General features: G+C 33.8%; 2 protein-coding genes across 2 annotated transcripts; both read left to right on the forward strand.

Annotated features, from left to right (window-relative positions):
* The first annotated feature begins 6,596 nt into the window (after positions 1-6,596).
* LOC106104488 (mediator of RNA polymerase II transcription subunit 23) lies at positions 6,597-20,288 on the forward strand. Its single transcript, XM_013284553.1, has 17 exons — positions 6,597-6,805; positions 7,140-7,384; positions 7,730-7,862; positions 8,477-8,659; positions 8,826-9,598; positions 9,923-10,323; positions 10,933-11,107; positions 11,799-11,968; positions 12,680-12,798; positions 13,162-13,349; positions 14,125-14,305; positions 14,938-15,083; positions 15,303-15,526; positions 15,967-16,206; positions 16,948-17,392; positions 17,864-18,070; positions 18,996-20,288. The coding sequence occupies exons 1-17, from the start codon at positions 6,752-6,754 to the stop codon at positions 19,132-19,134; spliced, it is 4,023 nt and encodes a 1,340-aa protein (XP_013140007.1). The 5' UTR covers positions 6,597-6,751; the 3' UTR covers positions 19,135-20,288.
* Positions 20,289-23,054: 2,766 nt separating this feature from the next.
* Positions 23,055-54,218, forward strand: LOC106104479 (failed axon connections). The gene is made up of 6 exons (XM_013284542.1): positions 23,055-23,576; positions 48,892-49,027; positions 50,494-50,696; positions 52,956-53,093; positions 53,202-53,477; positions 53,730-54,218. Exons 1-6 carry the CDS (start codon positions 23,274-23,276, stop codon positions 53,784-53,786), a joined length of 1,113 nt encoding a protein of 370 aa, XP_013139996.1. The 5' UTR covers positions 23,055-23,273; the 3' UTR covers positions 53,787-54,218.
* Positions 54,219-72,089: the final 17,871 nt, after the last annotated feature.

Here is a 72,089-nt window from a genome sequence, read left to right on the forward strand (position 1 = left end):
AGAAATCCACGGTTAGACTAACTAAATGTGTAGTAACAAACTTACTACATAATGTAAGTGTATATTAAATCATTTAACATCGAAATTATTGAAATACATTTCGAAAGTATTGAATAAAGGTTTTAGCACATTCGGAAACACCCGTCCATCCGGAACCACCTCGCCTCGCGATCGCCATTACTTTCGATGTTATACAGATATTTTTATATACGTGTAATAATGATGAGATGATCCCTTTTTAAAAATAAACGCATAGCACTAAAAGTCACGCTTAGCTTTTGGTTTCCCATATTGGATTATCACTAACAGCGGTTGAAACCGCAATAATGGACCGGGTTGCCCGGTGCAATATCGGAACCTCACAGAAGACAGGCGTGAAGTGGAAAACAGTCCGCGTGCAGTCTGATGAGTGCGTGTCGGAGGCCCAAGAATCCACCATCTCTTTACTTATAATGAAGTGATGAGAAGAGAAGTGGGAAGTTATAGGGTAAGTAACGCATCTGCAGTTCGGGATATATATGGGCAGCTTTCGCTTTGCTATTTCGGCGAATCCAGGTGACCGCATGCTCGTTACAATAAACAAGTTCCTTCCCTTCACTCTATCTTAAGCAGTCAACTATATGATAAAAGTATTATAGCAGTGGAATTCAAATGCAATACTACGCAAAACACATATTTTTACGATGAATAATAATTATATAAGCAAATAAATAAAATGGCTATTCAAATATCTCAAACAAGGTATAAAAATTATAATTAAAACTAAAATTTTAATCTTATCTTATTAATATTATAAATGCGTAAGTTTCGATGGATGTTCGTTTGTTTGCCGCCAAAACGGCTGAACGGATCTCGATGAAATTTGGTATAGATGTAGAACATAGTGTGAAGGAACACATGGACTACTTACTTTTGTTTTCTTTTTTAATTTACGCGAATGGAGTCGCAGGCGGAAGCTAATTTTGTTAAAATGTACCAAAGCAAAGAAATAAAATGGCTATTCAAATAATTTAAACAACATATAAAAATTATAATGTACATTCGCAGCAGCATTTGAAAATAGATTTGTCGTATGTATCAGATTGGCCAGCTAAGTGTTAATAGATTAACTAAATTTGGGCAATTTCGCAACATAATTAGATCTCTCGCGTTAACGCGATTACAGATATACTGATCGACAAAAGTCATTGACATGGGACTGTTCATTTACACTGCCAAATAAAGTTGAAAAAACATTGCCCGGATTTTATTGTTTCTAAAACTTACAAACCAATTGAAAACCTGAAAAACTGAGATATGTTTTTCTATGAGTGATTCTACTTTCAATATTGTAAAACCAAATTCTTAAAACAAGTCAAGCCATCATCGCTACTTGGCTCAATCGGGTTGTTAAACGGAAATCGAAAATTCACTCGTTTGCCTTCTGAAGTAAAAAGTAACAAGAATATAAAACTCAGCCTTTAAAAATTGTCTGGAAATCGAATCCCAGACCGCAACGAACAGGGCACTCGCGTCGCTTAGAATTACCATAATAATTTATAAAAATAATACCAACTTTAGCGAACTGTCTTTGGCCAATTAATCTTGTTATATTATAAATGCTTTAGTCAAAACAACCCATAACAAATATAATTTTGAGAAATAACTTATAGAGTAAAATTAACTAGACAGTTATTCGAATATTTATAAGCGCAGAGTTTTAAATCCATTTTCATTTTAATATTTATTAAAAAAATAGCCCGAAAGCTTTATGGACACAGAACGAATTGAATTTTTTTCATGAACAAAAATGGTATCCACGTAACATTAATACATGTTTTTAATTGAAAATGTTACTTTTAATAAATACTTTTTAATCCTTTTTTTTTTTTAAAGATTACTATTAGCATTAAAAATTATGAGTTAGTACGATTTGGAATTTAAATATCTCGCGTCGCAAAAGTTACTTAGGCATTAGTTAAGTATTGTTACTACAATTTAAACAACTTTGTTAACTTTATTAGCATCGCAAACATAGTCATCCATTTTTTGCGTTAAAATGTCAATAGGTGGAAATAAAAACACATACGATAGCGTTTCGGATAACAAGCTAAAGGTAATTACGACTATTAAAAAAGAGCGTTAAACCAGCACGCAGACAAACAATGGGCCTCTCAAATTAAAAAGCCAAATATGCAGGGAAATCGAACGTAATAATTGGATTTGAAGTTCAATCGAGAATACAAGTTATTAATTAATGTGAGTAATTGCTTTCCCGTGTCGTGTATCAATCATAGTCGCATCGGGAGCGTACACACTACACGATATATTCTATACGCGAAATCCTCTATCGTCAGTATACCATGCTGGACTACAGTGAAATGTCATCAACATTTTTTCACACGAGGACAGAACAATGAGGCAGAGTAATAGAACTTACAGTACACCATTGTTTGAACACTCAGATACATAATATTAGAGACAGAGCTAGTAGAAAAATCAAAAAAGTATGGAACTGAAAATATTTTTCGACATGTCATGTACAGTCGCGAAAATTTGCGGTGTTCTTACAAAAATATTGCCTTGTTTTTTACGAATATCCAATTACGTAGCATTTAACTAGGTAAACGACGGGATAGTAATAAAATATCAATTAGCCGCACACCGCACCTGATCGACCTTTTTTCGCACAGTCCCGTTAGTTACTTTTACGTCGTAAAACGTTCAAGCGATCGTAGCTTTTAAGGAACATCGCCAGATTCCCCGAGTGTATCATGTCTTTATTCATTAATACATTGACGCACATCGTCGATTACTAGCCACTGGCAATATTGCTAACCGAACGAGAAGTTCCCTACAAAGACTGTTTTAACAGCGAATTTAAACAATAGCAGTGCTGAAATATCTACTGCTCTAGCTCACTATTTTGCCCTCGTGTCAGAGTAATTGAAAATGAGGTCTAAATCGTTAGGTGAGAAATGCAATTGCTGTTTTACTGTGATAATGCAACGGGTTAAATAAACAGTCATGTCGTTTCTGTAAATAGGCAGATGCGCCGTGTTGGTTTGGGGTGGGTGGGGAACATTGTTACGCCTGGTAAACGTAAGCGTTCACCAACAACACAATGTATTACACTGTTATGTTGCTGAAAATACTATTACAATGATGTTAAATTATAGTCCAAAGCTTATGAAAATAGACAAGACAGGTGTATTGGGAGAACCAATGAAGATGATAATTGAACTTACAGAATCATGAGTGTTTTAAATTTTTGTCTGAGAAAAATTTTGAATTTAGTGATACAAGAGCTCGCCTGTCAGTAAATATTCCAACAACATTCATAATCAAATAAGTTATTGTTGAGTGAAGAATAACGCATCCAAAACTTTTGATGGACAAAGATTAAACATTCTGCCAAAGAGGTCGGATACTGATGACTGAGAAGCTTTAAAGGCAGTCCGAATCCCAATACAGCACATTATAACAGCCACCATTCTTTATTATCAATATTTGCCTTTTACGTTTTATTGAAGACGAGCTGTCGCCCGCAAACTTCGTTAGTGCGGATTTTTTTTTAAAGTCATCTATCACATTCCCACGTGCCTACCTTCTATCAGCAATCTTTCAGACAAAGTCCCATTAAAAATCGGACCACTCGTTACGCCATTTTGACAGCGCGGAATATAAAGTAGCCTGTAATATACCTATCGATGTCAGCTACCCTTCAGAGAAAGTCCCGTCAAAATCGGCAAAGCCGTTTCGGATATTACCCGGAACAAACGCGCGACAGACAGACAGACAAAAAAAATAACAGCAACGCAAATACATATTCTTCGCGAAATTTGCAATTTTTCTTTTGATATTACAAACAGACACCCCAATTTTATTACATGTATAGATTGAAGACATAGAAGACGCAAAGTATTATTATTTTTATCATAGCTTAGTATCATAGTTGAATACTGACCCGAATTTTCGTATCATAACCGCCACTTACAATTTGTCCGACGTAACAATTAATGAAGGAGTTTAAGCGTAGACATAATTATTTAAGACGTTTTTACATATTGCAATGTTTTATTATTCTAAGAAGCTTCGTGGTCATCAAATATAACAGTTAATTTAGAATCACGTCTCTAAGAAATAAAAGGATTATGTCTATCTAAAAACCTATAGCGTAATGGAGATAACAACGAATAGTGTGAAATAAGGTTTTACTAAGTGACTGCGGCTTTTAAAAGTGGCTTATGACCTGAATTTATCCATTTATTTTAAAGGGAACGCGTGATGCCATGTTAAGCCCGTGACAAGTCGCCATTTCGTTTATCCTACGTCCCGCCGCGCCACTTCGCCGCGGGCGGGACGCAGCACAGGGTGTAGGGATGGGTAGTTGACAGTTGTGGCAATTGATGAAACGTTAATTTGCTTTTTTCAACTCGTCGATTAACTATTTTGGCAACTTGTTAGTCATAGATTTTAATGAAAAACACGAAGCCTGGCTAAAAAAGAAACGTTTAAATATATTTTTGCTGTCATTTAGAATAGGATTATCAGTATACTAGTTAAGATGAAATTTGGAAAAATATGATACAAGAATAACACATTTAGTTTGTCAAAACTACAAATAACTTGAAGTGAATAACGGAAAATAAAACAGGTTTTTTGGCAATTGGTCAAATAAATTGGCAATAGTTTACAATAATCTTTCTAGTAATTAAATTGTATAATAGATTTAAAACCACAATTTAACCTAACTTGTGATAATCTGTAGTATGTACCTATAATGTTGGGCTTCACAGAATGTACCTAAATATGTAATAAAATTTCATGTTATGATTTTATCAAATAATAATTGTAATGGCATAACTTTTTAAAATGTTCACATTAAAATTAATTCTTATACTTCCACAGTAAAGAGGGCTGACACCTTTTTAATAAACTTTTGATCTGAACTGAATACAATATGAATTGAGTTTTATCTTTGTATGTTTGTCTTCTATTTAAACTTTTTTTTTAGCTTACAAAAGTTTAGAAGTATGTTTGGAGGAGATATTAGACAAATAAGTTAAAAAAAAACTTTTAAGTTCATGTTTCATTGCAATGTATGCCTACAATATGTTAGTAAAAGTAAATATTAACAATTTTTGAAAAAAGGTTTTAGCTTTCAAGTATTTTTCCTAACCTTACTTGATAGTATTTTTTCAAACATTTATTTTCTACAATTGCTGTTAACTCTCACTTTTTTTTGTAAAAAAATTCATTTATTTTCGTTCCAAATTTAAAAAGGATCAGGAATATAAAAACACTTGAAAAGTTTAATTTATAATTATTAATAAATAGCTTATTATGTATTCAATAGTAATTTACAAAAAACTAGTAATATTTAAGGTGTAGAAATATAAAAAACGTGAAATAGTGACATGAAGTCGCAACCTGCACGGTAACTAATGTCATTGTTTATTGTTTGTACACACGGCGCAGCCAATAACAAGCCCGTAATCCATTTCAAATTTCAAACTATCACAATAATTTAACTTCGATATTAGTACTTTCTAACCTAAAAATATCATAATTTCACAAATATTTGATGTTTCCTTTCTCAATTCAGTAAAAATTAAAGTTGCACAAACTTTTTTAAAGGTTACCCTTCATTTACTCACTATAGTTACCATTATTTACACCTCCTAGTAACGACAAACAAACGTAAATAATGAAAGTTTGCAACGTTTTTGAAGTTTTCTAGGAGATGCTTTTAATGCCTCATTATCACTACTCACCTCTGACGTGATATGATGCCATCCACTTGCGGAGTCACTAGAAAACGAACCACTTGTAATCAGAAGGCCACTATCTTCACTCAACGGTGGTGCTTCAGAGTTTGTTGAAAAGGAAGGCGGTGACTCCATCACCCCAAGAACAGTAATTTATAAAAATATTCTGACGAAAACATAAGTTATTCACTATATTATACAACTGTCTTAAAATAAGAAATTCACTAATATACCTATTGCAACATTCAGCACAAAATTTTCTGTCTCACTCGCCTATACTTATACATCCATGGTGTGCAACTCTTTGTTTTTTTTTCACAACTTTGTAGCAGTAGCAGCACTAGCACCAAGTTAACTAAGTTCAAGTCAATTGTATTTCAGAACAAGGCTTATAATTCATTTCTTATTCTGTAAAGAATTTAAAAATAGGTGTAATTGTACAGAAAACTCATATAGAGGAGTAAGCACTTTCGAAAATTAGAAACAGCAATATCGAAAACCTATTTTGTGACCGCTCCCCAAATGTTTTATATTGCAACATTCTACTTCTACATCAATACGTCAAAATATAATGTCATTGATGTCATTTATAGCCTACGGCGATGCTTGGGCAATGATACATTTCTGATCAGATTTAATTTCGTATAACCCAGGGACATTTCGCAGTTTAATCAGTTGAACAGTAGAATCTTTTCTACGTAATGAGCTTGGCCGTTTTTTAACCAACTTCCGTAAGGAGGTGAGTCTCAATTGATTGTATGATTTTTTTCTATATTGGCAACATTGTTTTGTTGTCCTCTGATTGGAGGATATCAACTCTCTGCATAGAATATAGACTTATATGCTCTTTGGATACCGATTTTCATGACATTACATTACATTATTGTTATCGATTACTTTGTATGTGCTCTAACGAATACTTTGCATTGAGTTCTTTACAGTGTTTTGTTGTTTCGTAGTAGTAATGGATTTAAGGTTATAGTTACCGAGACAGTACAAAGATGCCTATAAAAATGGCCGATACACAAATTACGAATATTGTCAATGACATACTGGTAAGTTCGATTTAGTTTTATATCTTACAATTTTCCATTCTTTAGAATGTAGTGTAGCTGCGACCCTGCCTCACTAGCGACGTTCATATTACTACCGTTTTCAAAACGGTGTTTCGTTTTTTGTTTTTGGAGAAGTAATATTAATACAGAGACACGGACCCCGGGGTGGAACAAAGTTATGTAGGGCTTACCCATCAAAACTCTTCGTGGCCATCTGGTAGAATGCACCGGTGCCTCTCCCATACTACCACCCACTAACTAGACTATTTGTATGAATACTACTTATTAATAAAAGAACATACCTACAGCTATTTACATATTTTACATTTTTCAGCGAGTGAACCCTGTGGAGGAAGCATTTAGTAGTTACCTTGTACACAAACCAGATCACGAACTTGAGAAAATAACAAAGTATCAAAAAAGATTATGTGCTATTATGTCAACTCTAAATGCAGAATTGCAGGAATCTGCTATTCGGAATTATATAACGCACACAGCTGTTCTGCCAAATCAATACAAAATGAAACTATTATTGACCATACTAGAGAATTTGGTCAATACTAACGTCCTGCAAGCACGGTATGAAATGTTACTTAAATCACTACTTCAACCCCTCATGTGTATTGACTGATAAGCTATAGCTTTAGTCATCAGAGGTACATTATTCACATTTATTAATTTGTAAACCTACTTAATTTGGACATTAATGTTTTCTTTGTATGACAATTTTATGGTGACCTGTTATCTAGACTAATGAATGATTTTAGACAGGTGTGGTGTCATACAATTTGTGATCTTCATTAGAGTGTTGTCATTTATTTACTTATTCATTAAATACATGAAATAATTATTTAATTTTTTGTTGATTGTATTTAAGTTATGTATAAGTTATCAGTTCACATTCTAAAAAAAACATTTTTGCAGTATGGTTTGTGACTGCATTTTAAGCAGTGATAAACTGCATTGGAAGAATACAGACTTCTGGATTCACAGTTTTCATTTCATCAGAAGAATAATTGGTGGTGTTGATTATAAAGGAGTAAGAGAAATTATGAAGGTAAGAATAGGTAGTAGAGAGGAATTTATTAATTCAGTCGATCATGGCAATACCATAAAATAAAAATACCACAGACTTCAAAAATCTTGCTTCTTACTAATATTATAAACAACAAAGTTTAGATCAATGATTTTTAGAGAAATTTGGCATAAACAAAGAGAATAGCTTGGAAGAACACATAGACTACTTTTGTTTTTTATTTTCATGCCGATAGAGTCACAGATGAAAGCTAGTTCTACATTTATGTATATTGAATTATGCTGTTTAATTTAAGATTACATGAAATATGTAATTTGTAGTTTGCACAGGGTATTTTCAATGAACAGTAGATCTTGGAATTAACCAAGTTGACTAACCCTGACCTAGAATATAGTACAACACATATTAGCCAGAATTTAATACACCTGTAATCACTAAATCAGAATGTTTACCACCTTTTTTTATAGACTTTAAAACAAAAATGCAATTAAAAAGCTAGGATTAATATTAGTAATAAAGTAATGAACCTCTACTGCTGAAAAAAAATCTTTTCTTTTCTGTACAAGAAGTATTAATAAATTTATCATATTTGGTTTGAATTGATGAAGCAATTTTGTTTTTAATTATGTTTTAAGGGCTGCCGTGAAAAAGCACTCACTTTACCATTGTACCTTAATTCAAGCAACATACCACAAGTAAAGGCATTGTGCAATGTTATTGAGTACATATTCGACCGGAATGCCTCACTGCTACCTGCATATTTCGTAGTAACAGAAATACAGAAAGACTATCCAGATAATAATCAATGGCCTCATTGGGTAACTATTTTTTAATGTTTAATTTTTATATTAAATTAGTTCCATATTTTATTGATATTTATGATCTTTAGCTTATTTGCAACTCACAAAAATGAAAAATTACAAACAGTTTTTTTTTTTTTTAACTCAATGCTGTAATAATTTAACTGTTCAATTTCTTTTGCAGCAATTGGCATCTCTTTTCACCAGTTTCATAGAGACATTTAGACCTTGCGCCCAAATGGTGTCAATAATTGGTCATTCAAGTATGCTGCCAGTGGTCGAGTTCTCAGGTTACGCTGACCATCTGATCAACCCATGGAGACTTGATCCAACAACATTGAAATTCACATTAAAAGGAAACTTGCCATATGATGATGATCTGATAAAGCCTCAAATAGCACTTTTGAGGCATGTTATTCAACAACCATACTCAAGAGACATGATGTGTTCGATGCTGGGCTTGCAAAAACAGCACAAACAGCGTTGCGTAGCGCTTGAAGATCAACTTGTTGAACTAATGATATCACCAATGGAAAAAAGTGAACAAGAAGATGAAGATGATGAAATGTCTTCTACACATTGGTGTTGGTTACATCTGTCTTCCCAAGTCATATATTTAATATTGATTGGGTTCGCTTCCTTCTCCAACATTGTTATGGGTTTGCATAACAAATTAGCCGGACACAATTTAAAGAAAGGACGAGACCATTTGATGTGGGTTCTTTTGCAGTTTATATCGGGAAGCATTCAAAGACACCCCTTGTCTGATTTCCTACCGATTATAAAATTGCATGAGCTGTTATATCCTGAAAAGGAACCTCTGCCTGTTCCGGATTGGACAAAAGCGCACAGCACACATCAGATGGCTGTTGTATGTATCTGGATGCATTTGATTAAGAAAGCCGAAACTGAACATAAAACTATGTCTATGCCACAAAATTTGAAAGTGCAGTATGAGTAAGTATTTAATATTCTTAAATACAAAGAATTTGTCTATATTGTTGATATTATAACAAATGTAATATTTTGAATGTGTAATACACCATCATACAATTAAGTCAAATGCAAAAGTTTGGACCAATGGAATGTAGTTTGGAAGTTACTATACATTTCCAAAACGCCTAAAGAATCTTAATGAAATTTTAAACATGGAGCATTACTATTTGTTTAATTCATGATAAATTCATTAGTCTTAGTACAGATATATTTTTGATATTCCATTTATTGAAACATCTTAAGTTACTGTTGGATAATATAAGTACAATTTTCTCCCGCTTACAGATTTCTCCAACATCTCATGTCATCAAATAACACACCAACTTTAATGGGTGGTGATTATCGCATACCTTTATTATGCAATGCATATTCAACAAAGCAAGAATGCTATACAAGACCGATGGGAATTATTATCGAGACATTATTTGGTGCTCAGAAAGCGTTACCAAGTGGTAGTACTAGTACACCATTGCCAACAGTTCCTCTATCCATGTGCATATTGGATAGTTTGACGTTGCATTGCAAAATGTCTGTGATACATTCTATAGTTACTCATGTTGCAAAATTGGCTCAGAACAAAACAAACCTGCCCAGCAGTAATATGATGGCCCCCGCATTAGTTGAAACATACAGTCGATTGCTGGTTTACACAGAGATTGAATCCTTAGGTATTAAAGGGTTTATAAGTAAGTATATTTTATTAGATAACTTAATAATCTTCAAAGTATCCATCTTACTAAAAAATAGAGTCTACATTAATTTTATGTTAACAAAGATGTTTCAAATGATTTTGCAGATATTGCATTGTTTAATTGGACATTTTATATAGATTAGATATAGTTATTTGACTCAAAGAGTACTAAAAGTGGTTTATTAGTTTAAAAATTATAACCATTATTCTATTCACCCCTACTGAAGAGCTTACCCTTGGAGCTTGAACTTACCCAAGTTTGTTGTTGTTAGGCGATAGTCGACCATGCTTTGCTGTGTGTAGGCTTTACATATCTTTGAGCTTAAGAACTACTTTTCGCCCGCGACTCTATCTGCGTAGTATTAAAAAAAGCAAAAGTGAGTAGTCCATGTGTTCTTCCAGACGATCCTCTACATCTATACATAATTTAGTTGAAATCTGTTTAGCCATTTAGGCTACAAACTCTATCAAACATCCATCCATTTATCTTAACTTTCGCATTTGTAATATTAGTATGATGGTACAATCAAATATGAGGGATTTGTATGTATGTATTTATATTTTTAATAAATAATTGTATTTACTGTTTTCCTTATGTCCACAGATCAGCTGTTACCAAATGTTTTCAAGTCCCATGCGTGGGGCATCCTACATAACTTGTTGGATATGTTTTCATATCGGATCCATCACATACAACCACATTACAGAGTTACTTTGCTTTCGCATTTACATTCCTTGGCTGCCTGTCCTCAAGCAAATCAAACACAATTGCAACTTTGGTATGTATACAAAACATTGAATAAATGGATAGGCTATAAACCATGGTATTTTATGCAATTTTAGCTGACTGCTGCAAAATGAAGGTGGTCAAGACTTGAACTAATAATAGACATATGTTGAAGTGTCTATACTACTTATGTATTATTAAGTTTTAATTATAATTGGCTACTGATACTAGTACAATATTTTGACTTCAAAACTACTTACTATACTTAACAATAATTATGCAAAACAATGCAGCAAGATGTTGCCACTATACTTGTCAAAAATGCAAATATGCCTTGACTGGTATAAGAAAATTCAATACAACAACCATATACCATTAGGTTTTCATGTATTCTTCGTACACCAGAAATGAGGGCGATAAAGTGTTTAGTTGTTATCGCTGGAATGTTGGTAGAAATGCACTTACCAATAGAATTTCGTATGAATTTAATTTTTTTTCATTCCTTCAGCATTGCTTGGGAAATTAAATGCAATTTAAAAAACTGCTTAAACTACTTATGTTTATTTTTGATTTTATTTATTTTATGTTTGCCCATTGTTTTTATTTCTATGAAAGTTGTGTTGCTTATAAGTTATTTATGTTTAAAATTTTAACTAATATTCAACCACTGTATGTCTATATTAACATGTTTTGTTGGCAACCCTAGACTGATAAAAAAAGTAACTCAATTAATATTTCATCAGCTTCGAAAGTACGGCGCTGCGTCTGATAACGAGTTTGGGAAGTTCCGGAGTCCAGTTGCAAATGTCTCGGGTTGTGTCCGAGCCTAAGTCCCTTGTATCTGCGGACAGTGAGGAACTCAACAGAGTGCTTGTGCTCACAATAGCTAGAGGCATTCATATGACAGGAACTGGTATGTATTATATTTACTAGTTTACGTCCGCGACTCCGCGTGAATTAAAGAAAAAACTGCTCAACATCTATGCCAAATCTCATCGAGATCTATTCAGCTTTAGACTGCGAAATTGTAACAAATGTTGCAGTAAGAAAGTAACAAGTTTGATAGTCAGCATTCTCATAAACTTATATGGGTTGGTGACCATTATTGTGGTAATTTTATTACAGTCACCTTGGCTATAGAAAATAGATTAAAAAGTAACACAACAATGTCAAAAAAGTTACAGTTTTTAACTTTTTTGACATTAATACACCCTAATGACTTGTCTTGTTGCAATGTTGTGTTTTGTATATTAGTTATTTATGCCTTAACAGCCAGAAAAGTTTATCCCACTATAGGACATTTATAATCACCTTACGATATAATAGTCTACTTAACTACGGAAGAATGGTTCTGCTGTCACAGTTCCATAGTTTAAAAAGTGGATAGGAAATAAATGTTTCCGACTATACAGCGGGTACAATGAAGTATATAGTTAGCTTTTGCCTGCAACTCTTAAAAAAACAAAAGTGAATAGGTTATATATTCTTCCAGATTATCCTCTAAGTCTATGCCAAGTTTCATCTAAATCCCTTCAACTCTTAACTAACATTCATCTATCTAAACTTTCGCATTTATACTATTAGTAAGGTTAAATATTTTTATAGTGATTGTAATATATTACAGGAAGTGATAGTGCCGCTGTAAAAGAGTTACTATCTACTATAATGACAAATACTCCGCATAATTGGTCGCAGCATACATTGCAGTGCTTCCCGCCTGTACTTGTTGATTTCTTCTCTCAGGTAAGCATTCATAAATATAATTCATACTGGCTTTTGTCCGCGACTTCGTGCATGCAACATTAAGATAAAAAAGTAGCCTATAAAATGCCCGTCTGTGTCAGCTTTCCTCTAGTGAAAGTCTGGTCGAAATCGGAGACACACCAATTTTATTATATGTTTAAATGTCATTTTTAACACTTTGCTTACAGCAGAAATGCATAAGTTAAATTCCATTTTTTACGGTATTCTATTTTTTAAATTGTTTCATAAAATTGTCAAATAAAGTAAAAGGTAATTATATAATGTGAAAAACAGTATTACAAGTTTTTATTTATACAGTGAAGTGTTTTGTTATATTTTTTTGTGTTGTATTTTTATTTACAGAATCCAGCAACGAAAGAAAACAAACAATTGTTAAAGAAATTCGTTGAAGAAGAATACAGGAAGTGGTCGTCTATGGCCAACGACAATGATATTGTTACACATTTCTCTGTACCGGGAGCACCACTCTTCTTATGTCTACTATGGAAGATTATCTTCGAAACCAACAGAATCAACCCTATTGCTTTCAAGTAAGAATTTGAATACTGAGGGCCAGTCCCACCAAGTTGTAACGTTGTGTTGTTGTCTGATAACAATCCAACATGTAAAATATAGGATTTTGTTCCATTATCTGACAGTGACGTCATTTTTAACTTATCTGAGCCCCTATCTAGGGACAGGCTCTAAATTAGACTTGTTAACACTTTTATTATAGATTTACATTGTGATTAAACTTTCCTATGTAGATATTTTAGACTATTCGAAATGTCAGTAGACAATTGTAATCTTTTTTTTTTTTTCATTCATTTTTACATGGGCTTTGTCGCTAACTGTAATCTTAGTAGACTAGTAAATCAGTTCTGAACTTATACAATCAGATCATATAGACTTGAACTATTGAATCATAACTCAATTAAATTAGCACCTCACGGCCACCATGTAAAACTATGGGTTAACAGTCAGTCATGCAAATCAGGTCAATTTGTACAATCAGGGAAATCAATAGTGTTCCACATAAATAAAAATTGTCTTGTATCTTGCAACGAACAAACTCCGCCTCTTAAAATGTAGCACTCAGTTCGAACGACGGAATAATAAAAAAAACAAGCAGCTGTGTACTAACCTAATTTCGTACAGAAATATTAACGTCTAAAGGAATGTGACTTAATGTGGACCACCATCATATTCTCTGACAGTACCTATATGTAGATATAAATTGAGCAAATCTATGTTCACACAAGTGTAAAGCGATCACTGGTTTTAGTTGATTTTACTTGTTAAGTTGATTTTTGATAATCTGATTAGGATTCTGGAGCGTATCGGCGCTCGGGCGTTGTCAGCACATGTGCGCAAATTCTGTGACTATTTGATGTACGAGGTGACGAACCCCGCGGGCGGGCCGCATATCAACAAGTGCGTGGATGCCATCAATGATATTGTTTGGAAATACAATATTGTCACTATCGATAGATTGGTGCTCTGCCTTGTGAGTATTCCTATACTTCTATACTAATGTTATGAGGCGTAAACACAATACTTAGTTATTTATGTCATAAATCACAGTATATTTTTGAGTAATCCTTTCTTTGTTAAATAGCCCTATGTAAGACACGATTTAGGCTATATATTTTCTCGCTGTAACTTAAGGGGGTAAATAATTTGGTAAAACCTGTAACAGGGGACAAAAAAAATAAAGCTACTGCAAAGACGCAAAGTTGCATTTGTTATTTTCATAAACAATTCTCAGCTAACATCAAGGGCCTTTCTTGTCATTGAAGCATTGAATTTTGAAATTTGCAAGTAAAAGTTTTACATAATGTAAACAATAGAATACAATTTATGTAATGTATGCGAACGAAGCCGCATAATTTTTGACCTGAAATTGTGTTTAATAAATTTTAAACTATGGCATTCGTATTAAAAATAAGTGTTATTAAGCCTAATTAAGAATATGAAAATCTTGTCCCAAAGGCTCTTAAATTACTTTGTAATGCACAAAGAATTATTTCTATGTTTTAACGCAATATGCGAGGGGTTATTCATGGTTAGATTTCCCAATTTTGTATGATTTTTTATTGGTTACTTAGAATTTAAAGTTTGTGTTACTTATGTTTCCAGGTGTTGCGTCCTAACTTAGACGGCAATGAGAGTCAAGTGTGTCTGTACATTATCCAATTATTGCTGCTTAAAGGCTCGGAATTAAGGAACCGAGCTCAAGACTTTGTGAAAGAAAACTCCCCGGAACATTGGAAGCAAAATAATTGGTTAGTCTTATTAACATAAATGCGAAAGTTTAGATGGATGGATGTTTGTTAGAGCTTGTAACCCAAAATACTAACGGATTACGATGAAATTTAGCGTAAATGCCGTGGATAGTCTGAAAGAACACATAGTCTACTTTTTTAATTTCATGCGAATGCAGTCGCGGGCGATAGTTAGTATCTTTTTATTCCATGCATGCAATACTCTTAATATGTTTTCAGGTACGAGAAACATTTAGCCTTCCATAGGAAGTATCCAGAGAAGTTTGGTCCGGAGGAAGCCAGTGGTACATACGGTGGTACTATCCCAGTTTACTTGAGCAATGTTTGTTTGCGTATGCTTCCAGTACTGGACGTGGTCGTCCACCGCCACCTTGAGATACCACAAGTCAGCAAGAACCTAGAACAACTCCTCGAACACATTGGATACCTCTACAAGTTCCATGGTAACTTATACTTTTATATTTGTTTTCTGATTTCAATTCAGTGTTTTAGTTAAAATTTAACTAATCCATACATACATATAATAAAATAGGTGTGTCTGCATTTAATATTAATAGAAAAAACTCCAGATTTCGGGAAGTATTTGCGTTGCTGATAACGAAAATCGGATTTAAAGATTTTTGTCTGACTGTCTGATGATTTTTTTTTTAAATCCGCGCTAACAAATTTTGCGGGCGACAGCGCGTCTTTACTAATATTATAAAGAGGAAAGATTTGTCTTTTTGTATGTATTGGAATAACTCAAAAACTATTGAGCCGATTTTAAAAATTCTTTCACCATTAGAAAGGTAATTTATCCTTGAATAACATGATTATATTTTTTAATTTGACGCGGGCGAAGTCACGGGCAACAGTTTGTTTAAAAATAAACATTTATTTCCAGATCGTCCAATAACATTTCTTTACAATACACTGCATTATTACGAATCAAAGTTACGGGATAAGCCGTTGTTGAAACGCAAGTTGGTTAGCGCAGTGATCGGCTCGTTGAAGGACGTGCGGCCAGCTGGCTGGGCTACTACGGAAACCCTGCAATTCTACCTCACCAGCTCTGAACTCGAGGTCACAAACTGGGCACCAGATTTAAATTATTATATCAACCTTGTCAATAGAATGGTTGACAGTATCCTTTTATTATAAGTATATAATAAAATATAAACATAAACCAGAAAGTGTTAAGATTGAATGTGGATGGCTACAAAGGAAGAGAAGACCGAAGAAAGTATGGATGGATTGTGTGAAAGAGGATATACTTAAGAAAGGAGTGGATTCAGATATGACGGCTGATAGAGATGTATGGAGCAGCACATACTGTGCCGACGCTCCGTAAGGGATAAGGGCAAGTGGATGATGATCCTTTTCTTATTAATGTAACTAATATAAATGCAAAAATATAGATGGATGGATGTTTGTTAGAGTTTGTAGTCTAAACAGCTGAACGGATTTTGATAAAATTTGGTATAGATGTAGAAGATAGTCTGGGAAAACACACAGGCTACTCACTTTTGTTTTTTTTTTTTCAATACCACGCAGACGGAGTCGCGGGGGAAAGCTAGTGTAAAATAAATTTGAAACATAAATAATAAGGCCAAAAACTGTAAACGACTAGTACGTTATTTCTTTTTTTCTTTCTATTACAATTTTGGCCAAGGACCTACAGTATTCAACAAATTTGTGTTTCGTATTTTTATTTATTATTATTTTTTTTTATTTTGTACACTAATACTTTCTTTTAATTTTATTTAAGTAAACACAGTGTTTCGCTTTCAATGAAAATCAAATGAAATATGTACATGTATGTATGTAATACCGTGTAGTGTCGCGGGCGACAACTAGTTTGTGATAATCCTTAACAGCAATCCAGCGATGACGGGCGAATCTCCCTTCCCGAACACAGATTGGCGATTCAATGAATACCCGAATCCTTCAGCTCATGCATTATATGTCACTTGCGTAGAGTTAATGTCTCTACCCTTCCCACCGAATGTGGTAGGGAACAATCTACTGGAAGTTATCACTAAAGGGTTCGAAGTAATTCCCACAATGAAAGCACAATTGTGGGTAAACGCTGTAGGACTTATAATGGCGGCGTTACCTGACCCGTACTGGAATGTGATACATGACAGGATATTGGAACTTATGACGAGCACTGAAATGCTAGAATGGCCGTACTCAGAGACACCGTTTCAAATGTTTAATCCGAAGACAACTAATGAACTGATGTTGGAAAACAAATATAGTCTAACACTTGCTTTGGGACATGCGATATGGTACCATGCGGGCACAGGACAGATTGTTCAGTTTCCTGTGTAAGTTTTTTTTATTTTTTTCTTTAAGCCCTATTAAATTTTATTCTGCAATCATCTTACTTATAATATTATAAATGCGAAAGTTTAGATGGATGGATGTTTGTTAGAGTTTGTCGCCTAAACGGATGAACGGATCTCGATGAAATTTGCCATAGACGTAGAGGATAGTCTGGAAGAACACATAGGGTACACAATTTTTTTTAATTCCACACGGACAGAGTCGTGGGCGAAAGCTATTTTTTTTTAAATGTCTAATTACAGTTGTTAATTACATTAGCATTATTCTTAGTTTTTTGGTTAATTAATTTTTTAACTCAAACAAGATTATTATGTCACGTCTGACCCTCCAAGTACTCCAAGTACTCCCTTCTATGTAAGAGATAAGAGCAAGTGGATGAAGATAAATATACTTTATATCAAACTTATTAATTGGTTAAGTTAAGTTATGATTTGTAATGTTTACCATTTCAGCTTCGTGAAGGAGAAATTGTCGCCCGAGATTCGTACAGAAACACAATTGTTGTTCCTCTGTCATATGGTGGGACCGTTCTTACAGCGTTTCAACTCTGATATATCCCGTGTTGTTATGGATATTACTTTGACGTTGTATGAATTACTCGCACATATCGATAAATTGCAACCACATTTACAATACGTCGACCCCATATGTGACGTACTGTATCCTTTTTAAAGTTTGGATAGATGTACGACTGTACATGTATGTATGTATGTATTGTTAGGAACAAAATTAGTACCGTGCTATAGAATTGGCGCAACTCTATATTATCGGCATAAACGTCACGTCCCTAGCTGACAGCTGTCAATGTCACTACAAGTATGGATAGATTTGGCGCGCATCCTAAGTCTTGACGAGAAGTATTGCTCTGAGTTAAAGCGACAGTATCAATTAAATAAGTTGTCTAAAAGTATGTATGACTGACTGGCGATGTACGACTTAGGGTCCTTCAAGAAGCGAGCCTACAAAATCCTCAAAGGCCGGCAACGCATCTGTAGTTCTTCTGGTGTTGCGGATGTCTGGGCGTCGTTGACCACCTTGGTGTTCCCGTCGCTCGTTTGCCTCCTTCTCATATAAAAAAAAATGTTTGTTAGTTTGTAGCCTAAACTGCTAAACGGATTTTCATTAAATTTGCTATAGAGGGTAGTCTAGAACACATGACTATTTCTTTTTAAATTCCACGTGGGCGGAGTCGCCGGCAAAAGTCTGGTTACTATTTTTTTAAATATAGATTTGATTGTTTTTTATGTAAGATTTTAATAATTGTAAGTAAAAGTAAAAAGTCTGGCCTCTCCTAAAAAAAGATGGCCACCCATAAAGAATGTCAAAAAAAAACTTGCAGTATTTGTCTGCGAATGGTCGAAATATATACAAAATCATGTGCTATGTATAGACTTTTAAGAAATATGTAGACTAAATATAGGGAACAACATTTTTTACCAGTACTTTCTCTGTATGGTACAATCTTAAATTTATGAGAGTAAAATGTTTCAAGTGAAGTGTCTATTATGCTTCCTCTATATATATTTTTAATCTCTATTTTTGTAAAAAAAATTCGTCAAACGATTTTCTTTAACCGTTACACAGATATCATATAAAATATATGTTCGTTGGTGATACGATGAAGAATGAAGTTGAGAACGTGATAAGAAAATTACGCCCTTCGTTGCAGATGCGACTTCGATTTATAACACATTTGAATGTAGATCAAATAAACAATACATAAGACTTTTACATAATACAGCTGTTATACAGGATGATTCCGGACGGAACAACGGTTTTTTGCAGTTCGAGGACCTTAAAATCTATCATTTTAGCGTTTAAATGTTACCAGATTGTCCATAATATTAAAGTTTTTTTTTTTGTATAAAAAAATCGGAAAAATCAGTTTTTGTGTAAGTCGTCCCTAAAAAGAAGTTATGGTAGGAAAGCCCACTTATTAGGTGTGTTCAAGAAAAAAATGACCACTGTGAACACAACATTTTGGACGTACGGGCAAACTTTAGTCAGATTGGATTTTTACGATATTTTTTACAAAAAATTAATTCATTTTCAAATTCTATAAAATTGGGCAACATACTTGAAAATCACCCTGTATATCAAATGTATTTATTAGCAAATTATTGTTTAGTGTCAAACAGAATGAACTTTTGTCATCATTGTCGTTGCAAAGACATTTAAGAAATAGACTAGGCAGTTAACAATTTTTTTTATTTGGTAATTTCTCAGAGAGGTAATACATCTGTTGTCAAGTTTAGTTCGTTATTATATTTTGTATTAACATCTTTTTTAAAAAAATAATCTAAACAGTGTAGTATTTAATGACCCCTATTGGCAATTAATTTAAAAACAATTATATTGCCATGTGGTTTCGTTGTTAACAGATAGTATTATTGAGATTATGTGACATTTTTGGAATCACTTTGTTTATTTGTTATATATGTTATAAATGCGAAAGTTCAATGGATGGATAGATACTAAACGGTTGAACGGATCTCGATATTTTGCGCTTAATCTGGAAGGAAATTGGCTACTTACTTTTTTATTTCAAGACGGAGGTGCCGGGGGAAAGCTTGTACAGGATGTAATGGAAACAATGTATTACATTTTGCGACGTTGTAATTGAAAAAATTTGGATGATTTTTGTATTGTTATATTATTTTTTAAAAGAACATAAAACTGATGACCCTATGAACTTTGTGAAAACTCACTATATTGTATAACGTGAATATTATAAAATATAAAATGAAAACATTTATATTTTCATAAGTTACTGGCTTTTGCCCGCAATTCCTTCTGCGTGAAACTTAAAAATGTTTATAAAGAAATGAAAAAATGTCGCCTGTGTCACTCACAGATAAATTACCTTTCTAACGATGAAAGAATTTTTTAAATCGGCCCATTAGTTTTTGAGCCTAGTCATTACAATCAAAGTTTTCCTCTTTATAATATTAGTATATATGAATTTCATAAGACTAATCTCAATAAAGTAGAAGTGATTATTTATTTTGAATAGTGTTTGTCAATTTTTAAAATACTTCACTTCTAGGAAAAATATCTTTGACAAACTTTTAGAGTATGAATTTCATAAATTCTTACATAACATATTATTAGTATTAGGAATCTGCTTACAAAATTACAAATCTCTAGACCTAGTAGTTTTATTTTTATCGTTGAATCAATGTACTTGCCGTACTTAATAGACAGGAATCGTAGTGACGAAACAGCGAACAATTATGAATAAAATTTATCGAAATTATAACATTATAACAAATAATGAGAGTAAATTAATGTTTATCACTACTACAGCCGTACGTAATCGAATTGAATTTCGCTATTATTCCTGTCATAGCTAAATTCTCTACACTATAATCAATACTAGAATTGTCCTTTAAATTAGTTAAGAAAATAATAATTTTAGTTGAGTTCGATAATTATTTAAACCGAATGCCGATAGTTCAAAATTGTTCGCTACGCGGGTTTGTTTCGTCACTACGATAATTGTCTATTAGGTATGGCATTTGCATTCGAGAAATTGAATTCGATACTTCATATGCGTCATTTTTCAAACTAATCTATTTTATTTAGACACACTATGATCTATCTTATTTAAAAACACTATAGATATAATTGTAACCTTTTAAGTATCTCAAATAAATAAATATATCCTTATAGCGTTTTATTTTTAAAATTTGTCGTATGTCCCTGCTATAGATAATACAATACTATTAAAACAAAACTGTCAGAACTAATTGTGTGTAGAAGGCTTTACAACAAATCTTACTTCATAAAAATAATATAAATGAGAATGTTTGGATGAATGTTTGTTAATGTGTATGTCCAACAGTTAAACAGATCATTATGAAATCTTACTAATATGATAAATGCGAAAGTTTAGATGGATGGATTCATGTTTGGTAGATTTGAACCCTAGACATGAATAGATCTCATTGTGTGGCATAGATGTAGAGGTTAGTCTTAAAGAGCACGTTGGATATATTTTTTTAATCCACGCCCGCGAACTAATATTTCACTAAGGGTGAGTTGCATCAAATCGCTGGTTATCGTAAAAGTTATAATAGGGTTTCAAGTGCAAAAACATATTCTCACAAAGGTTTTATGTGTTTTTCGTTTTTACAATGGAAACATTTAAACCTGAATGTCACTAAAGTGTCAAGTTGGTGTCAAGAATGACATTTACGTAAATTAAAATGTTTGGAAATTCATGTTTCGCCGATTATATTTATGTATCGTACGCATGGTATTTTATAGTGAAATAAACTTTTTGCCCACGAAGAAAATGGTAAACTCTTGTGAAAATAAACTAGTTTGGGCCATTATTGAAACTGTATTTATTTTACTACTCAAATATGTAGCAAAAATGAAGCAATAAAATTATACAAATATTTATAAATTGTCCTGTCCATGCATATTATAAATTGACCTTTTATGGAGGACATTTTTTTAAATAAGAGAAAAGGGACAAGCGCTGTTGCTATGGCCTCAGACACTCGAAATTTGTCCAAACTGAATGTTTGGCCAAATTTCGAGTTCCCTCTTGGAAATCCATTATTTCCGAGCACGCAAGACTTTATTCTTCTGGATTACGTATAGGATAATAGTAGAGATTTTCTTTTTCCATTACTTTTTCCATTATTTGTGTTTTTGAAGATAAGAACTTGTGACAGTTGACGCTACCGAACTGACACTAACCGTAACGCTAACTATAACCGCCCAAAATCGGGCGGTTATGATTAGTGTCAAATATGACGTCATTTTGACCAGCGCAAAACTGGTGTAGCGAATATCATGAACATCCGAAGACGTAACCATCGGGAATGTGCTGGTTAAGGTTTATAGTTAGTTAATGTAACTCATCCTTAGTAAATTTTAAGGTTATTCCAAATATTACTGTTACAAATAATTTTAACTTTAACGGTAACCGGCGATATGGTGCAACTCACCCTAAAGAATCTAGTTTGAACTGTAGATTTTCACTGTCGAAACACTTGTACAAAACATATTGTCATCCTTCTCTTTACCTTCGAAATAAAGAGAGACGACATATTTTTAAATTACAAGTGTTACCGCAATTAAACTAACCATCGACAAGTTTTGCGTTTCGGTTCGAAATCATAAGGAATCCGAAAATTGTTACGAATCACTTAACTCAGGTAAACTAAACATTAAGTATGTACTAATACTAATTTCTAATAAAATACATTTGTTTATTAGTAACTAGCATTTACCCGCGACTCAGTCCGCGTGAAATTTAAAAAAAGCAATACTAAGTAGCCTATGTGTTCTCCCAGACTATACTCTACATCTAAGTCAAACATCGTAATCCGTTCAGCAGTTTAAGCTTGAATCTAAAACCATCCATCTAACTAAAAAAAAAAATAAGCAAAATCAATATTATTTAGCGAATGTTTCTTACACCGGAAGCTATGGCAGCACTATACATTTAAAACTAGGCGCCATAATTTTGCGGATCTTCAAACGTTTGCTGGCTATGAAATCGTTTGCTTAGTAATATAATTTAAAAAGCCAAAAACGTATTGTGTAATAATAATTATTCAAAACCATGTTATTTTACGACAAATAAGTTAGCTTCATCGATCGGAAACGGGAGAAAGCGGCCATTTTGTGTGGAACGATCGAGGCTATCGCACAGCGTTGCGGAGCAACCGGGAACCGGCCCTGCCCGTCCGACCCGACCCGACCGAAGTCAGTCAGATAGTTGCTCATTTGCGAGGCGGTCGTGCGAGAATCAATTATTTGAACGCGCGCGTTGTGTTAACACAAAAAAATTCGACGCGATAGTTTGTGCTTTTGTCCATAGACTTGAGTGAAAAAGTATTCAAAATGACCTCTGAAGCGATACCAACTACTCCAGAAACCCCTGAGAAGCCAAAGGAGGTGAAAGACGATGCCCCGGCAGACAATGGGCAGTCTAAAGAGGAGCCGCCGGCGACTGAGGAGAAGGCAGAAAAAGTAGAGGAGAAAAAACAAGAGGCAGGATCCACCAAGCCGAACGTACATAAGACCAACTTTGAGAAGGATGTCGTGTACCTGTACCAATTCACCCGTACTCCAGTATTGCCATCGACTTCGCCGTACTGTTTAAAAGTTGAGACATGGATACGTCTGGCGGGCATCAAGTACCAGGTAAGTTTTGATGTTGTGTTGTATTATTTAAATTAGTTAATCCTTTCCGCTTGCGTGTTCACCCGCACCTAAACTAAATTTTTGAATGTTTAGGTAGTCCCGATCCATTAACATATTTTTTTGTTACTTTTGGTATGCTGCGCTGACTTCGAGATATTTACATCTTAAGTTAAAGTTATTGTTTGTTTCTATAGTTTCTTCCATGTTTTTTTTTTCAAGTTTATTTAGATTTTCTTTCAACTTTCCCGTTTTTCTAGAGAGTTATGCCGCGAATTTTACACCGCGCGTTTCGCGTTGCGAATGCCCGCACTGCTGAATTCAACAAAATAAGAGTTACATTGTTTATCTGTGTATTTTTATTGCAAGTCTATTTTGGAGGTTTGTAGAACTTTAGGGTAATATGAAGAAACCTGAAAGAGTTCCAGCATTGATGGAGAGCAATCCCGACATCATTATTACTTTGTATTAATTTTCAACAGTGATTTTGTTGTTATTATGAAGATTTGAAAAAAAAAACTCTTATGACCTTTTGTTGAGTTATCTTTTGAAGTTGACAAAAAGCTTGCGGAAACCGGCTAATAAAGATACATCGATACATTTGCGGTGCAAATTGTATTGAGGTAGTTAAATCCGTGATGGATTACTATAAAAGAAGGGCGTATTGTCTCAGATATCAACGTTAAAGAACACTTAGAAGACCAAGAAGGGTCTCTGATTATACGGAGGAGATATTTCATGTTAAAATGTATTTTGTACAGTCAACCATGCACGTCAAAGAATAATAATGTCGGAATGGAAAGAGATTACAGCGCCATCTATCTTGTAGGCTTCAACATCAATCCGGCCGTTGAGAAAATACATGCCTACCCACAAATATAGCCGCAACAAAGCATTTCGATAAATATTCTTTACGCGTTCCGTAAATAGTTAAATAAACCGTTTAGTTATTACTAATGAAAAATTACATTAATGAACAAATAGCTTTACGAAAACACTCGTTTACGCCACGCGTTCATTGAAGTATAAAAGATATTATTACAAACAAGACGGTGCACCGCAATCGGGTTGCAAAGGAAACCGAACGGAGCATTGATTTGTAAACAAAGGGTCAACAAATAATTATAATTATTAAATTTCATACACGTCTCAAGCCCCAGATAGTTTTGTATACGTTGATATTTTGAGGCCTTTGAAATACCTTTTATTATACTGCTGACTTCGTCAATCGTTCACTTTAAAATTAAGGTTAACGATCTAATCAAATTGTCACTTTGGCTTCCTTTGTTTTGCAATATAGTCAAATGTTAGGCTCAAGCACTGTCTTTACAATCCGGATTATTTAAAAGCAAATTTTTATGACGGTATGACTTAATCCAGTTTCAATATTTTAGGACATATTTTTGTTACTTTTACCATTGGTAAACAATGATTTTACCGTGAACTTTAAAGAATTGAAAATAAAACTCAAGGAGGTTAATTAAAAACTCTTAGGGTGAGTTGCACCATATCGCCGGTTACCGTTAAAGTTAAAATTATTTGAAATGGTAATATTTGGAATAATCTTAAAATTTACTAAGGATGAGTTACATTAACTAACTATAAACCTTAACCAGCACATTCCCGATGGTTACGTCTTCGGATGTTCATGATATTCGCTACACCAGTTTTGCGCTGGTCAAAATGACGTCATATTTGACACTAATCATAACCGACCGATTTTGGGCGGTTATAGTTAGCGTTACGGTTAGTGTCAGTTCGGTAGTGTCAACTGTCACAAGCTCTTATCTTCAAAAGCACAAATAATGGAAAAAGTAATGGAAAAAGAAAATATCTACTATTATCCTATACGTAATCCAGAAGAATAAAGTCTTGCGTGCTCGGAAATAATGGATTTCCAAGATGGAACTCGAAATTTGGCCAAACATTCAGTTTGGACAAATTTCGAGTGTCTAAGGCCATAGCAACAGCGCTTGTCCCTTTTCTCTTATTTAAAAAAATGTCCTCTATAAAAGGTCAATTTATAATATGCATTGACAGGACAATTTATAACATGGAAAATAAATAAGATGCATTTATATTTGTATAATTTTATTGCTTCATTTTTGCTACATATTTGAGTAGTAAAGTAAATACAGTTTCAATAATGGCCCAAACTAGTTTATTTTCACAAGAGTTTGCCATTTTCTCCATCTTCGTGGGCAAAAAGTTTATTTCACTATAAAATACCATGCGTATGATACATAAATATAATCGGCGAAACATGAATTTCCAAACATTTTAATTTACGTAAATGTCATTCTTGACACCAACTTGACACTTTAGTGACATTCAGGTTTAAATGTTTCCATTGTAAAAACGAAAAACACATAAAACCTCTGTGAGAATATGTTTTTGCACTTGTAACCCTATTATAACTTTTACGATAACCAGCGATTTGATGCAACTCACCCTTAAAAAATAATTGGTTGAGAATACTTATAAGTTTTGTTACGAAAAGGATCAAATTGTTTCCAATTTTCTTGAGAATTTCATAATTTATTTTTGAATTGAAAAGAAAACGGGAAAATGTTTATACTTTTTTGCATTAAAGGGCACAAACCTTACGTCATATTCTATAAATGTTACTGTAAAAAGAAAAAAAAAACTCTACGATTCAATTTACTTGTCTTTATTGGGCAAGTTATCGATATTGTTAACAATATAATGTCTTTATTATTCAACAATCATAAACTAACGTATACAATTGTATGCATCCGACGCATGTTGAAGGCTGCCTTAGTCTCAGTCCGTTCAACTATATCACCAAGGGCTGTGGTCATTTTATATTTAAAACACGTATTAAATCAATACGATATGCATTAACTTCGAAGTATACGTAGACAAAGTATTTTGTTGTCTAACTTTGACCAAGGATATTTTAAACATCTTTTTTTTTAGTTTGCCTCAATTTCGTCATTAACGTAATGTGAATACGGGTCACGAGTAAAAATAAAGAATGTAATGATCAATCTCAAATCTTGACTTATGCCGAGTTTTTTTATATCATAAGGTAGCAAATGAGCAAGTGGCCACCTAGATCCGCCAAAATCGAAGCGACCTGCCCATAGACATCCTGAATTGCACATACAGAGGATATTTCCCCTTCTTATGCATCTCCTCCACCGTCAAATCCACTTTCCCATTCAATCCTTTCTTTATAAGAAAAGGGTGTAACGAGAAAGGGACTAAAATTAGGCCGACTTGTGCAATTATGCTTAAAGTTATTTTATAAATATGAAACGTAATCTTACCATTACTTTTGCAAGTACGAACTAGTACGAACATATCGGTGAAAAGTACCAGTGTACTATTTTTTGATTATTACACTTTGGTTAATATTTTGATCTTAATTATCGAATAAATCTCAATACTTCACAAACCGTATACCAATATATTTATAATAGTACTAGTTGTCGCCCGCGATTCCGTCCGAATGGAATTTAAAAAAACAAAAGATAGTAGCCTATGTGTTCTTCCAGACTATCCTCTACGTCTTTGCCAAATTTCATCGAAATCCGATCAGCCTTTTAGGCTACAAACTCTAAGAAACATCCATTTATCCATCCATGCATCTAAACTTTCGCATTTATAATATTAGTATCATAGTATGAGATATTGTATCATTAAGAAGGATCTCTTTTGGTTTGCATTTGTTTGATTATTTAGAAACCTATATTTGGCTGACGTCTGTGAAGTTATACATTTCCTATTTTGTTTTACACATGTTAGTTGAACTCAAGAAGGGTTTGCTAGAGTTCAGAGCACGCATTGTTTATTAACACGTTAATGCCTTATTTTAAGCGGATTTCTAGATTTAAGTCTGATAAAATGAAATAATTTAACGTTCTAAAACCTAAAAGTTTTCTATTGTAAATGTTGTATAAGTAATAATACAAAAAAATCACTTTTTTAATTACTTTTGTGTACAAAACTTTATTCGTACGGTAATATTACCTCTGTCTATAATATGCTGAAGTCTAATTTCAAAGAAATCGTATTCTTAATATATCTTTTCAATGACATGAGTTTAAAATTAAAATTATTAACAGCGGTTCATAAACAGTGTTAATTAAAAAAACACATGTTGAGTGGCATGGTCGCCAGATGTCGACGGCATCGGTTTGTCAGAACTCATCGAATGACCGAAGCTAACGGTGCTGTACTTCAATCTCATCACGCTAGGTTTAAAATAATTAAAGCATTATGACCTTTTTGTAAATTAAAATTTACCATAGATCACTTAACTTTCTCATGAAAAAAGGAATAATGGTCTATCAGTTTATTCGTTTTTTTCTACGCAGCTGCCTCTGTCCGGTCGTTTTAAAAACCGATATAATTTGAATTTAATAAAAATACAGTATTGATTAAAATCTCGTAACACACATCTTGTGTTCCAGGACGGGAGTGATTACGTTCACGCAAATTTGCTATTTTATACTTAGAAAAAAATCCTCCATTGGAATACAAACCCAAAATCCCATGGTTATGTTATTTGATGTTTAAACTCTTCCCGTTATTTGTAATATTTTCGTACTGAGTATTTTAGGTATCCAATTACTAAGACCTCATTACAATCGCTCTTCTCGCTTCGTTAAACCTTAAGAAGTCTGACTACAAATTAAGGTTACGGACTCACATTCCCAAGCTCTTAACTGGTCAAGATAATTACGTATAATATAGATTATTTCGCTGACTCTTTAAATGGATGGAAATAAGATATTAAACATAATATTAGTCTAAAAAATATTAACATACGTGATTCATTGAAATACTGAGAATATTTTATGATATTAGAAATTTAAAACCGAAAAACTTGTAGATCGAAGGTATCTCAATGTTAACTAATAACATCATTTTACGACAAAGTCACTCTAATGTTTGAAATAAGCTTGAGCTAAAACATCGCGTTACCCAAAATGAAATATACGACCGCTTGCGGGACAGCTTTTAAAAACCGTACATAGTTCGAAAACAAGTTGGCCCTTTAGCGTTGATGTAAAAAATCAAGAGAGCGTACCTTATCTCTACAAAGCATTAAGTTGGACAGATTTGGGCATTGGGTTGCTTCATGTATTCGGATGGGTCATGGTAATCTTTTAATAGATTATATTTTTACAATTTCCAACACGATAACATTTACTTCGCCTACTCTTATAACAGTGTCTTTTACCGCTCCAAATTTAAAATGTCTTATTTATTATTTTATAAACAATAACCTTACACAAGGTAAATCTTTTTAGTATTTCATTGTATAAAAGATACAAACTAGTTAGAAACATTTGTGAATTACTAACTGTCGCCCGTGACTTGGACCGCGTGGAAAAAAACAAAAGAAAGTAGTCTATGTGCTCTTCGAGACTATCCTCTACATCTATACCAAATTTCATCGAAATCCATTCAGCAGTTTAGGCTGCAAACTCTAAAAAACTTCAATCCATCGAACTAAACTTTCGCATTTATGATATTAGTAAGAAAACTTTTACGGGTCAAGAAAAGACCCATAAATCTATTCAACACCCGAGTCTTGCTAAAAAAATAATTGGACGAGATACATGAAATTGAAATTTGATGTTTCCAAATATCGGTATACGTGACATCTGACACGTACACGAGTTATGAACCCGGACCAATTTCGCATCCCGGAGGTCGTACAAAAAAACTACGATTGTTCTGCCAATAGTAAAGGAAATCGAAGTTTAACTATCTACCATGGTAGTTCCAAAAAGATATTAAACAAAGAACTAGAATATTAATTTACTTGGTTTTGTCCGCGACTCCGTCCGAATGGAATTAAAATAAGAAATAGTAAGTAGCCTGTGTTCAGACTGCCTTCTACAGCTGTGCCTAATTTCATTGGAATTCCTTAAGCCATTTTGGAGAAATGTAGTAACAAACATTTATTCATAAAAACTTCGCACTGAATTTAAAAAAAAAAATAGTAAGTAGCCTAGGTATTCTTTCAGACTATACCCTACATTTATACAAAATTTCATCGAAATCCGTTCAGCCGTTTAGACTACAAATTAACAAACATCCATCCATGTATGTAAACTATTAACAAAATATTAAAAGATTATTTCTCAGTGACAGTTGGTAATATAATAACTACGACTCCATTATATTGTATCGTTGCAATAAATTTCGCGAGGTTCTTATTTGCATAAAATAACAATTTAGAATAGTTCCAAATAAGTAAATCGTTATTGCAGTCTGCTTCATTTAACTCTATTTAAAAAAAAACTTTTTATAAATAAATTATCTAGATAAGAGTAGTCATTTGCTTACTAAGGGTGTACCTTAGTGCAGATTGCATATACAAAATGTACATTAAGTGAACCCGTTTAGTGTCTACTGCACTACCCTTTTAAATTCACAAATAATGTACTTTATAAAGTAAATTGCTCAACATTTTAAAACTAAGTAGCAAATAATTATGAAGAGCACTACGATAATAATCAATAGTAAATAGTGACAGAAGTGAACATGGGTCGTGGATGCACATGGTAGGCGAGGCGCGGGCATAGTGCGGTATCCGCTGCCGGTCATTGCCCCCTGTATTAACCTTGTGCGCACACTATCAACTAATAAAGCTCATTCTGAACCCCTATGTAGATCACTTTCTACACAACTCATCTATGACGTGTACGGTCGTGCAACCGTTAAATGCAGTCACTGTTTTAAATACTTACAGATACACTTTATTAGTATATACGTATAATAAAATTGGAGTGTCTGTTTGTAATATCGAAAGAAAAATTGCAGATTTCGGGAAGATGATGAATTTGCATTGCTAATAATATTTTTTTTGTTGTCTGTTTGTCTCTCCGCAAGCCGCGTTTGTTCTGGGTAATTTACAAAACGGACTTTCACTGAAGGATAACTGACATAGACGGGTATATTATAGGCTATTTTTTATCTCAATATTGCGCGGGCAAAGTCGCGGGTAACACCTAGTATTAAATATATCTTTTACTGGATATTATTACACGTATGGTAAAAGGAAGTAGTGGAAATATTTACTCATAGCATAGCAAACTAAACTTAATACTTTTCTCTTTATTATACGAGAAACTCATATTCTTTTTCAATACTCCACGTAATTGAAGTTTTAAACACATTTTCTTAGAAAAAGACTTGCAGTAGGCGCATTTCTTGCGGTACGCGTGATTTCTTAACTTTCTACGTGAGTGTAAAGACCCGAAACGGCTTTTTTATCATAATACGTTCACTTGTTACGGCAATGGACGCATCAATTACCATTTCAGATTAAGGGTCTAGTACGCACAAAGTAAATTTACTTTTACTTTTTTCATTGAGTAAAAAATCGACAATTATATTGTTTATTTATATTACTTTGGAATATCAACCTAATAATTAAGATGTCTTCTTTTAATCAAATTTAATATAATAAATAAAAATAAAACCGCCTTTTATTTTCAGCAAATTAGGGATTCAAATACATTACAATTTTTCTTTAAATTTCTACCTTAAAAAATTCTTGAACTAATAGATTTATGGGTGTAAATTACATTAAAAGTAAGTAGACTACTAAGTAAGACTAGTAAGGAAGTTGCGGGAACCTCTCTGCGAGTAAAGGCCTCCTCCAAAGCCAGCCAGTTTTCTCTTGATTTTGCGATTTTATTATTTACTAGCTGTTCCTGTGCGGCTTCATCCGCACAAAAGTATGAAAATTTTATTTTATTGTTTACATTTGACAAATTGTCAATAGCAAATGTCAAAACGTCGTGACATGACAAACCTCGGCAATCTTGTTTTCTTGATGTTGGCAACAACTTATAGTCTCTTTCCCACATAAGGGTTTTTATCCAAAACTAGCTGTTCCCATGCGACTTCATCCGCATAAAATTATAATGAAATCAATTTATTGTTCACATACAGTCAAATTATCAATTGCAAATGTCAAAATAACATGACATGATGTCAAAATCATGGCAACATTGCTTCTTTAATGTTGTCAATTGCAAATGTCAAAATACCAATTACCTAACTATGGCAATCTTGCTTCCTTGATGTTGGCAGCAACTTATGGTCTCTTTCCCACATTAGGGTTTTTATCCAAAATGTTTACCACTAAGTTTAACGGCGTGAAAATATATAGTCTAAAGCGTGACGTAAGTATAGGGGTTTATATTAAAAAAAAGAAGTATTCAAAAATATGCTGTAATCTGACATCTTAGGCAACAAAGGAGTGTGTGTTTACGCTTTATTATAATAGTATAGATAGATAGATTACATTATTAATTATATTACTTAAATATTAATAATTGTTTATCAACTTTTTTGAATATAACTCGGGTTCGAGGTTACAACAGTTATTGTAAATTGCGTTCGTTATAGCGTAAATTGTTGCAAATAACACTTATGTAACGCAATAATGCAGACCTTCAATGGATTCAATCAGAGCTTCCTCCTTATCCCTGGGGATAATAAAGCTCGATTGAAGAATTGGTTTAGGTGTTTGTGGACTTATATAAGTGACATATAAGCATCGCACACTATACAAAAAGTTATAACTGTTACCGAGAGAGGTAAACAGAAATTATAAAAAAACACGATACATCTAGCCACGGTATTCTATACATTATATTTGTACTTCCTACAATATCTAGCTTGTTCCACTTCATGATACAAAAAATTTCAACTGCATTTTATATCTAATTTAAAAATGTGGTAACAATAAATTTTGTAAGAATGTTACATTGGTAACTCACTATTATTGCATAAAGCACTGTAATTACAAACCCTCGTACGGTTCTTTGTAAGCAATTCCCCTACCCTCGAGTTAAATTATCCCCTCGCAAACTATCAAATATGGCCGCCCCAACGCAGAGAATGCTGTCGCATCGATAATGCAAATCTCATACTGAATTAATATTTCAACGGCATATTTACGTGCAACCATTATGATAGTGTTGAATATTAACACCGCTATATAAATACACTAGCTTTCGCCCGCGACTCCGTCTGCGTGGAATTAAATAAAAACAAAAGTAGTAGCCTATGTGTTCTTCCAGACTATCCTCTACATCTATACCAAATTTCATCGTAATCCATTCAGTCGTTTAAGCTACAAACTCTAACAATCATCCATCTTATTATGAAAATAATAGACAGTACTACTAATGGTATAATTACTAATGGCGTTATGAATAACTATTAAAATTAATAATGTACTTTTGATTTTTTTAAAGAAAAGGTTTGATATTTGCATATTTTAACGCGATCTTTATTGATAGCGAACAAGAATGTAGAATTAATACGTCAAGTAACGCACAGTACGTAAGAAAGCAGGTAGACGGTTCGATTCATTTCTTATAGGCGTCATAAATAAATCCTCGTTAACAAATAGTCGCTCCGTTTAAAGAAGCGGTATCGGACTTGTTCGTGCCCACATCGGGCTCCGGTATTCTTACCGGTTTGTTTATTTTTGTTGAGTCTTCTTGATTGTCAGATAAAGATTCAAGACCAAAAAACGGTCACATATCGAATTTAGCTCGGCATTGTTTCATTTATCCGCGTGTAATTTCTTATACATAATTTTGGTTTAATAATTTGACATGTATTTTAGATTTTGTAAATGACGTCATTTTTTTCCATACGAAGGGTCGGCACAGTACGTACTCTGCAATACATCTCTGTCAGCCGTCTGAATTCACGACGTTACGCATATCCTCTTTCACACAATCCATTAATACTTTCTCCGTTTGTAACACACGTACTTGATAAATTTTATTTTACTGTACTTAACTCTAAGCTCCATATCCTTTGTCGTTGTACGCGTATTAATGCTGTCAGTTGAACATCTGTTTTAAGTATTGGTCATCGAGGTATTTCTGAACGGTTGTGAGATGCAATTTTAACGTCGCACAACTGACTCTTTGTGGTTCTTCGAGCTTTCTCAGAAAATGCGTCCGTGTGAAATGAACGCGTATAAAAGCGTCCACTTACTGCGTTTCCGACATACTTTCATGTGGTCGACTGCGTACTTCTGTACGATGAAAGTCAATATTGAGCGAAAGCAGTAAACTAGAAATCTAAATCTTGTGTTACGAATAAAAGCTGTTTGTTGCAATAATGAGAAGTAGATCACAAATGTCATAATGGTTATTACTTTATCTGTTTAGTTATTTTTTTCATATTATGAGGTGAAGTGATATTGTATACCAAAGATATAACAGTTTAGGTAGTGGTTGGTAAGAAGTAAATGCAGTTACGCAAGGCAAAGTACTTTAGGAATAATTTTTTTGCGACTTTTAGTGGGAAATGTACATTTTTATGTTATAAGGGAAAAGGGATAGTCATTATCTCTTATACCTTATTAAATTTGTTTTAGAATTCGAGTTGTATTGTATTTCTGCATCTTTTTCATTAACTAATGGGCCATATCTATCTTAATCTAGTTGTCATTAAACGTTGCTAAGACATTTTAGTTTTTATGACTACATTAGCGTTTGGGGATTTTGATTAATTTGCGTTAAAAATGAGTTCGCGTGGCCATCGCTATCCATTGGGACTGGGAAGTGCGATTTAGGGCGACTATGCCTAAATAGGTGGTTAGTAACTAGTTGTCACGCAACCTGTAGCCTCGGGACACCTAGTTAATTAATTAGAGATCGTAGTTACGAGGCCGTAACTATGTTCGTGGTCGATACTAACTGTGATACGATGTCATCATACTAATGAATGTAACTCACTTATTGATGCATTATGTTGCAGACAAGATACGATCGTAGTCGAATTCATTAGCAAATTATAATTCATAATAGGATCTCTGTTTCGTGGCAACTTATTTGGCAGTGGAACGCGGCTGTTAGACTTAAAGGCTAGTGTGACGGAAGTGGTTGCTTAACTAGTTATGAACGCTTCGTATGCAAAGATAATTCTGTTTGTATAAGTCTATCAAAAACCGTTGAGTGTTGCATTTTTAATTTGATAAGAAAGTTATTTCACTGTTAAAATTTACGTTTAGCGATTACTCTTCCTTTAAGAGGGTCGTTTGCGCGTGCCGTCAATGAATGCGTGATCCCTCCATCACCAAAGCTTCCGAGCACGTGTAATTAATCAAACTATTGCCAAAATAATTTTAAAGGCACCTATTATATCATGCCATAGTAGATCAACTGATACTTCTAATAACCGTGCAACTCCACTGCTGTCACACTTGAATGAACACATATTGTTGTCTTTGTTTCTTATAAGAGAATTTGAGGGACAACAACACGTGTTATAAATAAAGTCACTTAAAAAAATGACAACAAAAAACACCATATGTTGCAATTGACATTTGTTTTTCTTTAATTTGGGCACTTTATGTAATAAAACATGAGAATAGCGCACGTGGTAATTTATTTCGACATTATCGTAAAGAGAGGCGCGTTACAGTTAATTAATTAAAGTAGGGTGAATGACACAATCAATAAAACGTGGGTACTTCAGTAATCTTACTAATGTTATAAATGCGAAAGTGTAGATAGATGGATGTTTGTTAGAGTTTGTAGTCTAGACGGCTGAACGGATCTCGATAAAATTTGGCATAGATGTGGGACATAGTCTGAAAGAACACATAGGATACTCAATTTTGTTTTTATTAATTCCACGCGGACGGAGTCGCGGGCGAAAGCTAGTATTCTACTAAATATTAGCATTTTAATCAATTCCAATTAAGAATTCGATAAAACATTTTGTTTACGTAGGATCACTTCTTGGAATTTTTAAAAGTCGTTCCCGTATTGTTTATACTACAAAGTATTTCTTTTATTCCAGTACTAAGAAGTTTTGCAATAATAATAACAAATTAAATTTCTTTGAATATAGTTTTACATATTTCCTTTGTTACTTGGTAGCTCATACTTTTTGTTTATTGTATACTTAAGATACTAAGGAAGTAGGCTGCTTAGTTAATCCCACTCTTCCTCGAATTGGTATACAAACGGACCGCCCGTATTTTTTTTAATTATAAAAGGGGGCAAACGAGCGGCGTGAACACCAAGGTGGTCAACGACACCCATGGACATCCACAACACCAGAGGAACTACAGATGCGTTGCCGGCATTTGAGGAAATGATAGGCTCGCTTCTTGAAGGACCCTTAGTCGTATTGGTTTGGAAATACCGCCATGGACAGACTGTTAACGATTCGAGTCGCTCTCCGTTGGATGCGGTCAAATGGAAGACGCTGGTATTGGGGTCCTCCTGCCCAGAGGTGCGAGCAGTACTCCATGTGGGGTCGAACTTGCGCCATGTAAAGTAGTAGGCGGTAGCCCGGCTGGAAGTACTGCTTCGCCCTACTGAGTACACCCAGTTTTTTGGAAGCCAGCTTGGCCTTGTCTTCCAGCTGACCGCGAAACTGAACGTCACTCGATATGTCAACGCCGAGAATACCGATACTGGCTGAGGCAACCAGGGGAGTGTTCTCAAACCGGAGATTGACGACGAAGGGTTCATTTTTAGCGGTAATGGCGCATACTTGTGTCTTTTTAGGATCGAAATCACAATATTGAACGTTAAGTATTATGAAATTTCTTTGTAAATTGAAATTTGTTTGTGTATTCCATGCTTGGTTATATTTAGCATGCAACTTAACAAAAATAACTGTCAAAATTATTGTGTAAATTTGAGAAAGATCTCTGTACTGTATGATGTATATTATTTATTACGTGATACCTATATTAAAGTAAGGCATGTATGTAAATACGTGTTGAGTGTTGCAACGCGAGAAACTGTCTGGCTGGTCATTGAGGTATGAAGGCATGCCGCTGCATTCAGTCCGCACTTTCTATCCCTGACGGCCGCAACTATCTTATTGTATCCATAATAAACAAACAATTTTAGGACACATATTACGCTTGCTTTCGCCCGCGACTCTGTCCGCATGGAATTAAAGAGAAACAAAAGAAAGCAGCCTATGTGTTTCTCCGGTTCATACTATACAGCTATACCAAATTTCATTAAGAAGCGTTCAGCCGTTTTAGCGACAAACTCTAACAAACATCTATCCATTCATCTAAACATTTGAATTTATAATATTAGTAAGATAAGTACGTAAAATTACCCTGTCCTTTTTAGTATAGCATATGAATTAATCATCCGTAATTAATGGCAGCTAAAGGCCTAATAACCACTGATCTCTATTAAATGGACAGGCAAAACCAGGTGGTATACATGCCACTGTTGATGTTCGCGATAGTGAAGATTTGAACAAATAGATAAAGAGTACATTATCAGCGGTAATATCAAGACACGCGTCAAGTTGAAACGCAGCCAAAGTTTTATCCAAGCAATTTAGTATAGAAAATAGTACTTATATCGTTACTAGTATTAATAACGATTAAAACTCACTGTATAATATATGCAACAGTAAATAATGCCAGCAAAGTTTAAAAATAAATGATTGCCAGGATAACTCTTAATTGTTAGAACTCTATGCAATATATCCGCATTCGAAGCGTGGTCTTGTCCTGCGTGATTCACATAGCAACATTACTGGTGTTAATTTTATTCAGCGGAGCCGTAATCTCATTAGCAGGTAAGTAAGCAACGAACAATGGTGTATCAGTGTGGGTACCAATCGTACTGGATCCGATGTACACCATTGTTACTTACGTTTCGTATCCGTAGAATGTTACAATGAGTTTCTAAGATGTGAGACAAAATTTCATTCATAACTCATGCAATTTTGTTCGCAACACGACGGCATATTTCCAGTTTATGTTCGTCGTTCCATTGTTGCCGGCTCGACCTATTTTCAAGTCATTTGATTTGTTTTTTCCCCTAGAGTATAATAGGGGTACAGTACTAGTTTTGTGTGTCAACTAATACTTGTTCTACGTAGATTTGATCTTATGTGACATGTTTCACGTTCAATGATCTCTTGCGCAAAGTATCTCGTTCTATTTGGAATAGATTTTTAAAATTAAAATTGGACCCATGTCTAGTTGTTATTCAATTGACGTAAAAGCGATATCTTCTCCGATGAAAGGCAAATTCGTATCGACGCAATGTTCAGTGGACTGCAACTGGAAATAAATTACATTTACATTTTGTTTTCAAACCGTCTCCGACGTGTTATGGTGAAACTGATATGTAATGTGCATGTATTATAATTTTAAACACTTTTAGAAAAGGGAAATATTCGAATAGAAAATCTGTAAAAAAACAAACAACTAGTTTACAAATAGAGTACTTCAATTTACGAACATTTGATTGTTTTCAATTATTACCTACCGGCTAAAACAGTTACCATAAAAGTTAAAAAAATAAATGATGAATTTTAAAATAATAACACTATTCGAAGTGCTGAATTACTGACGCGTAAACTAATTTTATTTAGACGTTTTAATTAATTACTCGCTCGATATATCATTATATAATTACTTAATGAATATAGGTATATGGGTCTTTAGAACATGTTTATTTTCAAAGCGGTAAGTATCATACTAGTGTGGGGTTGTTAAACTTTTATCTCTTTAACAAAGCATCGACATTGACAATATGAAAATAAATTTATTGCGTTTTAAACATCAGCTGTTTTGCGGAGAAATTAATGTTTTTGATGTAATTTATCCACTATTTACTCTTAACAAAAAACCTCTAGGACATTCTCAGGTCATCTTACCATGGTTCAATCACAATCTGATCAATTTCCGGTCCGGTTTGATCCGATCCATTTAAGGAAAATATAACATTGATTTTAGCCAACCTTAGGTTACGGGTTAGGGATGTCGCCACACTCAAACGCCCTAGACTAGTACAGGTTACTTTGGACATTTGCGCCGATTACTAGTTTTAACTCCTTCACCATTAGTTTTAAACTTCTATAAAATTAATATTTTTCTAATACAATAGTTTATAATTTACCAAACTAGCAAGCATTAAAATGCCTCCGAACTCCAAGTGTTTCCCCGAACGTGTGTTTAACTAACGGTAGCATTGTCCGACGCCATGTTTACACTCGACCGCACGATATTTAACACTAGCATACATTGTTAAAATTAGCTTCGATTTTGTTAGTATTATGTTTTCCAACTAGCATTCTGTACTATACAATTAACGGATGCGTGTTAAAACTCTTGGTATGTTTATACGAGCGAGAGCTTTTTAAGGCGATGCAATCCCTGCTTTCAGCACACTCGGTTGCGACATCTATGAAAAAATTAAATACATTTCGTTGATGCGACGCGTATTATTTTAATTTGGAACGTTGCATTTTAAAATGATTTAGGTTATCTTTAATGGCGTCTTTAATTAATTTTCTCATTGAAATAAGCTGTGATTTCATAATTAAGCTCTGCAATGACGCTCTGGGTAGAATTTCGAATTACTTATTTTCACCTTTAACAGACTTCCTCTTTGACGATGTTCTTTTAGTATTTTTAATGCAATGCGCTTTGATACTTTCATTTATCTTATTTTATAGCCTAGATATCCGTTACCTAAACACGACTATATTTTCTTAAATCAACGAAGACTTTATGAAATGTACAAAAGAAATGTTCGAATAAAAATCCTTTTCACAAAGAACTATACTTTAATTAAGCTCTGTAAATAGATAAGACTTCGTAGCACTTACCTTGCACAAAGCAAATAAAGTCTTTGTTTACCTTTTAAAAGCTGTTTAAATGGATCTTATTATTTAGCCAGGGATAAACAATGACAAGGTCGCAAACAACAATCTTGTAGAGACTTAAATGAAATGTCACTCCCACACACGATAACGTCTACAAAGGGATAAGTCTAGTCTAAGTTAGAGAAAGCTTTTCCCTTGGTAATGCAAATTTCTGAAAGCTCTTTTGTGTCAACGTTTTTAATTTTATGAGTATGATAGAAATTAGCACTCATAATCTGAGATATTTTTGCATCAACGGATATACAAGTAAGCGTGAATTCGCCTATCTAATAGTCCCGTAATTATGGGAGTGGGTGGGTGAGCCCGGAGCTAGGCGGGCCGGGTCCGGGTCGGCAACCGTAAGGGCTTCGACCTACGCGCGCCTGCGCGACCCGCCATCGACCAACTCTCTCGCTTCGTCTCCCGCCTCGCCCTGCCCGGGACGCCTCAATATAATCGCGTCTGAGAACCGGCCGTATATCTATTCTCACTACTGTTATAATGCGGACACCGTTTTAATCTCCCTGTTACCCCACTCTACAAACGTCTCGCTATAAAACCTTTCATGTTATTGTTTATGGCGACAGTAAAAGTTGAAAGGACATTCTTGAAATGGTCTTAACTAACATCGTGTTAAGTACTATGAAACCAAAACTGGTACTGCGTATCTAAGTATATTTTTATCTGATAGGACCTAAAGCCCTAGATAAGCTACTGTCTTTTTATTGACTGCTAACAATTCATATCAACATGTACCCACGCTCTCTTTCTTTCATTACTAAAGAAATACATAATATTCATTCATATAATTATTTGCATACAAATTCGAAACATCCTTCACGTTGTATTGCAAGCATTAACTGTGGTTTAAGATACTGGTTTTAAAATTAAAATAAAGTAATAAATCATTAAAAATTGAGCCAAAGTTGATAATAATAATGATATTAATTTAAAGTTAACATCAGTCTTAGGATATTGAATTGATAAATGCAGTTATATTCTTGGTGATAATTTATATTGACCGAAGAAATTTATTAGTTTTAATTAGGAAGCATATAAAGTAATAGATGCAGAGTAGCGTAATAAAATTATAAAACTATGAATCAATTCTTTGTAATGATATCATGTTTATTAACCTTGTATTAATTAATTATAATTGATTTAGCTTTTGATTACAGATTATCATTCACTAAAGACTATATCCCTTGTTTCAATCCACATTGAGTGTTTAAATATGTACCGTAAGATGCGACAGTTTTTTTCTAATATTTTTACCACGGTTTCGTTTTTCTTAATGTCCCCTCTATGCTATGTTTTCATCCCCTCTAAGCTTTCAAAAAAATTAATGGATTAAATTTAAATGTTGTTGTAACATGCGGGTCATAAAGTACTTTAGTTATTAAAACTATCCCCCAATTCCTCATTCACAAACACAATTAATGACGTGACTAAATATTATTAACACTGACAATTTTTCTAAATTAAAATAAAAAAAACGTCAAAAGTAATAATTACACTATTTTTTTTTTTCTAAAAATAAATTAACGTTATTTTACGAATTAAAAAACAAAAGTAAGTAGCCTATGTGTTCCAGACTATCCTCTAAGTCTATGCCAAATTTCATCGAAATTCGATCAGCCGTTTAGGCTTCAACATCCATCCATTTAAATTTTCGCATCTATAATATTAGTAAGATATAGATCCCTGCAAAAAATGATGTATACCAAAATGACAATAAGCAGATAAAAACATAAAAATCCCATTTATAAAAAGAAAAAAATAGGTACCGGACCGGAAACATTAGGTAAGCATGTAGAATTGCAAATGCACCGTTGCATATGGTAAAATATATGTGTTGACCAAGACAGTAAATTATAAACAGTCCCCTTCCGGTATTCCAGATATAGAAAATCGTTTATTGCTGGAAAACCCCATTGCAAACGTATGAATAAAAAATTAGGTGTCCGATATAATATTCTTGAATCCACTTACCGTCTCCATTTATCGAGGGTACAATTTTAAATATGAATGACTGTGTTTTTACGCGAAACTTTAGTCTTAATGTACTTGTGAAAATGATTTTTATTACCAGTCAAAAACAATAACAGTTTGGTATAAGAAGACCCGAAATCGTCTATTGAATTGGAGCACAATCTTTTGTATTTGCCTATCTATTACACCTTTTATTCGAAACTTGTAATAATCCATTTTCATGTTATACTTTGTACTTTTAAAACAAAATTATCCTTTTGCGTATCTAATTCACCATCAATTGCAGTAGGAACACACCAATTTGATATTAAAAAGTGCAATTGAATGCGAATGAACATATTTAAATATCAGTTTCCACAGTACTGTCATCCCTTACACGCTCTTTGAAAAAACAGTGACAGCAATATGTGCAGTCGAAATCGACAGTAAAATCCAGACATACAAAGACAGAGAATACAACAGAAGGAAGGGATCTTGTTACATACTTGAAATTGGCACGAAGGCGCTAGTGACCTATCAAAAAGTTTGTCTTATGTCCACCGGGTCAGCTAACTCGTCGGTCTACTTTATATTGTCTATACTGTCTATCCGTTGTTAGAGGGGCTTCACATAGACGTTTTAGTCGCACAGCCTACTTGTTACCGATATAGAAAACTGGAACAGAGTAATAACATCAACTCGGTTTGCTCGATGCAGTCGGATATTGTCTATCAGATAATTGGTAGGAATTGCATTTACTTCAAGACGGGTCTGTATAGACTGGCGAGGAAATTGCGTTGAAGAGATTTCCTCATTCAAAGTAACTGGGTTGTCACTTTAGATCTATGCGTGCTTGTACCAAGTTGAACGTTCGCGAGATTTACATACACGTTCATTAATCCGGCGGTCACTGAACTTCTTGTTTCTATAATTTCGCTTTCGATTAGTACTTGCTCGGGGGAAGCGCAGCTTGCGTTAGGAAAATGCAGCTTCCAATAAGGAATATGCATGTACGAAAATAAACGAATAAAAATAACAAGTCTATATAAAAGTCGATTGATAAGAAGTATTTAGAAAAGCAATGTTTTTTTTTTCATAACACGACTCATAAATATAAAATCTTTAAGAGATTCTGTCTGTACAGCTTTTATCCTTGAAGTCTCCCTTGCCTGTCTGCATCGCAATTCATTATTCTAGGTATCGCTGTTTATTTACGTAAACAATTTTTTTCTCCGTCTTCAGTCTGGAAAAATAATACAATGTAATTTAATCTCCACAAATTCTATCAACAAGCTAGCGCTTTAGCCACGCTTTTTAACTTTACAATTGAGGGAATTAAATTCGCTTCCCATTTGGGTTTGTATGTCGTGTAGCAAACTGTCACTATGTACTATGTTTAGCAATTATTGGTAAGACATTTCTACCTCATTATATTGCATCATCATATCTGAGACTACAGCCGCGGGTATAGGTCTGGTCTAGTAAATTTTGTTAGTCTATTTTGGGCCTCTTGTATTGTATAGTGCGACCAAATTATCTGGTCTGGTAAAGGAGATTTTATCTCGGTTAATTTGATTAGAAAATATGTAATACCTACTAAGGCATAGAAATGACAGCCAAGATAGTTACAGTCCGTCAAGGGTTTTGTGGCATTTTTTCACAGGGGAGCGCTATGGAGCTAGCTAGTATTATTTTGCTTCTCTAATGCCTACCAGATAACTATATCCGTCATTTTGAAATAACATTTCACCAAAATGGATAGGAAATAAATCTTTACTTTAAAATTCCACTGTGAACAAATTGTGTAGATAATACAACATTTCCTTTGTCTTTAAGACATGATAATTTCACTAGAAGAGTTAATCTATAAATGAAAACATTGAATACATAAATTTTATAACTGCGAAGTAAGTTGTGATAACAAAAGCATAAATCCATAAACTGTGAAAGGTTCATATCGAAATATTGTTTACCCGATTGCAAAGAAGTTTCTAGAAGGACGATTGAAGGATTGAGACAAAGCTGATAAAAGTGCGTATGTGTGATTTGTTTTTGTTCCAATCATTACCAATTAAAATTACTGCGGAGAAATCGTATCGTAGAAGTCACAACAAATTTAAGTTATGACTGATATCTTCTTGGTTTTTATTATGAGTCAAAATATTTTGCGCGTTAAAAACGTGTTCCAGTACTTTAAGAACATTTGTACTAAAAGTACTTGACAAAAGGACGTTATCGTAACAATAATTTCTGTCCAAGGAAAGAATTTTTAAGTACATAAAAATGTCAATAACAACTTAAAATAACTATAATTTATTTTATACCGCTCCTTGTAAACCTTAACTGCGTAGAATGAATCAATTGAGTACAATAAAAGTTACTGTGCGATATTTTTATTGATTAGCTCTCTTTGTATGGTAGAGCGGTGCAGAGATCAACTTCAACCCCTGCGCCGCGCGTCAGAACCCGGCCAATTCTATATTTAGAATGATTCGAGAATCTTCGATCCTTTGTAACAAGTTTTGGCCTGTCGCAACTCTGTTTACATTGTGTGTTAATTTGCGACTTCGTGTTATCAATACATAAGTAGCATTTAATGTTTGTTGATTCGCAATTTACTTAGTAATTTATTTCATTTGGTAAAATATAAATAACACGACACACACATGTTCTTATCTTAAGTACTATTAAATGCGAAAGTTTGAATGGAAGAATGATGCATCTTCGGAATGGCTGAACTTGCCCTTATCATGGCTAGATTCTGGAGGACTTAGGCTTCTATACCTGGCCTAATTTCAGTCGATAAGTTTGACAAGACTATTTAGTATTGATTTTTTTTGCATCTAGGTTTAAATTGATATTGCTTACCTCAGTTATTATTTACTTGGCTGTCTATGTTGTGTGTAGCTAGTATGTATAAGATATCCTCGCTGTTGCTCGCGACTTCGTCCGCGTGGAGTTAAAAAACAGTGCAAAACATAGGCAATGTTACTCGCAGATTAAAATTTAAAATCGGCCCCGTTGTTTTTACGTGAATCGAAAACAAAAATATAAATCTTTCCTCTTTATAATATTAGTATTGACTAGTTATGAAGGGTTCATATGCCAAGATAGTTCTGTTTGTATAAGTATATCCGTTGAGTGTTGCATTTCGAATTTGATAAGAAAGTTATTTTACTGTTAAAATTTTCGTTTACCGATTATTCTTCCTTCCAGAGGGTCATTTGCGCGTGCCCTCAGTGAATGCGTGATGATATCCCTCCATCGGCAAAGCTTCCGAGCACGTGTAATTAATCAAACCATTGCCTACATAATCTTCTACAACACATGTTATATCATGTCATAGTAGAACAACTGATACTTCTAATAACCGTGCAACTCCACTGCTGTCACACTTCACTACATACGAGTATTGTTGTCTTTGTTTCTTATAATAGAATTTGAGGTAACAATACCATATGTTGCAAATGACATTTGTTTTTCTATAATTTGGGCACTTTATGTAATAAAACATGAGAATAGCGCACGTGGTAATTTATTTCGACATTATCGTAAAGAGAGGCGCGTTACAGTTAATTAATTAGAGTAGGGTGAATGACACAATCAACAAACGTGGGTACTTCAGTAATGTTATAAATGCGAAAGTATGGATGTTTGTTAGAGTTTGTAGCCTAAACGGCTGTATGGATCTCGATGAAATTTATCATAGATGTGGAACAGACAACATTCGCGGGCGAAAGCTAGTCTACTAAATATTAGCATTTTAATCAATTCCAATTTGGATTTTGCTAAAATGTTTTGTATACTTAGGATCACTTCTTCGAATCTTTAAAATTCGTTTCCGTATTATTTATACTACGAAGTATTTCTTTTATTCCAGTACTAAGAAGTTTTGCAATAATAATAACAAATTAAATTTCTTTGTATATTGTTTTACAAATTTCCTTTGTTACTTGGTAGCTCATACTTTTTGTTTATTGTATACTTAAGGTACTAAGGAAGTAGGCTGCTTAGTTAATCCCACTCTTCCTCGAATTGGTATACAAACGGACCGCCCGTCTTTTAAGTATTCAGTTCTTGCAATTCAATGTAACGTACTTAGTAATTTTCATAACAGCAACAATATTGAACGTTAAGTATTACGAAATTTCTTTGTAAATTGAAATTTGTTTGTGTATTTTATGCTTGATTATATTTATTATTACCTGTTCCCCGCGACTTCAACCACGTGAAATTTGAAATTTTAAAATTTAAGTCCGCGCGTAACCTATCACCTACAGTATTACCTTAGTAGTAATCTACGTAATAACAGCAATCAATGCCAGATTCCAAATTTCTAAGCCCGGTAGCTTGTGTGCTGATTTTTCTGTCACCCTTATTGTTTGTGTTCGCGATATCTTTTAAACTATTAGTCCAATTTAAATACTGTAAAGGACAATTTTATTCTACATTAAATTCTCATGACAACAAAAGCGTTTATTTCGGTAAGGATTAATTTTGCAAGCAATAAAAGAACGCCGCAAATAGCGTGCGGTTTTTAATTCGTTAACAAAAAAGTGGGTATAGTAAGAAAACCGTTAAAGGTAGAAGATATATGCCATCGCAGACTTTTCTGTAGAACTTTTTGAGATCCACAATTCTTTCATACATCATTTTTATATACCTCTAACGGTTTAGGCAGCGGTAGCCGAGAAAAGTTAAAACATTGTGATTTTTTAACGCCATGGTCCAGAAATATGTTGTTTATTAATAGTTCCTCAACATTAGTAATAATAAAATATAGCCTATGTTACTCACAGATGAATTTCCATTTTAATTGTGAAAGAATTTTTAAAATCGACCCAGTAGTTTTTGAGTTATTTCAATACATACAAAAATACAAAACGTTCCTCTTTATAACATTAATATAGATATAGACACACAGATTATGTATTTATATGAGAAATTTGATAGAATTTGCTTTTCTGAATAATACTGAATGTATCCAAATTACATTTGAATATTCAATCTGGGTGGTACAGAACTCGACAATAGCTTCCAATTAATTCGTTACACTGAGATTCAAATGTTAACAAGACATAGATGTTATACTCGTGTGATATTTATGCTTGTATCGCAGCATAGAAACATGGTGTTAGTGTGTGTACTGTTACTAGGGTGGCATAGCCCGGGTGCAGGGCGCGTGGGGGCGCATGAAGGCGCGCGGGGCGCGAGGGCGGGAGACGGCCGGCCGGTGAACCTAGTCTGTCGAAATCAATACAGCTGCTCCCTGCGCTCGTCTCGAGCTCGTTGCTATGGCAATCCGCTCAGATTAACCACACCACCTCTACCCCCCTATCAAACACGACTACAACGAATTGAACTAAAGCATTTATGAAAAATCTTTTTATGATTTCACTTATGAAGGATTTACTTTATTATAGTATAATTCGAACACGAATTACTTGCACATACTTTAATATAAAGTCATTATTGTAAATTATAATAACAAATATTTGATGATTCGTTTCTAATTGGAATAATAATTTGTAGTGCAATAAACATACTCTAATGTAGGTACGTTCAGTAAGTTCATTGGATGAATATTTAAAATTGTTTCTCATGTGAATAGTGCGCCTGCAATAAATCAATATTCTTATAACCGGTACTTTATTTCAGCAAGCAATGGAAGTGTTTAAAAATGCATTCAAAGTATATAGCAATGCGTCTGTCGGGGTTATGTACTGTGATGCAACAATGACAGGGGACGTCGCCCCCGGCAGCCGCTACACCCAGACACCCCCAGCCACCCTTCACACCTCGCCAACCCCTTCCACCCACAAACCCCCTAGTCCAGTGGTCCGGACATAGCCCTCGGCCACACTTGTTAGTTTTCGAACGCATATCGCATTAATCATATCAAAACTGTTGCGACTTATAATTGTTTATTCAAAAGAACTTAATTAGCTTCGAAAATGCCAGAGTATAATTACAATTTATTAATAAATTTAACGAGAAAAGAGTAATATAAAAAACATGAAGTCGACTTATACTCAATTCAAAAGAAAACTTGAATAAGATTCGCAAGAAACGGGAGTATTAAAACGATTGGGCCATTTTTAGCGACTTTCCTTTTACGAAACCTTAAGAACATGTAAGGAAAACTTTTCCCGGGCGCTTTTTCTTTATAGAAATGGTAACCATTTCTATAACTGTAACGGTTGAGGAATGTAAATTTTTTATAACATATTTCATTAGCTGTTTTTACATGGTATTGTGTCTTATACGTAATAGATTTAAATTGGCTTGAGACGTCATCGGCCTATTTCAAAAATGTACACTTTTTGCTCACTTTTGTTTTAAATCTTCGAAATTTCAAAACTTTAGTATAATCTTAACAATTTTAGTCAAAATTACAATATCGAGTAGGTACATTGCAAATGCGACGCTTTTGTCTTCCAACAAATTAATTATCTCCTGCGCAATAAACAGTCCTCATTATAAATTAACAACTAAAGTAAACAAGCTTTCTTGAAACTATATTAAGAGCGGTATGCAATTATCGAAAAGCTATTAATCATTCCCTATATTAACACGTTTACTGCTGCATGTAAAATCATAAAACTTCATCTGGTGCGGCGGCGGGCCAAAATGTGCCCCCAAAAATATTTCCGCCTAAGATAGTTTAAGTTGCTATAACAACACCATTCTACATATGATTGCCAGCAGACTGGATTGTAGATATATTAATCACTGCATAAAGCTGTACGTGGCAGGCGATAATTGTAAATTTTAGAATAACATTTAGATGTATGTGTGAGTAATATAAGTATTAAATTTTTTTGGTTACTCACAAACTATGAGCAAAAAAGAAGTGTAGCTCGAAGTACCGCGTCAGGTTGATATCGGCCTGTTTTGCAGTGAGTGTGTTTGTCTTTATAAACGTCGTAGTTGCAAATTACGCAGCTTAAGTGGGACAGAGTTGATAAAATAGAAGTAAAGAGTAAATCATACAGAAGTTACGATGCTTTGTGAATTCCTTTATTAAACACAATATGAAACCTACAGTATAGACTATATTTGGTCAGAGAGCAAAATAAGATACTTGTATCTTTTATGCGTTCTTTGAAAAAATATTGTTCTGTTTAAATGTCAAGTAATCTATATTATGTTGATAAGAAAACGTTTACTCGTTAAGAATTTAAATTTGTCGCGTATTTAAAATTGATAACTTTTCAATAATTTAAATCAGAGGTTCCCAAACATTTTACTCGTGGTGTTCTTTCAAAATTTTTGGGTTTTCGATTGCAAAGTAACCTTTTATAAAAATCCTTACTTTAATAAATTATTCACGAGTTGTGTTCCAAACAAGTGAACATTTTGGTGGACACCCAATTTTGTTTTCAACGAACGTTGATCCTCAGGTCCACTTGGACCATTTGAGAATCACTGATTTAAATGCTTGCTAGACATTACCAACAATGTTAATCATAATTAAGTATTTAAACGGTCTCCAAAAATACGCTGAGCGTCATGTTATCAAGCATTTTGAGTACTTGCTTATTGTGTTTACACTACCGTAATACCTGCACCGTAATGAAGCTGATGGCAACATATTTTTGAAGTGTTTCTGCAATGTAAACTTACTATTATATCTTTCTGTTGTGAGACATTTTTGTTAACTTGTATTATTCTTTTACAGAACGTGGACCATAAGGCCAAATTCCGTTCCAAGAAGGGTCTGCTGCCGTTCGTGGAATTGAACGGGGAAGAGATTGCTGACAGCGCAATCATCATCAAAGAGCTCTCAAAGAAATTTGATAAGCATCTTGATGCTGGTAAGTCACGCTAAAAATTTCTTTGATATTTATTTCATTTTAACAATTCATTGATATCAGTTATGTTATGGTACATTATTTTAGGACGAGCTGTTGCCGACAAACTTTGCTAGCGCGTATTTAAAAAAAATAAGTTATCTATCACATACCTGCATGCGTCTACCTTCTACCAGCTATCTTTCAAAGTCCCGTCCAAATAGGTCCACTCGTTCCAGAGATGGCGCTCCGGTCGCCATTTTGATGTATTAGTAGAATATATATGTTCTGTTGTGAAAACATTCTGATCACATTTTTTATCTAAAGTTTAAAGGGTGAGGACGCTTATGATACATTTGTGATTACTAAATCTATATTAGTACATGTAATAAAATTGGAGTATCATAAGAAAAATATCAGATTTCAGGAAGATGATGTATTTGCGTTGCTGATAACGAAAATCACATTTAAAAATTTTTGTCTGTCTGTCCGCCAGCCGCATTTGTTCCGGGTAATCATCGAAACGGCTGGACCTATTTCGACCGGACTTTCACTGTAAGATAGCTGACATAGACGAGCATATTATGGGCTACTTTTTTTAATTCCGCGCTGTCAAAATGGCGTAAAGGGTAGACCAAATTTGCGCTAACGAAGTTTGCGGATGACAGCTCGATAACAATATATCGTCATATCTAGCTTCACAATAACACCATTGTTTACGGTTGTCCGGAACACGCGAATCGTAATCTTATTTGTAACTTTGTACATTGAAACACATACAAATCATATAAAAAGATTATAACGATTATATGTATGAAAAATTCAGGTCAGGTCAATTAATATTAAACGCTAAAAAGTTACCGTCAAAAACTACAACCCGACCCATTTATAAATCAGTGCATTAAGGATCCTTTCCACCAACCGACTCGCGCAACTCGTGACTCGACTGTTTGTATGCGTCTCCATAGTGGAAACAGTAGTAACATTGCTGCTATACGCCAGTCGCATACGATAGAGTCGGACGTCTAATCGCACAGGTGGAAAACGGGCCTTAATCTGTTACCCTGGGGCGGAGGGAGGCTGTCTCTTAAAAAAGCTCGGGCGACCTAAATCAGGCAACCTGGATATGCAGCGCATGTGCAGAGAGCATAACACGAGAAAATTGCTTTTGCTACATTTTTTATATTCCCCCGTCGAGTTCACTCGATGTTAAGTGAACACAAGTAAACTTTGGCCGTCACTAAATAAGGTGTGGTTCTAAAGATTTATCAACTACTACCAGTTGTAATTATAGTCAACATATTTTTATCCCTTTCATTTTCGACGAAACAGAGATAGGAATATGTATCAATGCACTTATTAAGGCAGTCGAATTCTAAAAATTGTAAACCTCAAGTAAAATATAAGTTGTGCATGTTTTCGGAGTTTCATTAATAAATAGTAAATGTCAAAGATACGAGTATGTGCTTAATACGTGGTTTCTACCCCAGGTTTGAATGCCGAACAGCGTGGTATATCTCACGCTATGGTGTCGATGATTGAGAATCACTTTGCATGGGTGGTTCTGTGGTGGCGTGCCAAGTACCCTGAAAGCATGATTAGAGGATACCAAGTAAATCTTCGTAACGCTCTCAACACTCGCCTGCCGAATCCGATCTTGAACATTTGCTTCAAGTTTACCGCCGCACGCAAGGTAAGTTTCGTTACCATTTCTCCATCTGCCTCTCATTATTTAAATGATATCAAAGCGAAAGTGATCTTGGTGTATGTTGGCTGGAAATGAACTTGAAGGTTCAAAAGTGGAATATAGCTGGGGTAAGCTCATTAAGGTTTTTAAAGTGGTATAGGAAAAAAAGAGTATGATAACATCTCTTTTGAAATTAGTAAATTCAAAACTTCTTCCATGTCGAACCCAGGACCCAATATTCTCGACCACTAACTTAAAGATAACTTAAGGCAATCATTCTTATCTTAATTCAGTCCACACTTCATATCATACAAAACCCTATAGATAAAAATTTGAATTTAATATTTTAAGCTGATTTTACAAAATTTAAACTATTTTGTGGTAAATTGACAAAAGTGGTTTCAATAATAAACGCACTTCTTGCCAGAACTGAATTGATTTTTTTCACCATGCATACGACTTGTATGGTGTGTAGTCAAAATTTTATAGTATTAACTTTTTAAACTGTAGAAACAATGTTTACAATATTTAGTAACTTGTTAATGTGGGCGTTATATTCCGCCTGGACCGTGTTCCGTTCTTCTATGCTTTATCGATAGTTTATTTTTAGTTTGTCGGGTGTTCGACCGCACTGCACTAAACGAAACTTAAATTCTACAACGATGGTATTGTTTACAATGAAATAGGATAATCTTAGTAAAAGTAATACAACTGTAAGAAACGTAAATATAAAAAAGACGCGTAAAGAAAAATAGGAGAGTAAAGTTCTATACTTACACACTAATACTATAACTTAATCGTTACTTACAAAGTCCCTTAGTGTTTACAGGCTTAGAAGTTCTCCTTATCACATGCATTCTTAACTTCTCCTAACATGCACGTACCTTGCTTAGCTATCTATCAAGGAAATGATAATATCTAGAAGTGCGAGCGACACGAGTGCATAAATTTGACTTTGGTCCTTGAGCTCGGGTTAACTGATTTTAAATTGTTGTACGCTCCACGAGGATGTGATAACAAATCGTATCTTTGTTATTCATATTAGCTAATACACATTTAGTAAATAGACATTCTTTTTCGTCTACTTATCGTTACTTTGAATCTTAGTTTTCTTTGTGCTGATTTGTTAGGATTTATTTTTTTTTTACTGTAAGATTATCATGACTAAAATCATAATTTATTCCTTCCAGAAATAAAGTAGTGCTAGAATAATACGTAATAAAAACTTAAAAAGTATCTTTCGGCAATTACGGAACAAATTCATAGATTAAATGTAATCGTTGAAAAATGAATTTAGTTCACAAAGTGCTGAATAAAGTGATTTTATATTCATTCGCACATCATATCAGCTAAATCATTTCAACGCTTTCTCACTATTATTAATAACCATATTCCTTTAATACATTTTATTTTATATGTGAATATTTCTTTTAATTGCAGCGAGAAATAACAAACGTTATATATGCAGACCCCGCGCTGGGAAATAGACTATTAATGATCAAAAATAAGGGACGCATTGAAAGAATTTTAGCTTTTGTTTTCATTAGTATAAAATGCATGGTATTGTTGCGATATCGTAAAACGTCGGTGGCCTAGAGGTTAAACATCGAACACCTTATCTGCAATTCCGGGTTCGATCCCCGCTATGTGCAATGTTTTTCGATTTCCGAAACCCGACGCTCTACTGAGGGATTCGACTGCAGACTAGTATGTATACATATTGCAGACTCAGTCAAAATAAAGGTATGACAATATGTTATGATATAAGCAGTGCAGGATATATGAGATGCCGGTGACAGGAAACATCATAATGTATTCTACACATATCTGAGAAGAAATTCAAAGATGTAATCAACCAATTGACACTGGTGCAGCGTGGATCACTAAAACCTAGCCATCTCTAATAGGGTATACTCCGAGGTTCCCCGTGGCGACAAGAGGGCACACGTGACAAGTACAGTTTCAAATATGAATGTGGAAGGGATATATGGATAGGATTTAGAATTAAGAAGAGATGTATGGATGGCATGAAATGTAAAATGTATGGGGTTTTACTGAAAGAAAGAATGAATTACTAAAGGAAATAGGAGTTATTAATCTATATGGGATTATCCATTTCGCAGGATAATATTTTATATAATTTGTATTTAAATACAGGGATAAATCAATGGAGAATTAGTTTTTTTTTTGTTTATTTTTATTTGCTACTAAATGTTTTTTCTGAAGTCATTATGATGTTTTGAATTATTTATTTTGCATCTTTAGGGTATGAAGAAGGCCAAGGCGCATGGCATCGGCCTCCACGCCGAGGACGAGATCATCGAGTTCGGAAAGTGCGACTTGCGCGTGCTCTCTGAATATCTCGGTGACCGACCCTACTTCTTTGGTGACGAACCTACCCTGGTAAGTTTATAACTCCTCCTCTTTGCATTTCCTTCTTTGTACTCAAAATAACCATTCGAAAAGAAGTATATTTGAATACATTACAACTAAAAAAAATATCTTCAACAGTTGGACGTGGTAGCGTTCGCCAATCTTGCTCAGCTGCACTTCTTCAATGCTGAGGAGTATCACCCCCTACGTGATGCTATGAACGAGTTGTACCCCAACTTGGTGGGGCTTGTGACCCGCATTAAAGAACGCGCTTACCCAGACTGGGAGGACATCTGCCGAATGCTTGATATGAACGCCCAAGCGCCCAAGCCTAAGGACCAGGGGAAGGAGACTAAAGAAGGCACCGGCGCCGCTGAAAAGCAGCCATTGGCTGATGATACTGAGAAGGGCAAGGTAAGATTAAATCTGATTTAGTAACATTTAATTAGTTGTCGGCAGCGAATACGCGGATTGCTTTCAAAACTTTCCCAATCTATACTAATATTATAAAGAGAAAAGATTTGTATTTTTGTATGTATTGAAATAACTCAAAAACTACTCGGCCGATTTCGAAAATTTTTTCACTGTTAGAAAGGTAACTTATCTGCACCACTGCATTTTAGTACGCTAAAAGTCTTTTTTCTAAACCTTGCCTCTCTTCTCTAGGTGGACGAAAAGGAGAAAGAACAGGAGATGGAGCCCGAAGACAAGGAAGAGAAGTAAATGCGTTAGATCGCAAGCAAACGTAGGTACGGTGGGCAAAACGCATGAACGTCCAACTATACGCAACGCGTATAAGTAACGTCGTTTCGCCCACTGTACAAAATTTTCATTATATTTAATAATATTTACATTTAAGAGTCAGACTCGTGGTAGTTTCTGTATAATAAAACCATGTAAATCCATTTGTCTTTCCCGTTTCTTTCAGTTGTCGAAGGTTGCGTACCTCGAAGCAGTGTCTTGCGTTCTCATTATAATTTACGTTGCGATAGATAGTTCAACTCAAATTGGCGCGTGACAGCGTATAGCACATGACTAAATAAACGGTACAGAGACAAAGCTTCTAAAGAACATCATTTTTTTTACATATCCTCGTAGGGCTGTCACAATAGATTAAGAAAAATAGAATGAAACATTTGTCAAATAGTCTTATTACCCATACAACAAGATAGATAACCTAACAAATTACTTACTCTAATTTTGTACTTTTCGTAAATAAAAAGAAAATTATTAGATTCAGTTATTTGTTACGTATTTTATTATAATGAGTAATAATACTAATTAACGTTTTTTCTTTTATTTTTCATAAGTTATTGTGACAACCCTACCAAAAATGTAAAAATCTTGTTTTTTTTAAAACGTTCGGTTTATCAACTCATGTTCGTACATTAAAGCCATAGTAAACATTACCATTTCCCATCTTTTTAAAAACAGTATCAATATGCTTTTATAAATGTACGGGTGTTTCCCGTTGAACCGACTGATCGATCTATCGGTCCAACGGGAAATATCTTTACGTTGCACAAATAAAAGCCCAATATCAACGAGCTCCTAGCAGGCAATTGAAGTTGAACTGTCTATCTTTAGTTTGATGTTTGTATGTTCGTGAGTGTTGTCATTTATCGATTCCTGATTTTCGTTATACGGTTTTGCTTATATTTGATTTCTTATTCAATTATACTAGGTTACAAGGCTTATAGAATTGTAGGCTTACATATTAAATTAGTTCTATAGAATTAAGTAATGAAATAATTATATTATTAAGGCACTTAGAAGATAAGACGATTTTTAATTCAAAATTTACGAGATAATTAGAATTATGCACGTGATTAGGTCATTTGAGGGTTATGCCAAATTTATACGTTATTTATCTGTCAGCACGGTAGGGAGCATCGCATGACTTATTCGTAATATACATATAGTATCCATTTTAATATAAGATTAAGGGAAAGCCAACGATTGTTTTTAATGAATTCATATTCTTTATGTTGTGAAGTAGCTATTTAAAAATTCTAGTATTTCGGCCGTATAAACGGTTTTGTATTGTAAATTCTTATTAATTAGAATCTAAAACGAAACAACGTTGTATATTTCGACTGGTTTAATATCTTGGTTTTACATTATTGAATAAAAAAAATTTACAATTTACAAATTTTTGATAAAAAAAAAATTAAATTCCTGGAAGACTGTTTTTACGTATTAATGTATTAATTACATAGTCCGTAATGTTTTGATATTGTATTAATTAAGATTTTAATTATATAAATTTGTTATAAATGTGGTCTTGCGAGGATGCAGACGTATTAGATCATGATCAAACGACATTCAAATCAAACGACAAATTTATCGAATAGGCAAAGAGGTTTTAGAACTCAACGGTTCTTGTAGTTTTAGAACAACACCGTGGACATCGAGTTCCAAGTAGACTACTAGGCAATGATAACCATCCGCCATCTTGTAAGCTGCCGCCATCTTCTTAGCAGCCGCCATCTTGTAAGCTTCCGCCATTTTGAATCAGCTTTGTATCAAGCAATGTCGCATTCCCACTTTACCTGCTTTTAAATTATTCAACGATTTCTTTTGAAATATGAATTCTTCATCGACATTCCGTATTAAAAACATCCCATCTAGCGATAAATCAGTAATCTTAGGTTTAGGTAAGAATCGCGTTATTTGAGATATCCAATTACAAACTCTCAGAATCAACCAAGAATAGAAGAAATAGACCAACTTTCAGGATCAAAATACAACTATATAGGAGTTTGTAGCTGGACATCTTAATTACCGAGGTAAACTAAGATATTGGCTGGAGATTTAAGATGTCATGTAGAACACCCACTACAATTTTACCTGAACAGTCTGTCTGTTTTAAATTATACGTGTATAGGCAAATCGAGTACTGTGTAGTGTAGCTGAGAGTAAATTGCCTATGCACGTAGATTTTAAGAGGACAGTATAACCGTTCAGTTAAAACTGAAGGTGTAGGGGATTTATTAAGGTAGTTATTAGTGAGTAGTAATTAAGGCTCTAGGTTTTAAGTATAAAAGGTTTCATTTGCATTGAGCGTTGAATAACCGTTATAATGTTGACGCGGAATACCTTTGTATTGCAAACCTTTAAAGCAAAACGCTCAATGGAATTCATACCTTGTTTTTAGATATAAATATATTTAATATAAAGAGTAGTTGATAGTTCATAGTTTTAGGAAGTAACTTCACTTCAGTTGTGTGTGAAGTTACGAGTTTTTCGGTTCATATTTGAAAAAAATGATTTCATGTTCTTTGGGTAATGGTCGACCAAAAGGTCCCTCCCGACAACTGCGAACATCACTGCCATAAGTAAGTTGAAACATAAGATTTAGAATAGATTTAAGCATCGCCGATATCTAATGCCGGCAACACATCGTCAGTGGTAACTTTGCCGTTAAAACTGATGGTGTGTAGCGGGTTTAATAGAACGGTTTTATGTATAAGTGTAATTGTGAGTTTCCATTGCTGAAACATCTGAACACGAACATATTGTTTTTCATCTGGTTCACTTTGAAAATATAGAGAAAACAATATATTTCTGTACAGATTCAGCTATGGAAATTCATGGTTGTTTGAGGTTATCTCAAATTAGTTATGATTATTTTTATCTTTCCGAGTTATTGTAGTAATTGCCTAAGTTCAGTAACAGATTTGCATTTTCGCTTCTTAGTGAGGTACTTGACTTCGTGTACTTGAGTGTGAATTAAAAAAAGATTTTTGTATGGGTTGCGAATGGACGAGTGTGTGAACTATTTTAGTAACGCGATTTCTGCATTTAAAACTTATTTGCTGGCTAAATTTACATCTAATTAGGATAAGATAGGTTTCCACTGTCGAAACACATTTACAGAAACTGATTACTATCTCTGTCATTCTCCTTATAAAACCTGAGAGATCAATATTTTGTAAAGGTGTATCGGCAGTGGTAACATAAACTAAGTTAATATAGCGATTGTAGATGTAAGAGTAATGAATGCTTGTGAAGCCAGCTACACACGATCAGTTCTAACCGACAATTTTAAATGTCGAACGTGTGTGGCGGTTTTAATACTGAACGCTCAACAACTCGCGACTCGAAGGTGACAACTGGGAAACGAAATATTAGATGAATGGATGACTTCTAATGTAACATCGTAGATTTAATCTATACATTTTCAGACCCGTATCAAATATCTTAATATTATTCATTCATAGTAATACAAATTAATCGTAGAATACTTATTCGACTATGTTTATAATAGCGGTATAGTTATAGTGTTAAGACAAAAAAAAAATGTAGTTTTAATTATATTACTGTTTGACATTTCTCATATTCATTCGAAATTCATTGGTTCTAGTTTTCTCATTATTATTAATGTATTAATATAAGTGGTAGGTTAATTATTCAATTATATAGATTAATTGTTCGGCATCGTGTCGTTTATAACTGAGCTTTCAGTGTTTATTGTTCTGGTAAGTTTTCAATGTATCTAATATTCTGTCAAATTTAACAATAAAGTGGTATACCGTATATATACTGCAAATGCTCGGATTTATTAGAAGACATTCTAATGTGTCAGAGTTGTGCGGGTGTGTTTTATTTAATCAAATTCTTAATTATCTTCTTCCTTATCCTACTAAAACAAATGAACAATAAAGGTCACAGAGTTTAAACACAGGTTTAACTAATCATTGTCAAATATATCTTACTAATATTATAAATGCGAAAGTTTAGATGGATGGATGTTTGTTAGCGTTTGTAACCTAAACGGCTGAACGGGTCTCATAAGTTACGGTTCCTGTGGGATTCATTAATTCAGTTTTTTAATGTTTAATTGATCATTCTGCAACGGTTCAACATATCTTATTTAAATTTGGTACAGATGTCAAAGTCTGGAGTATACATGGGATAGGGTTCATCCCCGAGAAATGTCCGGTTCCTGAGGGATACGTAGCTTTTTGTTATTTATATAGTTCGTATTTTTTCTAATACCATGCAGACGAAGTCGCGGGCAACAGCTCGTAATTAATAAAAATATTTTTATATAATATAAGCGAACAAGCAAGCGGCCACCTAATCCGCCCAATGGCGAAGCGACCCATAAACATTCGCAATACACGATGCGTTGCCTACCCTTAACCGACAGAGGAGAAAACGCACATAAAGAGCATATTTTCACTTCCTATCCGTGTCCTCCAGCGTCAAAACCATGTTCCCTTTCCATCCTTTTCTTATAAAGAAAAGGGACTAAAGTTGGACCACTGGCACCACACTCATCAGACTGTACGAGGAATTGCTCCCACTTGACCGCTGTCTTCTGTGTGGCTGTCGTATTTCACCGGCCGCGTTGACCCTACAGTGTGAAGATGTTAAAGCGGGCTCTACCACTGTTAAATATGTATTTGAGAATAATATAGGTAAGTATTGTAGGAAGGGACAGAGATTATGTTCTTTGCGAGATCCAAGGCTATTTTTCTGCCTGTTACTTGAATATTGTGATCTCAGGACACTGTACCTATTACCATTGACCTACCGATCCTGACATTTATCTGTCTAATTCTAAAGGAATGTTTATAAAATTTCTTTCACTGGTACTACATGATACAAAAACTGTGTATCTTCTTAAAGAAATTGCGCATACTGATAAACGTGAAATTTAACAAAGCTGAAGGTAATGAGGAGATGGGCATAAAGCTATACTTAATCCAAAATGTAATGATTACAAATGATTACAAAAAACTATAGGTATATACGTGTATATGTCAATGGATAATAGAGGGGGTGTAACCGATGCTCAACAAAAAGGGGAGGGTAGTAGTAAGATATTTTATTCCAAAAAATCGTTTGAGTTGTGCTATAGAATATTGTCTTCTAAAATCTGAGGTAAGCAAAATGGGAAGTTCCAAAAAGCCCAGATCGTCACAATTATCTTAAACTAACGTTCGCACGCGACTCCGTCTGCATGGAATTAAAACAAAAAGCAAAAGTAAGTAGCCTATGTGTTTTTCCAGACTGTCCTCTACATCTGTACCAAATTTCATCAAAATCGGTTCAGTCGTTTAGGCAAAAATCTCTAACAAACATCCATCTATTCATCCATACATCTAAACTTTCGCATTTATAATATTAGTAAGATAAGATTATCTTCATTCGCATCTCCTTGGATTGCTAAATACAAAATGAATTATAAATAAATAAAAGACAAACACCTAAACTTTTGATGTATAAAATAAAGGTGTAAATAAACATTTTCTCTAAAAAACGAAGTATTTTAGTTTTCAGAGGTTATATAAATATTATTTCAGCGCCATCTAGAATTTTTAGCACTTAATAATTCATCTATCAGCGCCATCTAGTTTGTCTAAGGGATATTACTTGAAAAACAACGGGCCGATAGACGAACTCATAGACAGTAATGGTATAACAGATGGCGGTAATTTATTCAATCGTACATTTAAAATGTTCACCTACATGAGCGATAAATGGTAGAAAAAGCTTCAGTTTCCTTGGTACTTCAATCGTAGATTCAGTATCGAAGATTTGGATTGAGTCATTTTACTAAACCTGAAACTATTAATAATTACAATCTTAATACACTCCATACACAACATAGAAATTTATTTGTAATTCCTTTCATTATGGCTAATATAATAATGTTTTTAATTAATAAACCCAGTTGTTACTTCGTGTAATTAATTGCGACTTGGATATGAAGACTAAAAAGTAAAAAAAAAAGATGAAAAGCAGGTTGGATCCTTTCGCAATCCGATCGCGTACAATGTTTGTTTAGGAAACCCTTGTTTGCGATGTAGATGGACGTACTGTTATAAAAATATTGACCTGTATGGATATCTACTATGATTGCTGCTTGGAAATAACAGCTTTTTCATCACGACGTTTGTCGAGTTCAAGTTAATGTCGGCTATTACTGTAACTCGCGACTTCCTTGTGAAATATGCCTATGTTAATGACTGATACACAGAATTTTTGAAATCGGTACAGTAGTTTTTGACTTATATCAATACATGCAAAAAATAAATCTCTCCTCTTTATAATAGTACTAGCTTTCACCTCCGAATTCGTCCGCGTCTAGTTAAGAAAAAACAAAAGTGCTAGCCTATGTGCCTAGCCTATGTGTTCTTCCAGACTATTCTCTACATTCATACTAAATTTCATCGGAATCCGATCAGTCGTTTAGGCTACAAAGTCTAGTAATCATTTATAATATTAGCAAGATATACACATTAGTTGGAGTTTCCAACACCGCCATCAACCATTACCGCCAGCGCTAAAATAGTGGGAATGAAAGCACAGTATTCTGTGCTTTGATTTATTACAAAGAGGAGAAATTTGCATTTTGTATGTATTTGATTTACGTAAAACCTATTCGGCCGATTTTTTAAATTCTTTTTCACCAATAAAAAAGTAAAATTTTGTGACTAACATAGGTTATACTTTATTACTATTACCGTAGTGTATAGCCTTAGATCTAAAAATGTAAATTTTGACACAGATATAGAACTAGTCTGGAAGAACAATTAGGATACTAATTTTTTTTTAATATCTCCATATACCTAGGGGCGTGTCGCCCGTGGCGCTGTTGCTGCGGCATAAAATGTAAACAATTTTTTCCATATTAGTTACGCCAACATCAAATAGTTTATTACCACAATTTTTTGTGTTTTTTTTTATTTCATTTATAATTTTACTATTTAATAATGTCTTCTATAATACATCTTATATAAAAAGTAATAATATTAGATTTCAATAGGCAATAAAATTTAGTAAGATTGAGTAATAAAAAAAAATCATTAAAAAATTTACTGTTAAATAACTTCGTAGCTGAATCACGCTATTAACTTTTTTCTTCCCTTTCAGTATATATAGATTGAGCGAAATGAAGTCATCGGGAGTCCGTTTCTACACAGTAAACAAGTGATGGGTAAAGAGCTTTATTAAATCTTGCCCGATTTATCGCGCTACATGTTTATTGAGTCCGTGTAGTCGTGAATTAAATTGATACACTTTGGATATTATTAGGTTGGGCTTTCAGTTCGATTCTGTAAGCAATTTCATTGGCATGAATGAAGACTTAAATTTATCGGTCTAATGAGGTTTGGTTATCTGGACCTCAACAACCACTGTTGAAGAAGCTACGACTCTCTTTTGAAATACATCCATTTTACATTGCTTTTTGACCGACTTCCCAAAAGAAGGAGGTAATCAATTCGTCTATATGTTTTTTTTTATGTGTGTTACGGCATAACTCCGCCGATACTGAACCGATTTTGATAAATCGTTTTTTATCCGAAAGGTAATGCTTGCAGGTGGGTCCCATTTTTTTGTTTGATTTTTGGAGTCAAAGACTACGACGTAGTTAAATAGTTTAGCTCAAAATCGCGCGACGAAATTTCGGGTCATTTTTGCTTTCTTTGCTTACGTAGCCTAAACTATAAGACCTACATAAAAATTATGTATGGAAGAATTGTAGCCCTTTAAATTTGCTAAAAAAAGTCCCCGATAGCATATATCTATCTCTTAAGGCTGTTGCCCAATAATCGTTTGTTTCGCGAAAACCGTCAAATGAATGCAATCGACTTCATTTAAAACGCTTTTATTCTTATTTGGTATGAATTCTTATCCAAATAAATAAGTTTTCACGATAGAGTATTAAATGTAGATCAGAATTGCCTTCTACAGTATGTAATTCTGACCAAGATTCTAGAAGTTATCAAAATATTAAAACTCACGGGCAACAGCAGCGCGCGGCTGGACAGAATTATGAGTGAATGATCGCAACGATGTATTAGTTCTTTACTTAATTTCTTAGGTAATCGATTTAGATAACTCATTCTTTGTTTGAAAGCTAGTGATTATCATACTGCTATGTTTAGATTCACTAAAAATCGAGAAATAATTTTAATAAAAAAACAATACCGACTTCCAAACAAAATACACTAAAAATAAAATCAGTACACTAAAAAAAAATTAAAAAAAACATACAGACGAATTGAGTACCTCCTTCTTTTGGGAAGTCGGTCAAAAAGTAACGAAATAATTCCTTGAGAATATTTTGTTTTTAGTGTATTTTGTTTGGAAGTCGGTTTTTTGTTACGGTAGTGTGTTAAGATTTAAGACAGAAGATAGTATGGTTATGTATTTAACAATGCTATTTTTAACTGCGAAATTTGTTTGCAGAGATACTAATATTATTACATAATATTCTCTAATAATAAAAGAAATGCAATGTGCATTAAAATAAAATTTTCTTATGGAATTCTAAGTATAAAGTAATGAAAGTTTTTATAAGCGCCTTCTCGTATCGCAAATCGTCGTTAAATCAGAACAGTTTGCTAACCGAGATCAAATCCCGACGAAGGATTTGTGTTAAAAATATTATTTTACGGTTTTAACAAACTGTTTTTATAAATTAATATTACATTATTTTTAAATATAGTATAATAATATTAAAAGAAATCAAAAACGTGAAAAAAAACTTATTATATACGAGTATAACAAAAATTATTATTACCGTTGCCGCTAGAATTTTAAAACACGCTATCAACTTTTTTAATTCGATCCGTATAAATACAACACGCGACTCTACTACATTGGGAGTCTGTTTCTACTGAAGTGGTTTTATACCGCGTATTAATGTGTTGGTCCAACTCCGGACCAGAAGAGGGTTGTTTTTATACTCGTCGCTATTTAATACGCTTGAATGTGTTATAAGAAATTTCTCCCCCAAAAGAGGGCCTTGAATTTTCCCATATTCGGCTGGCTAGCCGCAGTTTTCCTTGGTCCGAGGGGTTTTCCGGGAGGGTTTTTCCCGATTCTTTCAATTATAACAATTACAATTTAATAATAATAGGCGTGTGTTGCGCCGTTATTACACTCAATCCACTACTGTAGAGACATGACTCTCTTTTGTTTTTTATATCGAATCTTTTTTTTTAAGTTTTTTAAGTTTTTAAGTTTAAATATCATCAATGGAACTACTTTTTATTTTTTTAAAACTGTTCCCACGTAAAATTTAATTGTGGATAGGAACTTCAATTATTGTATTCTACATCTATATCTATATCTATATCTATATCTATATCTATATCTATATCTATATCTATATCTATATCTATATCTATATCTATATCTATATCTATCTATATATGTATACTAATATGAAGAGGAAAGATTTGTATTTTGTACGTAATTGATTCACTCAAAAACTACTTGGCCGATTTTAAAAATTCTTTCACCATCTGAAAGGTATTCTTAGCATTATTATAAATTCACTAAACGTTAACCCTTTTCGACTTACGCTGCATAAACCGTTAGAGGTATATAAAAATGATATATGAAAGAAGTGTAGATCTCAAAAGTTCTACAAAAAAGTCCGCGATAGCTTATATCTATCATTAATGGTTTTCTTATAATAACCACTTTTTTGTTTACAAAATAAATTAAAAACCGCACGCAATTTCTTAGTCCTTTTATTGGTTTCAATGTGAATCCTTATCCAAATAAATCCGTTTGTTATCAAGAAAATTTAATGTAGAATAAAATTGTCCTTTACAGTATTAAAATTGGACTAATAGTTCAGAAGATATCGCGAACACAAACAATCAGGGTAACCGAAAAATCAGCGTACAAACTACCGAGCTTAGGAATTTGAAATCTTGCGTCGGTAATATTTCTGTTATAACGTTCATATATTACTTCTAAGTTAATATTTTTGGTAATATGTTGCACAAAGAGGCGAACGTAATTTCTTATATTCTTTGAAATTTCTTGAGTCCGCATCCCTTTTACTGTACATGAATTTAATATAAGAAGCCTACTTCAATAAGATTATTTTTACAAATGGTCATGTTTGCATCCAAAGTTTTATATTTCATATTCGGTTTTACAAAATATACCATTTACAAATTACCGAAATATAAAATCAATTTATTAGTAATCTAGCTGTTGCCACTTCGTCCGCGCGAAGTTTAAAAGTTCAAAACTTACGTTCGCCCTTTGTTCCAACACTTTACCTAACTTATTAACTTAGTAGTTATCTACGTAAAAAAAGAAATCTAATATTACCAGATTCCAATTTTTAAAGTAGTTTGTGAGGTGATTTTTCGGTTACCCTTAAAGTTTGTGTTCGCGATATCTTCTAGATCTTATTGTCCAATTTATATACTATTGAGGACAATATTAATCTACATTAAATTCTCCTGATAACAAACGTATTTACTTGGATAAGGATTAACATTTAAACGAAGAAAACACCGCCGAAAATTGCATGTGATTTTTAATTACATTTGATAAACAAAAAAAATGGTTATTGTAAGGAAACCGTTAAACAATGATATATGCTATCGCGGAGTTTACTGTGGAACTTTTTGAGATCTACAATTCTTTGTAATAATCAAACATAGCATATGTTTCTCACAGATAAATCATCTTTATAATGGTGCTTTCACCATTCTTAATTCTTTAATTAAAATCGTCCCAGTAGTTTTTACGTGAATCTAATACATACATTATTAAAATTTCATATCTTTATTCGCTTATTTACAACATAACATATTTTACATGATTTTATGTAAAAAATAGAGCACCACCGGCTGCGGAATCCCATGACTCAAGCAACCAGTGCTCAAGGCTGCGGTACAGGAACCTCCTCACAATGCATCCGGTTTCTAAAATGCCTTTTGAATCGGGCCCTTCATCCAATTGTCTATCGACAGCTTCTTAAGATGTTGGTCGAAGCTCTTCGCTATTAACCCGTGCACAGAAAGGACTATCGGAATAATGATAGTCGATTTCATACGCCACATGGCGCGGCGGTAACCAGCCAGATCCAAATATTTTAATAATTTTTCATTTTCTCCTTTTACGAGATTCTCGTAATGTGGGATACTGATACCAACTAACATCACACAACTCTCAGACCGATCTATTATTACTATATCACGCCTATTGGCAGCAATAGTCCAGTAGAGCGTGATACGACGATTTTCCAGAACTGGTGAAGGGTGATATTGGTAACATGAAACCTTAGATTCCACAAGAATATATTTAATGGCAAGCTGCTGATGGATAATCTTGGCCACTTGGTTATGTCTCTGCAAGTATGCATCGTCCGCAAGGCGAGAACAACCGGATTATTATTTACAATATTGGTATAGAGGTATAATATATAGCCGTGTCGATGTAAGTCGTTTAGTCCAAAGACTTTGTACTCTAGTCTTCGAATGTTCGGTTTTCAATTCTACGTTTATTAAAAGTTGTAAGCCCTAGTACTTTCTTCAAGATCGTTCAAAATAACTCAAAGGAGCTCAGAGCAATAAGTTCAGGTTATTAAAATTTGCTATCGTTAAAGTCAGCCATTTGCGAATAAGTACAATTCAAGCTATTGCATTTACCGAACAGAATATTTATAAAAAAGGACATACAAATTTAACTTAGACTAAGTTCTTTAGTTTTGGATAAACAATACTACGAAACCGGCAACCTTTATTAAGGATTCACTACTATAAAGAAATGATATTAGTACGAGTAAATCTTACTAACAGTATAAACGTGAAAGTTTAGATGGATGGATGGATGTTGGTGTTTGTAGCCTTAACGTCTGAACGGAACTTGATGGAATTTGGCATAGATGTAGAGGATAGTCTAAGAGCTCGAAACTGCTATTCACTTTTTTTTTTTTATTTTATTTTCTTTTGTTTTATTTTTCAATTGTCGCCACCGCCACCAAACGCAACCATCAGCACCAAGATGGCGAAAATCAAAAAGGGACAAATGCCACGCCTATCTATTTCAAAGGTAAGCGGCATAAAGTAATAACAACTTATACATATGTACCTACTAGACGAATGAAATAGCTTAGTTCAGTTAATTTAATTAGGCAGCGGAACACAATAAGTCTCGTAGATGTTACGTCATTAAATTTAACAGAGAAATAAGCAGCAAGTGAAACAAGTATTCATTTTATTTACGATTTTGTTTACAATTTACAACTGAATTAATTTTTAATTTACAGTTAATTGAGTGGTGGCCAAAATTCTTTATCAAACTTACCCTTAAAAAAAACTGGAAAGCAGCCAACTTCAAGTAAGCGCACAAGTGTGGACACCGTGAGTGTAGTTTGTCGACAGAAAACAGCTAGTGTGGACTTCAGTGAAAACGAGGACAATAATAGTAGTGGTCGCCGTATCAGGAGAAAAGTAGACCGATATGGCTTCGTGTAACTTTTTTATTAGATAAATGAGTTTTATTTATAAAAGTGACCTCTAAAATGTATCTTTTAAGAGGTGAGAAATATCTCTTAAGTGCTTTCGAATGGATCAATATGTTTCATGTTGATTACTTTCTTATACAGAGAAGTTGTGTAGAACAAACTATAAGCACATCAAAGTCCGTGTAACATGCTACATTACACGGTTTTATGCACGGAAGCGTATATTAATAAAAGTTTATCTGACTAGCTCTCGCTGCGAGTTAGGTTTGTATTCAACAGTTCTCGTCCCTCCCTTACTCGCAATGAAGATAATTCAAGCGTTTCTAATTCGAGGGAGCGTATTTCCGTAAAATAAATATCTTTCCTGAACATCCTACGGCCAGGTTATTTATTTATAGTCCATTTCAATGAAAATGAAAACTTATAAAAAACCTATCTAAACAATTTTACCTTTATAAGGCTGTAATTAAAGACATTTAGTTACTTAGTTATTTAAAGCCAATCAAGACATGTGCTGATCTTCCGTTGTCATTGAAAATAGATGGCACTAATACATTTTATACACAGTGATGTTTTATACATTACAACCGGAAACATTTCATTATCATCATCATCATCTCCTTATCCTACTCCCGTAGGGTCGGCGCAACAGGTTTTTGTCCACCACATAACTCTATCTTACGTCATCTCAGTGATCACTCCCTTTTTGATCATGTCACCTTTTACACAATCCATCCATCTCTTTCTAGGTCTACCTCTACCGATGTACCCTTCCACTGATATTGAAGAATACTAGTAGTATTTATTTCACACACATTTTTATGTCAAAAAATTGATATGTCTTGTGAAAAATTGCATTTTATTGGTCACATAAACGATATCACGCGATATCTAAAGTGCACATTACAGATGAGTTGTTTTGTACGATTCGTAACTCAGCGAATATCTTTTGATCGTTGGTCACTCGCGCGTTAAGCCTGAAATGTAACCAATATTATATGGTCCACGGATAGAATCGTGTTACACGGCATTCACATGTTTATTGCATTTATTGGAAGTGAATTTGTCATCCGACACGCTATTTTATGACATCTGAGATTACAGTGATATAATGTAAAAAAAGGGAACCGAACAATAACAGGGAATATTCTCAACTTTGATTACAATTTTCTAATGATTAATTTTTAATATTAATTGATTGTAATACCCGAATGCAGTGATTCCCAATCATTTTTACAAAAATTTGGCGGCACACAAAGAAAAAGTTATAAATTACATAACTGCTACAACACACTGCATAAATTTATGACAAAAACATACAAAATTTTGCGGCACACTTTTGAAATTTGGCGGCACACAAAAGTGCCGCGGCATAGTGGTTGAACATCACTGGCTTAATGGTTTGGGGTACGATCTTGCCAGGGTTCGAATCCCACCATTCGACTATTGTAAACCACATCTTAGCACAAGCCTAGAGATTAATTGGTATGGTTAAAGGAAATATTAGTAAAGCAACATAAATCTAATGATATTTCTTACTAAAAAAATATTTTTTACTTTCCTTACAATTGGAATATCACGTATTTTTGCAGAACATTGATGGCCCTAGAGATGATCAGAAAACGATACGCAAATGATGTCGATAGAATTAATTTATTGAATAAATAAAACCACAACCAACAAATTACAATTATTGAATGTTTTTTATAACATGAGGGATTTTATGAGGATTGTTTACAGAACAAATGAAATGGTCGAATATTGTTAAGCAAGTCTAGAGATCACTGATTGATTTCCCTTCGGACGTGGATTGTGGTTAGTTTGTTTTTATAAATCACGACCGAAACATGGAAGATAAGCAGAAAGTCAAGCTTTTCATATACAGGCTTTTTTATTATTTTAAATCAACATCTACAGACACTTGGTCCGTACTCTTTTTTGCACAGTTTATGTATTTTTTTTGGTATAACATTTTAAGTTATACTAAGTACAATATTAAATAATATTTTAATTTATACTAAACACAACATAATGGACCGTAATATTAAATGTTTTGACTTTACAGTTATCTGTGGCGACGGATGTGGCCTTGTGTAGAGCCTATGTGATTTTTACAGAACTTCTACGATCGCTGTATCTCTACTTCTCATCGCTATTTGTATGTTGTAGGAGATGAATATCTCTAGTAGCTTACTTTTTCTACTAACATGTATATTCGAACATATAACGAATGTTTTTTAAACGGAGGAAGAGACGGACATAATGAGGATATTTCCCCTTCCCATGAGTTCCTCCACCATCAAATCCACTTTCCCTTCCCATCCTTTTCTCAGAAGAAAAGTTTGGGAAGATATAGTAATTTTAATTAGGCCTCTGGCACCATGTTCATCAGCGAAAACGCGGAAGCTCCTACTTCACGCCTGTCTTCAGTGTGGTCGTGTTAATACACTGGGGGAGCAGACCCGTTCGTGTTAAGATGTTAAAGCAGGCTCTACCACTGTATTGTAGCTGAATTAAAAAAAATATTTTTTTATTTAGATTTGTAGGAGACATGAGACTAGGTAAACTACCTTAGGAATGAATATTGAACGAATCAAAAAAGATAAAGAATGTTTCCATTATATAGGTGTATATTTTAATATGCCGTTATAATTGCTACCGTTGCTAAGGACGGGCTCCGTTGAAAAAGGAAGGACCGTCTTGATCCGGGGGCGCAAGGGGTAAACGCGTTCGATCGACGTGGGGACAGCGCGGGGGCATCAACGTGCACATTTAGGGGCGCCAGACTGATTTTCGCACACGGGCGCCCAATATGGTTAATACAGTTCTGAACACGCTTTTATTTAGCTGGGTTAATTAGTTGATATTGTTTATATCAAGATTAGTCTCCTTGTTACTCAGTATTTTTTAAAAACAAGAATTGATTGCTAAATGATTAATTATTTTACAGTGGCATCCAAACTTTATAGCGGCTAGCGATAATGAGACACTGCGTAGAACAGAATATACGTGTCGGTGAAACCTAAATGCAGCGCAGGATGCCTGCAAACGTGATCTTATAGATAATTGTGAGCGGTTATAAAATTTGAATCTTTTTATACTTCTAGTTCCAAACTAGTATTATATGACTATCGGAAAGAAAAGCTATTATATTAATTGCAAATACTTTCTATTTGAACAAAGAATAGGATTTCTTCGCAATTTGTAGCAATGCTGTAATTTCAAAATGTGATTTTGCATCTACTATGATAATTTTAGAAAGAATTGATCATGATTTTTAAAAAAATTAAGTCTGATGACTTAATTTTTTTTTCGGCGTCTTCCTCCTTATCCTTCTCCCGTAAGGTCAAGGCGCAAAAGGTTTGTCCTCATAACTCTATCATAAGGAATTAATTTAGCATTTTATATTAATTTATTGGTATACAATAAAGCTAATCAGAGTCAAACAAAACGCATGACACAGTGTCCCCATTAGAATGATACGTGCGCGTAATACAAAATGTATTCTTTCATTCCCTGACCTTTTTTCAAGCGTTACACAATTCTCAATATGGAGTACAAGCTATTCCCATGCGGCATCATCCGCATGAAATTATAAGAACTTTATCGTTTACACTTCTAAAACTTTCAATTGCAAATGCACAAATGACAAGAGCCACATTGCATAATACCGTTACCATAGCAATCTTGTTTGTTGCTATTCTGGTTTTCCTTTTCCCACATAACGGATTTCCTAATTCATTTACCCTCAGTTTAATAGCGTGAAATATAGTCTAAAGCGTGTCCCAAATGTAGAGATTTAATAAAAAAAAAGTATTATTCAAAAATATACTATGTCGCTTGTCTCTTACATAACTAGACTTCGACAGTGGAAACTCACTATTTGATCATATAAAACGGTTTTATTAGAAGTATTTATACTCGTATATTAGCTTGCATACAGATGAAAACGGAGGACTTAATAAAATTATAATGAATTGTTCGTTCAAAATATGAATATCGGCTGTTATCGGACGTTTCACACCGGTGATCATTTAAATTACAGTCGAGCAGTTATTATAAATTTTGCTCAGGTAAAAAAAGTTTAAAAAAAAATTAGCAAAACATTTTCTAATTGAGTTTAAGAGTTGAAAAAATGTAGTGATATAATCTTTAGTAATTCCAATGTGCTTATGTAACCCTTTTATTAAATTTACACGTATTAATTCCTATTAAAGTTTACTCAAAACCGATGACTATGAATGTGGAAGAGGGGAGAGAGGTATGTCTCGAGCGCGCCAAATGGAGCCGTGGTATCTGCTCACCCCGCTTAGTTATGGGCGTGAGTTGTGTTATTTTATTGATTACGTGAAATTAAGTAACAAAATACAAGTATTCTGATTGATAAGATCAGTGCTGGATAATATGGGAATCAAATTAGACCTCTTTTTAAAATCGGTCTAGTCGTTTAAACTTTTTATGGATATTTGTCATAATACATTTCAGTCATAATTGTATTAAATATGAAACGAATGTATACCGAAAATGATAAGTAAAGAGGAAAGACTTGGTTCTTTTTATACTATAATGTCGCCCACGAATCCGCCAGCACGGAATTAAAAGAAAATTAATTAGCGTGTTCTTTCAGATTATGTCTTATATTTATGCCAAACTAGCTTCCGCCCGCGATTCCGTCCGCGTGGTAATAAAAAAACAAAACCAAGTAGCCTATGTGTTCTTCCACACTATCCTCTAGATCTATGCCAAATTTCATTGAGATCCGGTCAGCAGTTTAGGCTACAAGCTGTAAGAAACATCCATCCATCTATCCATCTAAACTTTTACATTTATAATATTACAGCCAGATCCGTTAAACTATTCTGGGGATATGTAACAAACATGTATCCATCTAAACGTTATCATTTATAATATTAGTAATATTATCAGAGCAGTAATACTTCCCAAAAATATAAACAAAAAAAAAATTTAAACGATACTCGTACAGAAGCTATTAGCAATGTAACATTAACGGTAGTAAATACATAATATGATCCTGATAACTTTTAACAAGGCGAAATATTTAATATAAAATCAATTAATTAAATGCTAATTAAATTTGTAGTCGCCATCGCTGGATTGAAACCACGTCAAAATTGTATTATAAAATTTAATACTCTTCTGATATGAAATATCGTATAGTTCCGTTAATTATTAAGTACTCCCAACAATGGGGAGTATTCTCGTCGAGAGCCTGTTTTGGAGCTTATACTTCGAAGACTTCCAAAGCAGCTTATTCTCGTATCGATTATCAAGAAAATGTTAACAATATATAGATGTTCATTTCACAGGAACCAATTTATCTAAGAAACAATAATTTGTGTTAGAAATGTTATTTCTATAACAAAAATTAAAATCGTATAAACGGATAATGTAAATATAAGTTGTCAATTGCCAACCTCCGATAGGAGATAGCACTAAAAAGAGAAAAATATAAACAAATGAATAATAAATTAAGCACATTTCTTCTACTTTCTTTGATCCGCTTAAGTTGTCTTAGATGTTTATTTTTAAAAGGATTCCCGCAAAATATTCTACGAATATTGTAGAGAATATCACTGATAATAGCTATTTCGAGATTTTCAAATACACGATCTAGAATACATTTTCGATATTAAGAATTTTATAAAATCCTTTTTGATGATAAAATTCACCTTAAAGCATAGTTCACGTACAAATACTTTTAAACGTATATTAAAAATAATGTATTCCTGAGATTTAGTTATAGGAAAGGTCACATCTAGATCAAT

The sequence above is a fragment of the Papilio polytes genome, unplaced genomic scaffold (assembly GCF_000836215.1).
Source record: "Papilio polytes unplaced genomic scaffold, Ppol_1.0 DF823621.1, whole genome shotgun sequence".
Taxonomy (NCBI): Eukaryota; Metazoa; Arthropoda; class Insecta; order Lepidoptera; family Papilionidae; genus Papilio; species Papilio polytes.

Excerpts from the sequence above, each read along its gene's own strand:
- LOC106104488 (XM_013284553.1), top strand. The coding sequence starts at position 6,752 with ATGCCTATAAAAATGGCCGATACACAAATTACGAATATTGTCAATGAC. Across the intron at positions 12,799-13,161 it reads TTGTTGATTTCTTCTCTCAG|AATCCAGCAACGAAAGAAAA; the intron begins GTAAGCATTCAT and ends TTTTATTTACAG. Across the intron at positions 16,207-16,947 it reads TGTCAATAGAATGGTTGACA|CGATGACGGGCGAATCTCCC; the intron begins GTATCCTTTTAT and ends ACAGCAATCCAG.
- LOC106104479 (XM_013284542.1), top strand. The coding sequence starts at position 23,274 with ATGACCTCTGAAGCGATACCAACTACTCCAGAAACCCCTGAGAAGCCA. Across the intron at positions 49,028-50,493 it reads TGATAAGCATCTTGATGCTG|GTTTGAATGCCGAACAGCGT; the intron begins GTAAGTCACGCT and ends TTTCTACCCCAG. Across the intron at positions 50,697-52,955 it reads AGTTTACCGCCGCACGCAAG|GGTATGAAGAAGGCCAAGGC; the intron begins GTAAGTTTCGTT and ends TTGCATCTTTAG.